Source organism: Scleropages formosus, chromosome 9, assembly GCF_900964775.1.
Source record: "Scleropages formosus chromosome 9, fSclFor1.1, whole genome shotgun sequence".
NCBI classification, from domain to species: domain Eukaryota; kingdom Metazoa; phylum Chordata; class Actinopteri; order Osteoglossiformes; family Osteoglossidae; genus Scleropages; species Scleropages formosus.
Genome location: NC_041814.1, coordinates 30,758,502 through 30,829,013, shown reverse-complemented (window position 1 = coordinate 30,829,013; position 70,512 = coordinate 30,758,502). Strand labels below are relative to the sequence as shown.

Genomic DNA, 70,512 nt, shown 5'->3' with positions numbered 1-70,512 from the left:
CCAAACCTTTAGGTCCGAAGGCAGCAGCTCTAACAAGCTACCCCGGCTTCTACTGTTATGTAAGTCTTATATCATATGTAATCAGCAAGGGATAAGGTACTTTTATCCATTACAATGGATAATTGTTACAGTTCTTCTTCTTCTTCTTCTTATATTATTATTATTATTATTATTATTATTATTATGTGGCCACATGCTTGTAAATTTATGGTGACACCTGTAATGGGATTTTGAAACCAGCAGGCAGTGGGATCCTCATGAATGTGCCAGAAAATGTTACTGTGGTCGGAGGCCACTCCCAGACAGGACATTCTTTATCTAAATAACCATTAAATGACAAATGGACATAACTGCGGGAAAAAACGGTTTGGGTAACTCTTTGAAGTCCCAGCTGTATGAAAAAAAGGTAAATCACTGTAAGTCACTCTGGAGAACAGGGTTGGTGAAATGGGTAAACGCAAATGTAGGAGACAATCAGACACAAGCTCTGTGGAAAGTCCATCGGAACAACGCCCACTTAGCAAGTAGTCGAACCCAATGCACAGATGACCCATCTGTCCAGGCAGAAAGGCCCGGATCATCTGATACAGACGGATTTACTCCCACCACAAGACGAGCTGAAATCTGCAGACAAAGCCACGTCATTAGTACAAGTCCTCCTGTCCTTCTGTCCTCGCACTTCGCCGTCCACAGTTTACCTCATACTGAATGTACAAATTAATCATATCTTGCAATAAATGCAGTAAAGGGGACTATAAACTGGTACCGGAACACGTCTTCCGCATTTATGTGCCATTAAATTTCATCAAGCTGATGTAGACTTATGGTGACCGCATGTGTAGCGATATTCCGGAAAGTTCTGCCCTTCGCTTGTGTCCATAGTTTTCAAAGGAGTGTGTCCATTGTCACTGTGGTTGAGTCCATCCATCTAACTGCTGCTCGTCTTCTTCTTTTACCTCCAGCTTGTCCAGTCATCACATCTTTTCAACACAATCCAATTTCCTCACGATGCGTCCGAAGTGTGACAACTTTGGTTTCATCATCTGTAAGTCCAGGAGGTTTCTGGCTTGATGAGACCCTCATTGTCGTGCCCCCACAACATGTCGCATTGAGTGCTGTTTCTGGTAGTAGACCACGACCAGTACGGAGCACCTTGGTGAAGGACTCTGCTGAGGGGGCACCAAGTCATCCAATTGCAGCTCAACACTGGAGAGACAGAAAAGATGGTGCTGGACTTCAGGATGTCCAAGTGTCCACCATGTTCAGTGCCCGTTGATGGAGTGAAGGTGAAAATTGTGGGGACTGATTACCACCTGGATATTAGGCTGGAGCAGATCTGCAACACTGAGGACTTTACTTTCTAAGGACGTCGTTGGAGCGACTTCAGTTAGTCATTTTACCTCATTTTCCCCTCATTTTCCTGCCTCTTTGGAACATGAGAGGAAAACCTGGTCAAATGAGTCACCTAATCCCAGTTGTCTTCTAACCCTACCATGCAAGAGGTGGTGTAATGGTTGGAGTGTTTGAATGACTTCTGGATTCAAAGGGCACAGATTCGAATTCCGCCTCTTCCTGTAGTACCCTTGAGCAACGTATTTACCACAAATTGATCCAGTAAAAACTTCTGAAAATAACGCATGTCTCGCTTTCATTGTGTTCCTACTTATTCATGGACTCAACTGATGCATTTCTTCAAAGTCGTTTGCTATGATTTTCCCATTAATGCAGCAAGGTCATTTTTAGTGGAGTGAGTTAGGGTAAATATCTTGGTTAGTTATACTACAGCAGTTCAAGGGTTGTGCCTTTAGCTTCTTTAACCGCTATGCCATCTGCTGCCCCCGTTGGACATGGCATTCATGCGCACATGCCTGTCAGATGGCGTTCAGACACGCGGGGCCTCTCTGTGGCCGAGAGGCGACGCTGGAAGTCTAGGAATAGAATGTGAGGAACGGTTCAGCCCAGGCGGGGGTTCTGTTTTCACAGCTCCACAGCACGGATTGTGAGCCTACACCCTCCGGCAGGGCACGGAACACGGCTCAAATAGTCTGCCGCTCTGCATGGGCACATGGCTGACGGGGGTTGCCGCGACAACACCCAGGATACTGTACTGGAGCGTCAGGTAACACCGAAGGATATGGATCTACAGGACCGGAGAGAGGCCGCAGGTGGCGCAGTGGTTAGAGCTGCTGCCTTCCCTACGGGGCACAGGTTTGAATCCCACCTCATGCTGTTCTTTTGAGCCTGTATTTGGGTTAAACTGCGAGTTTAGCCTGAAAATATGAGTTGAACAAGTGAACGCGGATTTTTGGAAGGAAAAATATTTTAGCCCGTTATGCTGTAATATGGGATTTTTTTTTTTTGTTTTCTCTTGGTGGAAATACTCTATATAAAATATATAGAGACTAAATACAATAAATCTGTGTTGCTCTTTATTTGTAAAAAAAGGAAAACTGAATAATCCATAATATTACTAAAATCCCAAAACATTACAAAAATCCCAGGTGTACAAATGGGTAAATCATTGCAATTAGCTTAGTGTTCGAGGCTGAAATTGCACACATAAATCATAACATTTTTATACACAATATTTATCAACTGAATAGTGAATTTCATAAGACTACATAAGGACACCATTACCTGGGAGTGGCAGGTGATGAAGTGGTTAGAGAAAAACCTGGGTTTGAATCTGCTGCAGTATCCTTGATCAAGATACTTACCCTGAAATAATACAGTGAAAATACCCTGCTATATAAGTGGGTAAATGAGTGTGTCGCTTTGGAGAAAAGTGTCAGATAAAGGAATAAATGTAGGTATAATTTATTAAAGAAGAGGAGGCCCTTGTCAAAATGCCAGTTTAAAATGTGAAATAAAAAATTCAAGGGGGGTATCCATGCTATAAAGGAGAGTGTAGGCAGTGAACACACACACACACACACACACACACACGCGCACAAATGCTGACACCGGAGGAGGCTGGGAAAGCTTGTGTCCTCGGGCAGAGCTGTCGTGGAGCTGCCAGTTGGCACGGTCACACCTTACTGCCTTTTACCGCTGCCCCGCGGAGAGGCCTCCGCGCGCGACCGTGCGTGCGTGACCGAGCACCTCGCGTACTTAGGTTCGACGGCACTTCTCTGAGTGCGTGTCTGTGGGTGCGTGTGTGTGTGTGTGAGCTCACGTGTGTGAATGTGGGTGTGGCACATGTGAAAGATGCCACACAGGGGGTGGGGTGTCCTGATGCTCGCACAGATGGGCCTGCGGGGAAAAAAGCGCCCCCCACCCCATCCCAGCCACCCAGCGAGGACCCTGGGGGAGGTTCCCTTTTCTGGAGGCCTCCAGGGGCTTCAGCGCAAACACGCATACCTGTGCCGCCCACGCGTGCGATCCGTTCCCGGGGCCTCGCAGGCTCACGACGGCCACATACGTGCACGCCCTCCTTTATTTATTTATTTATTTTATTTTTTTAATCTCCATCTACGAATGGTGCTGGATGGCAGAATGTAAATGAGATGGTTATTACAGCAGCGCTCATCAAGCTGAGCTGGAAAGACTTCAATAGCCTGATGAATATGCATGCAAATTTGTTAATTAAGTTAATTATTCTGCTGAAAATTCATTTGTCTTCCAAGGACGTTTCTGCAATGATTTTAACATGCTTCCGTCATTAGTCATGCTCCATGCTATTTAGAGTCACTTTTGTCCACTTTTGAAAAGTTTGACACACGCGGGATGGCACAGTGGCACAGCAGAAGGGGACAGTGGGGACCCCATGGAGCGACGCCGGAGGAGTGTGTTCCCTGTAGTCCACCTGAACGTGTGTGCTTGTCACTCAGGTACAGGTGACACGTAAAGTGCACACATCTGTCTTTCTGGAGTCCCGCTACATGGGACATGCGGCCTGGTGTCGTGTCGCTACGCGGGCTTTACCGCACATGCTGGACATGCCAGTTGGCTGCGTTCGGTCACTAATTTTACTGTGGGCTTGAAGGCACAGAAGTAAACCTGGCCCTGCTTTGAATCTCACTTTTTGTACCATGCATTCTATACTAGTTTGGAAAGGTCGACTTACATCATTTTCAAAGGTGTGAACACTTCCCAGTGTTTACAGTTTCATTTTTTATTTTCTTAACTTGTCAGACTTTTGAAAATTTCTGCTTCTTGAGGGACCAACGTGTTCCGTGTTTCTCCTCCGACCCAGCAGATGGCAGTAAAGAGCACCCAAAAAGAAGAGGAGGTTGAGGACGTCTTAATTCAATTTACTTCTACAGTGTTTACATAAATTTCAGATGTTCCAAAGTGATCAAGAACAAGATGACAAATACTGCACATGTTTATTTGAATAATCTGTCAACAATTGGCATTAAATAGGACTTTGTGGAGATGGAAGATTTCCATTTTCATTCATCCAGCCAGCAATTTTCATTAACCGCATGTCCTGAGCAGGGTTGCAAAGATCCAGAGCCTTTCCCAGAATCGCTGGGCACAAGGCTGAAGGGAGGTACACCTTGGACAGGACACCACTCCATCACAGAGTATTATTTTCATTAATTTCATTAATTTTCGATAACACATTGATGTCTCCTTGTATTTTTCTCTGAAATGCAAGTCGGTTTGGAGATAAGTGTCTGTAAAATAAATTAATGTAAAAGTAATTGTCAATTTTAAATTAATTTTAACATTGGAATGAATTAAAATAAATTGGTTGATGTCTGTATCGTTAAGCTTTTAGAGAGTGTGACTTGGTGGTGAAAGTGACTTTGGAGTTACAAACAAATCAAGTTACAAACAGATTTCACACCAGTTCCGGTGTGTAAGTCCAGTGTGCTTGGAGGAACAAGGAAAAGGGACAGTCCTACGAATGAAAAGTGTGCGATTTCCTCACACGGGAAGAAAACCAGAACATTTTACCTTCATACAGTGAATTTTTAAATGAAGGTTTCATAATTAAAACGTGTAATAAAATTTCTGATGTCAGAGAAGTCTGAGTAATTTCTTTAGAAGCACTGGGGCAGAGGTGTTTTTAGTATCTCACCCTCCAGCGAAATCAGATAAAGTAAAACATACATTTACATATACGTTTATTTACATTTATTCATTTAGCAGACGCTTTTCTCCAAAGCGACGTACATCACACACGTCACGAGTACGAGACCTTCGTATTTCATCATATTTCACCAAACAATGGAGTTTAAACAATATCCGGCTGGTGCAGAGAAATGATAGCGTGAGAATGGCAAATATTTCAGACTCCGGAATATCAGGCCGCGGAACCCTTTATATATACGCTATATCCATGCAGGGTGTCCACAAATACCATATAGCTATAATTTCACACGAATCTGACTGGTCTTCGAACCTGCAGGGCAATTCTACATAACTGATGAAAGCGCATGAAATATGAATTCAATCTGTTTCCCTGTCTCTTTATCTCAGTATGTCTGGGGGTCGTGACATGTGACATTTCTGCCTCTGAAACAAGCATGCAAACGATTTAACACATTTTTATGACAAATATATTTAACATGTAAAAATACACACAGCTATTTTGCTGAATTTGAAATTTAAATAATGTTGAGTACAATGGAGAGCAGTTACCACAGTGGCAAAGTAGCAAAGAAAGACGAAATATGATGTGATAAGAGAATTCACACAAATATTCACACAGCTGTTTTGGTTGTTTACATCCTGAAGAATCGCCCACTTCTCTGGGATTTTCATTTCAGGAAGCATATTTTTTGTCTTCCCGAAATATTTTTTATACATATACACAACCAGCGGCAGGATCTTAATCTACAGAGCAGGTTCATAACACATAGATGAACTTCAGTTCCAAGGCTTCCCTCCAACGTGTTTGCGATCGTTGGAGGTGCGGTCAGAAAGTTATGATATCATTTATTCCAAAAATCTCCAGTTTAATTTCTAATAGTGTTTTTATGAGCCATCTTCCTCAAAGTCATCTCATCAAGATGTGATGAAATTTTTGTCCCACCCTTCCAAAGTGTTCACCTCCACGCTGCTATGGCTGCTTGGAATTTCATGAAGTTGCTCCTTTCAGATTTTAGACTTTTTCGTTTGTTTTTTTTTTTTTTTGGTTTGTCAGAAATGTTTGACTGGAGAGTGCAGTTTGTGTGCGGGAGTGTCGTCGAGGTGCAGAAACCATCGACTGCCTTCCTGGTCCCTTTTGCCGGAAGTGCACTTTCTGATGGACTCCCAGATGCCTCCGAAGGGCTTGCAGTCAAGGCTCTTGAGCTCATGACCTGCAGTACACAGCGTTGTTGTTTTACAAGCCAATTTTTCTTAATAATTTTGGACTAGATTAAAGATAAGGACACAATAGGGTCTGCAGGTCTGTTTTTAATTCATTTTGTTTGCAACTCTAGTGTCACTTTGACGAATAAATCACAGTGCAGACATCCCTTGTGTTATTCACCACTTAGGTCTCGTAAAAACCTCAGATGCAACTATAACAAAATAAAAAATACACTGTAAGGCTTCTATGAACTCTGAACGCACATACACACACCGCACCGCCTGTCCCAGGCGGGGTCGCCGCAGGCCGGGGCCTAGCCCCATGGCGCAGGACGTGGGGCCACACCTATGGCGGGATGCCAGTCCGTCACAAGGCACCTCAGTTGGGACTCGAACCCCAGGCCCACCAGAGAGCAGGACCCAGCCAAACTCACCCCCAAAGCTCTGAACATTAGAATAAAATTTGTTTCAGATAATGAAAACAAAACTTCTCTTCAGTGCCCGTTGACCGACACGTCCCATGAACGTATAACATTCATCATGTTGATATTGTGGAACTGAGTTGAACGAAGGTGGTTCTGTTAGCCTGTTATCTCAGAGAGCAAATGCAGGGTATTTTTGTTTTGCTGTAAACCAACCTTTTGGAAAACAATTAAGGGAAGAAAATGAAATAAATAAACCAAAAAAAAATGTATCTTATAAAATTTGCACCTTAACCACAGAGTGCGTGAGGAAAATGACCCAATAATAAATGTACATTTCTAGAAGTTTGTGAGTCAAAGCCAAAACTGCAGCACATTGATGGGTTGCGACCTTCTGTTGCAGTGTGTTGTCTCCATGGGAACTGAAAGGTCACACCCTCCCCAGATTTGCTTACTCGAGGCACCTTCGAACCCATCCCATAAGGTTCTCGGAGCCTCAGTGCAGACTGGGTTGTGTACGGAAGCACCATGGTGGATAGGCTGCTGCTCACTGGGTCCTTGGGCACAGCGCACCAGCTGTTGGCCCCTTTCTGCCCATCAGCGGTGACTGACGGCGTCAGAGCAGGAGGACGAGTGACGACTGCTGGTCCTCCCAAACACCTGTCTCTGTCGCTCTGTGGAAGCTGGGGGAAGCAGGGGGGCTCCGCGAGGCCCGCAGAGACACACTCATGCTGCCGGCCAAAAGCACAGTCCTGTGTGAGGCCCTTGATGAAGAGGGTCCAGAGGTGTAAATCCACATCAGGTCAGGGTCCTGATGACTGAAGTTTAGCACTCAACTCGTACCTTTCAGCAGACAGTGTTCAGTTCACCGTCGGCAGTTTCCTGTGATCGGGCCTTAAAATGCAGTGGAAACATCTCCACCTGCTGTGCAAAGGGAGAACTTCTCCATTTCTGGGGCAGTGTAGGACATTTCGACACAGCGAACCACACAGTTGACCGTGGGAAACTGTAATTGTCACTCTCTCGCTGTCGTTATCCATGTTTCCTGCTAAGGGTCTCAGTGGTCGGCGCCTATCCTGGAACTACTGGACCCTAGGGTATGAAAGGTACACCCCGAACGGAACACCAGTCCAGTTATCTGGCCAGAAAAACAAGGTTTTTTTTTTTTTTTTTAAATTGCCAAATAACCATATTGAACAAAGTTCAATTTCCACATAATACCTGTCTTAATTTAAAAAGATACTCAGTCATTAGAGAGCTGATATGCAAAATTCTGCATCATATAAAGTGAAAATAAACCGCTTTCCGAGTGGAATCCCACTTGTCGCCTCTAAATTTGAAAGACTGGTGCTGGCCTACCTGAAGGACGTCACTGGACCCTGGCTGGACCCCTTGCGGTTTGCTTATCGAGCAAACAGGTCTGTGGATGATGCAGTCAACATGGGATTGCACTATATCCTGCAACATCTGGACAAACCAGGGACTTCTGTGAGGATCCCGTTTGTGGACTTCAGCTCGGACTTCAACACCATCATCCCACACCTCCTCCTGTCCAAATTAACCCAACTCTCTGTGCCCACCTCCATCTGTCGGTGGATCACTAACTTCCTGATGGACAGGCAGCAGATAGTGAGGCTGGGAAAATTCTCATCCAAAACTCGCACAATCAGTACTGGAGCCCCCCAGGGATGTGTGCTCTCCCCACTGCTCTTCTCCCTGTACACCAACGACTGCACCGCTAAAGACCCCTCTGTCAAACTCCTGAAGTTTGCAGACGACACCACACTCGTCGGCCTCATCTGGGATGGTGACGAGTGTGCTTATAGACAGGAGGTCCAAGAGCTGGCTGTCTGGTGCAGTCATAACAACCTGGAGCTGAACACGCTCAAAACAGTGGAGATGATCGTAGACTTTAGGAGAAACACCTCAGCACTATCCCCACTCACCATCATGAACAGCACTGTGGCAACAGTGGAGTCATTCAGGTTCCTGGGCACCACCATCTCACAGGACCTGAAGTGGGAGTTCCACATAGACTCGATTGTGAAGAAGGCCCAGCAGAGGTTGTACTTCCTTCGCCAGCTGAGGAAGTTCAATCTGCCACAGGAGCTACTGATGCAATTCTACTCTGCAGTCATCGAGTCTGTCCTCTGCACCTCTATAACTGTCTGGTTCTGCTCAGCTACAAAATCAGACCTCGGAAGATTACAGCAGATAGTTCGGACAGCTGGAAGAATCATCTGCACACCCTCCCCAGCTCTCCAAGAACTGCACTCGTCCAGAGTCAGTAAAAGGGCTAGCAAAATCATTGTAGACCCCTCGCATCCAGGCCACTTCCTCTTCGAACCTTTGCCATCTGGCCGGCGCTAGAGAGCACTGAGCACCAGGACAGCCAGGCACAAGAAAAGTTTCTTTCCTAAGGCCATCTACCTCATGAACGGCTAAATGCCCTCTAGGGAGTAAACTGGTGCAATGAAGAACGTTATTTATATTTAAATTTATTTTTCACATCATATCTCTTATTTACTTTCCCTTGCATTATATATAACATACCTGTATAAACATATAATGTCTAGTGTCTATTTTGTATATGGTGTACTTTACATGCAGGGGGTGCGGTGGTGCAGAGGGTTGGACCAGATCCTGCTCTCTGGTGGGTCTGGGGTTCGAGTCCCGCTTGGGGTGCCTTGCGGCGGACTGGTGTCCCCTCCCGGGTGTGTCCCCTCCCCCTCTGGCCTTATGCCCTGAGTTGCTGGGTTAGGCTCTGGCTCCCCGCGACCTTGTATGGGACAAGCAGTTCAGAAAATGTGTGTGTGTGTGTGTGTACACTTAATACTCTATATATTTTTTTAATCTTTTATTAGCCCACTCTACTCATTATCTATGTCTTGTCACTGTCAATCTATCTGTGCTGTGGAAGTTTCTGTTACCAAGACCAATTCCTTGTATGTGTAAACATATTTGGCAATAAAGCTCATTCATTCATTCATTAAATGAAACACACAGAGGTGGAAATCACATCACTCGCCTTTCAGCTTCACTCTATGATGGTTTTTGTCGCCCCCTGGTGGATACGGTGAATAAGGTGTGTGGGCTGATAACACTACATAGAGTTCATTGGAAGTCGCTTTGGAGAAAAGTGTCTGCTAAATAAATAAATGTAAATGTGTCCCACCCACCACTGTTGGATTCCAGGTGGCCCAATTATTTAGCCCTGTATACAGCTGGCTAATTTTAGTAGAGCAATTCAGGGTAAGTACCTGGCTTAAGAGTATTATAGCCAGAAGTGAGGCTTGAATCCACAACCTCTGGGCCCAAAGGGAGTTAATCTAACCACTATGCTACCAGCTATCCCAAACAAATAACTGAATGAATGTTAATGTCCTTTATGTTTCATTAGAGACCTTTTATTTTCTTTAAAGACCTTTTCATAAATAGGCTAAACCAAAATGTTCTCAAGGTTAACATCCGTAAAATTTTTCAGCTCCATACGATGTCCACACTTTGTCTTTTACAGTTGAGTGTATTTGTACTTCAGTCTGTTTTAGGAAATAATTAGAATAGAATGATTTCCTGCTGATTTTTTATAACATAAACAGCATGATGACACAATATGTTATTGAAGTTCACATTGTGTTATATTTGGACAAATGTTAATTTTTTTGCAGGACATTATTTTTTTACATAGTCTGAAAGCAGAGACCCCAGTTCATCAAAACATGTAATAGAATTTTGCTTAAAACAAAACAACAAAATTAAGGAAAAAGATTTTGTTTTATCACAGATCTGAACAATGTCCAATAACCAGTGAGGACATCTCCTCAGATAGTGTCCACATCAACCATTTGGGTACGATTTTCTCCCAAGCAGCTTGCAAAGTTCAGCTATTTACACCAAGTTACGATGGTTTGACTTTATGATGGTGAGCTGGCAATAGACATTCAGTAGAAACCGTACTTCAAATTTTGAATTTTTTCTGGGCAAGTGATACACTTTCGCAATGCTGGGCAGCAGCAGCGATCTGCATCTCCCATTCTGTCATGCAGAGGTGTGTATTAGGTGTATTAAATGCATTTTTAACTTACGATATTTTTGACTTATGATGGCTTTTGGGGAACGTAACTCCATCGTAAATCAGGGACCACCTGTACAGCTGGATAATTTTTCCTGTATCAAAATACTAGTTATCAAGGGGATTACTTCATTGCCTCTGGGATTAATAACATTTAATTAATAATTAATTGGTTCATTGATTGATTCATTCATTCATTCATTCATACAGCAGGAGGTGGAAATGCACTTCTTGTTTAGCTGGGTAACTTTTACTGTATCAGTTCTGGAAAGAACTAGTTATCAAGCAGAGTAGCTTATGCCTAGTTCAAAAGGTTTGATACAGAAGCAGGACATGTTGAACCACGGCATCAAAGTCCACAGATTTTTCCTCTTCCTGTTCCTGTTCCTTGTGTGCAGTGCAGCCGCTTTTTCGGTCACAGCAGTTCCCCCCCATTATGCAGGTGAGCTAGGTACCTGCACACCTGAATGTTTTTCCTGATCGGAAAGAACAGTTTACACAAACACATCTGACACACACGCAGTGTGCTTTGACAGGTTCATACACTCCATCCAGAGCATCCTGCTCACATCTGGAGGTACAGTCGCTGTCTTCTCAACCGCAGTACAAGGGAGCAAAATGATCTGAAAAGGTGGGAGGTGGTCAACATTTTGCTTGGACAAATTTAGGAAAAGGAAAGAGCAGCATGAGCAGCATCCACATGGATTTTCAACACTAAGGACACAAGTGGAGGACAGAACTTTCTGGAAGGACTGTAGGTACAGTAAGCGTGTGAAACACTTTCAACAGGAGGTTGTGGAGACAAGTTCTTTTTATTTTCAGCCATAAAGTAGACATCTTTGCTCCATGTTAACAATGGTTAAGAAAATTAAGTGGCGTACTGTTCACCTTGTGTCCTGTCTCAATGAGAAGTCTGACAGCAAACTTTCATGATCGCTCTATCTGATCTTTTTAACACTATCTAATCTCTGAATGCATTCAGGGATAAAGATCCATTATTAGACAGACACAGACTGCGACACTGGGTGGATTTACAACAATTCCAAACTAGGAACAGGCCTTGGTTCCTGTCGCCACCTGGTGGACATGGTAGGCATGACACACTTTTCATATTCAAAGAGCCCCTCTTCTGCTTTCTTCAAGGTCTGCTAGGTTTTTTTTTTTTTACTTCTTCATAAGTTTAATATATTTTTCAAATGGCTGTGTCACAACCAGGAAGTCACCAAGTGTAAGGTTTCATTCAGCAATGGCCTGCTTCTGGACTCAAAGGTTGTGTGTTTGAACCTATTTATACAGCTGGGTAATTTTTACTCTGTCAAGGTAAGTACTTTGGCCAAGGTGTTGTGATGGAATCTGCCTCCAAGACCAGGAAAGAAACTACATCAGAAACCCTAGGGTGAGTGAAGATTTAATGAAGAGTATATTCATCAAACCTGATTTCCTAAAACAGATTAAAGAAAAAACATACACACTCAGCTGTAAAAGACAAAGTGTGGACATAGTATGGAGTTGACAAATTTACAGATGCTTTACTGTACCTAGAGAACATTTTGATTTAGCTTATTTATGAAAAGGTCTTTAAAGAAAAGGTCTCTCATGAAACAAATATTTTTAACACGTGATGTGTTTTTATCTAAAAGAGGCTGTGAGACACCTGGGCTGTGGTGTTGTTTCTGACAAATACCTCATCTTTAGCTCTGTATACAAATACAGTACCTTGGAAAGCATTCAAGCCCCTTTAGTAGAATTTTATGGATTTCAAAAGATACATGCACATATTCTTCCAATAAGTATTTTTATTAAAAACCTAAGCATTCAGTTTATTTTCAACACCAAAGAAATGTGTCAAAAGATTTAAAGCAAAAATACTGCAAAATGCTGCTTGTATAAGTATTCAACTCACACACATTAATATGCCTCCTTCTGCAACAGTAACAACCTTAAGTCTTTTGGGGTGAGACTGAATTAGCTTTGCAAAATGCTTTGGAGTGATTTTGTACCATTCTTCCCAGCAGAATTTCTGCAGATCATTCAAGCTGGCTAGATGGTGCTTTTGAACTGCACTTTTCAAAGAGTGCCACAGATCCTCAATAAAGTTAAGACCAGGACTTTGACTAGGCCTTTGTAAAACATTCCCCTTTTTTTCCCCCCTTTGTGAGCCACTGTAGTGTTGCCTTAGCCTTATGCTTGGGATTGTTGTCATGCTGGAACCTTTTCCCACACCTCAGTTTCCAAGCCAAATGGAACAGGTTCTCCTCCATTATTTCTTTGTATTTGGTTCCATCCATTCTTCCATCAATTTTAACAAGCTTTCTAGCAGGGACAGCTGGCAGTGTAGGGGTTAGAGCTGCTACCTTAGAATCCAAAGGTTGCAGGTTTGATCCCTCTCTCTGGCTATGATACCTTTCAGCATAGTACTTCCCCTAAATTACTCCTGTAATAAAAACCCAGCTACATAAGTGGATAGGCAACTGTAAGCTTATAATTGTAACCTTAACATTGTAAATAGCTTTAGAGAAAAGTGTCAGCAAAATAAATAAAAATGTAGGCCCTCCAGATGAAAAGCATCCCCACACCATTATGCTGCCACCACCATATTTCAGTGAGGGATGGTGTTTTTTTGAGGCATACGCAGTGTTAGGTTTGCGCCATACATAACAATTTGAATTCTGGCTGAAAAGTTCCATCTCGGTTTCATTTGAGAATAACATCTCTTCTGATATCTGAGCTGGGTCCCTCTACTGCATTATGGCAAACTCAAGATGTACCTTTTATGCGTGTTCCTGAGTAATGGCTACTTTCTTGCCACCCTTCCACACTGTCCAAAGTTGCTTGTCCTGAGCGGGGTCACTGCAAACCAGAGCCTAACCTGGCAACAAAGAAAGCAAGGCTGGAAGGGACACACCAGTGCTGCAGGGCACCCCAAGCAGGAATTGAACCCCAGGCTCACCAGAGAGTGGGACCTGGCCAAGCCAGCTGTGCCACCACACCTCCTCCCTTCCAAATAGCCCAGTGTTATGATATTGTGGACTCATGCACATGTACACAAGTTTCAGCAACGAACTTCTACAGTAGTGATGACTGGCATCTTTGTTCCTTCCCTTACGAGCTCACATCTTGCTTGGGTGCTAAGTTTTGAGGGACGGCCTTCTTCACACAGCAACTGAGTGGCGTGATGCACCTTCCACTTCCTGATGATAGATCTAATAGTGCTCACTAGGACATCCAAACACTTCTGAGATTTTTTTCTGTACCCTTTTCCTGATTTATGCAATTGCATCACTATCTTATACATTTGTGGTAGGAGCTTTAGCCCTCATTTGTACAGTAGGTTCACAGCCAAGCTGAGTGATTTTTACATCCAGAAAATGTGTCCATTAATAGCTCACTTAGAGAAATTCCTTATTTAGTTATGTTCAAATAAGAGGGAAATAAGTTGTTTTGGAACAATTTGCCACTTTAAGCTTTGGAGCAAAAGGCTTTGAATACTTACACAAGGAACTGTATTTTGCTAATGATGGGAGATGTTTCTGCCACGTCTTCCAAAATGTACAAAAGTAACAGATCTTGCATATCTTTTTACACTCAACTTTTGATAAAGATTCAGTTATTAATGATTCCTGATGTCCATGAAGAAATTCATGGAACATTAACATTTTAAAAGCAAATTGCTCACTGTCACCCCCATCTACTTCGGAGAGGAATTTATTCAACTGTACACTGGGTTCTGCTAGATTCCATGGGGGACCCAGGATGGGAAGAGTCTCTCTGCACTAAGCTGAGGAAAAACATGGAATTCAAATACAGTCTCTTTGGCTAGAGCCAGAACTTTCCAGTGCTTATTTTGCTCACAGGCAATTGCAGGTCTCCAAACACCGACAAGTTACCCTTCTGGAAGTTTTTACAAGGTTCATGTTGTCATTAGCCATGACTCACACTGTCATCTTGTTGGTTTTGTGGCTCCTGCATATCTCCAGTTTCCACCGCATCCTTATGCGAATTGTCCAGTCTCTTTGCTGGTTTCTTTGTGCCAGCTCTTCCCCCAAGACCAGCTTCACGCAACCTCCTCTGAACAGTTGACGTTGAAACAAACGTACTTCTGGTAGCGTTCAGCTGAGCTTGTATTTCCGTGGCAGTTAACCGCCGATTTCGTAGACTTGTGACTCGAATGAACTTGTTCTCTGATTTCGAGGTCACCTTTGGCCTGCCTGACCGCGTTCTGTCCTCGATGGTGCCCGTTTCCTCAACTCGTTTAATGGTCTTCGCCACGGCAGTGACAGACACTTCCAAAGTCCTTGCAATTTGTCGTAAAGATTTACCTTCTTTCCTCAAATTAATGACAGACTGTCTTTTCTCTTTGCTTAACTGAGCGTATTTTGCCATTTTTCCACTCCCTTACATTCAGAAATGCCAAACTTGTGCCCGTTACCTAGTTTATGGTAATCACGGGTTCTCACCTGTTTAACAATGCCTGGTGACAAAAGGTGACACTAGTTAATTCCAAGAACGCGCAACATTTTGGCTAGTGTTTTAGCATGATGCTATAGATATTTCACGCTTAAGTCAAACCAAAACCCAAAGTCTGGTGCTGTAATCCTTGATTCCGGCCAGGACCACGTCATCACACTTGGTTGCATCAGCAAAAGATCTGGTTTGGGAAAGAGGGGTACAGATTATACAGGTGCATCAGACACATTTGAAAACAATACACAGTTCTATTAATTCTCTGTTCTTTTATCCATTGTACAGTAAATAGAACATCTTGACCAACTCCTTCACAGTGTAGTATAAAGGTCTACAGTGTGCGAAAGAAAAGCTCTGCAAATGGTGATGAAAACCACACAATGCATCACTGGTACACGATTACCTGCCATTGAGCTTCTTCACCACAGCAGATGTTTGCGCAGAGCACACAAAATCATCAAGAACTCCTCACATCCCAGTTACAAACTGTTCAACCTCCTTCCATCCGGGAGAAGATACAGGGCCATTCACACCAGAACCAGCAGGTTCAGGGCCAGTTTCTTCCCTAAAATCATCACCCTACTGAACTCTACACTTCACAGTTAGGTCACTGATGTCTCACTGATACTTTACTGTTTTTGACTGCCCCCGCTTTTTTTTTTTTACTGTTTTTCACTGCCTTTAATCATCATGGGGTTCTGCTCCACCCTGTATTTCTGGTGTTATCGCTACATAATAATAATAATTATAATTGTAATAATTGTTCATTTATAGCATGTCCTAGTTATCTTTGTGTATATCTATATACATATGTATAAGGATAAAATGTATATACTTATATATGTATAATATAGACACATAATATGTATATTATCTGTACATACACAGTGCATTATGCTTGCTATTGTTGTACATACTCTCTCTCTCTCTCTATATATATATATATTATATTCCTACTACTATCTGCTCAACAGCTTCTGTACATACTCTCTGCCATATCCCATTTTATGTACTTGTTGTACATAAATTTTATTAACTGCACTTGTTCATTTGAACAATTCTACTATTTGCACTTCCGGTAGATGCTAAACTGCATGTTGTTGCTGTGTACTTGTACTATGCAATTACAATAAAGTTCTATCTATCTATCTATCTATCTATCTATCTCTATTGGTCCTCGAAATATACTCGTTACTCACATTATGGGGTCACTTTGTTCATTGAAATCACCCCCTTACTTTAGCTAAATCCTTTATCATATTATGAGAATCCAACTGAAATTATTTCTTGGGGGTTGGCAGACCATAGCTAAAACTGACACCTAAATGTACACATTGAAAGGTATTTTTACACATCAGAGTGGTAACGTTCACCGTTTTTTCTAATTTGTAACAAAATGTATTTGTATTATTTACCAATGCAAGGTCCCGTTTTAACCTATTCCTGCACATCTTCGTGTGTCGAGTGGTTCTCATTCTGTCTGTGTGATGTCTTTCCCCGCTGAATCTTGTGCCATTTTCCTCATTCATTGTTGAACTGTAACCTATTAAACGTCATTATTGTCAAACCTTTGTTCGCCAAACACTTCAAACGCATGAATTTCATGGAATCCGACAGACGCAGCTCCTCAGGCGGCCCAGGTGGGCTCGAACCCGGGCAGGTGGCGGCCGCACCGACTTACCGAGAGACTCACTGAGACTGTCATTCCAGAGAGTGTACATGTCATGTATTAGGCGACAGCTGTGTAGACATTAATATACTGACGCTTGGGTCTACGGTGGCTTTCAAAATTCCCCATATAAAAGGCAAAAATAATAATAATAAGAAGAAGACTATTACTAACACCTCCCACAAAAACACAATTGCCCTCCCAAAATGGCCGATTGAGAGCGTCTTCAGTGGGCGTGTTTGGTGACGTCGTGACGAATTATCTACGCAATTCTGATTGGCTAAAAGGATCATGTGACCACATACCTGTTAACCAATAAAATGTTGGATTTGTCTTTTATCGTTTTAAAGCGTTTCTCTGCTTCGGTTCGCGCCCAATCGATAATAGATTAGATAACTGCCTGTTTGTTGCATATACACACACACACACATTGTCAGAACCGCTTGTCCCATACGGGGTCACGGGGAACCGGAGCCTACCCGGCAACACAGGGCGTAAGGCCGGAAGGGGAGGGGGACACACCCAGGACGGGACGCCAGTCCGCCGCAAGGCACCCCAAGCGGGACTCGAACCCCAGACCCACCCGAGAGCAGGACTGTGGCCCAACCCACTGCGCCACCGCGCCCCCGCGCCCCCGCGCCCCCGCCTTGTTGCATATATTTTCTGCTTAATTCTTTTAACAACATTTTATAAACATGTAAATGTTGAAAGCTACACCACTCTATTTCTATACCATTCTTATAAATATGAAATTTCTTTAAAACTTAACCAAAATCACACTTTAACCTAACATTACGAGTTACTAATTTTAGCAGACGCTTTTCTCCAAAGCGACGTACATCTCATAGAAATACAATTTGTACATTACATTAGGAGAAAGAGAGACATAGTTGCAGACTGGTGATTCTTAAGTGAACGTAGTTTGTTTCCACTTCATGGACCGATGTTCATCGCACGAATAGATGCACAAAACTCAGACGACTCCTGATCACCTTCTAAGTTAGTTTTTTTTTTACTCACCCCTTTCCATCACTCCTAAAACATCAAAAGTTACACTGATGTACATATGACATTGAATATACAGCTTTCGTTTCAGTGAAATTCATTAAGCTAAAAGAAAATGAAAGAAATGATCAAATGAAATTTACATTTACATTTTTTTTTCATTTAGCATACATTTGTTTTGTCCAAAGCGATGTACATGTCAGAAAAAATACAATTAGTGCTTTACGTCATCAGAATGAGAGATTTGGTTGGAAACACTGAATCACTGTACTTGCTGTGTCACTGCATGATTAGGGCACTTTATAAAAGTATATAGTGAGTAATTATTCATCCCTTTATATAGATAGGTAGTTTTTACCAGAGTAAGTTAGGGGAACTACATTGCTTAAGGACACTACAACTAGTAGAGGAGTTGAACCCCTACTCCTGGGGTACAAAGTCATCTGCTCTAACCACTACACTGCCCCATAGGCTGTGAGGACCATGTACTTTGTAGAGTTAACAGTGCTGTTCGAGGATGCCATTGGAGAAGCACACGCACACACCTTCCGAACCACTTGTCCCATACGGGGTCACAGGGAGCCGGAGCCTAACCCGGCAACTCAGGGCATACGGCTAGAGGGGGAGAGGACATACCCAGGACGGGACGCCAGTTCGTCGCAAGGCACCCCAAGCGGGACTCGAACCCCAGACCCACAGGAGAGCAGGACCTGGTCCAACCCACCGCAGCACCGCAGCACCGCAGCACCGCAGCACCGCAGCACCGCAGCACCGCAGCACCGCAGCACCGCAGCACCGCAGCACCGCAGCACCGCAGCACCGCAGCACCGCAGCACCGCAGCACCGCAGCACCGCAGCACCGCAGCACCGCAGCACCGCAGCACCGCAGCACCGCAGCACCGCAGCACCGCAGCACCGCAGCACCCTCTCTCCATTGGAGAAGCACACACACACACATTTTCAGAACCGCTTGTCCCATACGGGGTCACGGGGAACCGGAGCCCACCCGGTAACACAGGGCGTAAGGCCGGAGGGGGAGGGGACACACCCAGGACGGGACGCCAGTCCGTCGCAAGGCACCCCAAGCGGGACTCGAACCCCAGACCCACCGGACAGCAGGACCGTGGTCCAACCCACTGCGCCACCGCACCCCCCATTGGAGAAGCATTCAAGCAGAAAATATTAAACTATACGGATTTGATGGCGGGATCATGTGAGGCCAGTAGAAGTCCGTGTTTGGGGGTTTGTAGCTAAATCATCTACGTCGTTGTTGTGAGAATTTGGTGTTAGAGGCCGTTTTTCAAGGGTGGCAGTGAAGGAGTTGTCTGAGGCTAATGAGAAGGCGAGTCAGTGGTTATGGTTGAGAAGAGAAGAAAGCAGGTGTGGAATGAAAATTTGATTTTACAAAGCTTTGCTACGCCTACACGTTGCTATGATGTTTAAGAATGGTTAGCTGCTGAACAGCCTATGCAAGGAAGTGTCACATCCCAGGCAGCAGTTTGGTGTCAGTCTACCCCTTTTTGGTGTCAATAAGAGATCCGAGGAATGCAGATTTACGTAAAACCCAGAGGACTGTTTTTTCCAATAAAGGAGATAAAGAAGATAAACTAGCGACTGTTGGAAGTGGTTTACAAAAGGATGAGCGATTAAGGGGCAGAGTGACATGCCTGGAATGTTGAAACAAAATGTATATCTTACCTGTGCTTGCGAAGATCCGCCCTAGAATGTCTATAAATATCTGCTTCCTTAGTTGTTGTGTGTGACTCTCTCTAGGAGGTTCACCCGTGTGCGCACATGAATAAATTAACTTTTCTGCAATCTGAGTGTCTTGCCGAACTGAGTCTTTTTCTTCCTACCACAGTTTCTGTATCACGTATTCTGTCTGAGTCTATCCGTGCACCGCGGGACGGGCCAGCCCTAACTTTTGCTTGGGCTTGGTCACTGGTGGGTCCCCTAGGCCTGGTATGGTTGCCCCCTCAGTCGGGTTCTTAGCAGCTCACGAGTCGGTCTGGCAGAAGGTCGTGATCCCGGCCGAGCCCCCAGAAACTGTGGCGTGATAGTTGTGGAGCTGTGTGTGGAGGGAAATGGGTCTGAGATGCCAGACTTCTCTGTTTAGCCTTCCTGAGGTGTCATGGTCTAATTCAACAAAACACAGACAAAGGGAGGTGGCCACTTGACAACCTCTGGGAAATACCCACGTTGGCACCCTGTGGTTGATGTGATGGTTGAGGGAGGAGATTAAGCTGCCTGGTCTTGAGTCATGGAGATGTATGATGGCAATTTTGGATATATTTCTCTTTGGCTTCATGGTCTAGTGGGTTGGACTGGTTCCTTGCGTACATTTGTTGTAATATGTGCATGGAGTGTAACATCTTATTCTGTGTTTGTTGAAGGAGAGGCATCACACCCAGCATGGGACACCACTCCATCACAAAGCACCCCAAGCAGGACTTGAACCCCAGACCTACCAGAGAGCAGGACCTGGTCCAGCCCACTGCACCACCACACCCCCCTCATGAAAGGTTTTTAACTTTTATGGACAGGTTAAAATATAACAGAGTAATTCAAAAAATACTTAGATTGTATGTAAAAACGAGCTCCACTGTTTTAACAGATGTTTTGAAACATGAAGTCCTTATTAATACGTTTATAACACACAAAATATGACTCTTGTTAGTCCTTGTGCTCAACTCACTGTGGTCAATATTAAAATCTGAGTGGGCATCAATCACTTACTTAGTCAACAGTACACTATCGTTTAGTGTGTGTTTGCACAGAGAAAGTGTGTAAAACCCTTATGGTTTTAACACACTGCACATTTGTTATTAGTATATTACACACGCGTTTTTTTTTTTTTCCCTGCGGATCACTATGGATCACCAGCTTTGGTGTCTGCTTTATTATGCACACTTTTTTTTTTTTGTTTTCTTCTTCGGATCAGAATGGATCACCAACCCACCAACCCCAGGGTGTCTGGCTCCACACTGTCTTACTCGACAGGAATAAATTTCTCCATTCATCATTTCCAATAATTAAAATCTTTATTCAATAAATAAATTCACACTTGTCACACTTGTCACACTTGTCATACTCACACGTGTCATAGTCCATGAAATGATGTGTGATATTCCGTCACCATGACGACAGGGTGACAGCAGGCAGTGTAGCAGTTCTGTGAAACCACCAGACAGCTCCGATGGGCTAGTAATCCATTCTGATCCGTCAGAAAGTTAACAAAAAACCCTCTCACTCACTAACAGGGTATATTTCCTGTCATATTGTCATTGATCATTTCATAGCGCCCTTTTCTTTTGTGGTAAAAGTTACATGCGATTTATTCTGAGAAGGGAAAATGACTGACAGTTCAAGTTGGCCAATGAAATAGCGATATGAGTCAGCTGACATCGAGAGGGGTTATTATTGGTTCATTCTTAGCCTATTTAATTCATAGAAGAAACCTTTAATTCTATGGAGACCAATGAAACCCACTAAATAAGTCACGTGCTCCGAAAGACCGCCTTCCCTGCGGTGTTAATGACACAGACCGAGTCGATGTCATTGGATAATAAAGGGCTGCGGTGATAAATTCGTCCGTCGTCACAAAAATGAGCAGTTGAGGCGTCATCATCATCATGTAGCATCAGTAGTAGTTCTGTTGGACTGTAGTTTTTCCAGAAGGTTTTTTTCGCACGTGGAAATTCGTCCTCTGCACATTTTTTTCCTCCCAACACTTCCTAAGTCTGTTACAAAAACGTACCAGAGTAAAAGGACATTTAGTACAAAGTGCACTTTATCCACAAATTCACTAACAAGTGCAGTAAATGCTGTACTTGTTACACTGTATATATTTGTACATGGATTATTGACATTTTTTTTTTTATCTACCGTTAGTACCTACAGCTAGTGTAACTTACAGGTAATATGACGTGTAAGTCATATTAGGGTAAAAATGAGTAGCAGCGAAAGGCAAAAACTCTTCTTCTGTTTCTCCTCCATCAGATGCCTGTCAGTTCACACTGGACACAAATACAGTCAATAAACACCTCCGTCTGTCTGAGAGGAACACAGTGGTGACCCATGAGGAACATCTATAGTCATATCCTGATCATCCAGAAAGATTTGAGCACTGGAACCAAGTTCTGTGTACAGAGGGTCTGTCTGGGTGCTGTTACTGGGAGGTGGAATGGGGTGGAGAGTGGGTGTATATAGCAGTGTCCTATAAAGGGATTAACAAGAAAGGAGGAGGTAATGACTGTTGTCTTGGATACAGTAACAAGTCCTGGAGTTTGATCTGCTCTCCCTCAAGTTACAGTTTCTGTCACAATGATGAGGAGACTCCAGTATCTGGTCGCAGGAACTCTCTCCTTCTACAGTGTCTCTGACACAATGACCCTCCCCCACAGAGTCCAGACCACATTCACTGAACCCCTCTATCCTGGGTTTTGGGTTAATATGTCATCTAAAGTGAAACTCTTCTCTGAGATGAGAGGAAACAGGAGCTGAACTCAGACTGAAGGAGGAATCCTGTGTGTGTTCTTGTATTGTTCTCTTCAAATGTTCTGCTTGTTTTTCTGCTCTATTTCAACAATTTTTCTTCAGACATTATTATTAAACTTATCAGAGAGCTTTTTGAAAATAATGTCATTATTATTCTTTCAGTGCAAGTGACACAGTGGTGCAGCAGGTTGTGCTGCTACCTTCTGGTTCCTGGGCTGTTGAAAAGTAGGTTTGAATTTGGCTCAGTCTGTGTTGAGTTTGCATGTTCTGTCTGTGTGGGTTTCTTCTGGTTGCTCTGGTTTCCTTTCACATTCCAAAGACATGTAGTTCACATAAACCAGCAGCACTAAATTTCCCACAGTGTGTATCAGGGGCTACCCTGTGATGTAACCCCCCCCTACCCTCCTTCAGCCTTGCATCTGGTGCTTTCAGGATAGGTTTGAGACTACCACAACTCTGATGAGGATAAGCAGCTTGTGAAAATGGACAAATCTTTCAGTAGAGACAGAGAGACTCACACACACACTACAAGAGTGTCCAATTCACCTGAACAGCTTGTCTTTGGACAGTGGGAGGTAACCAGAGCACCCAGAGGGAACTGACAGGGAGAACACACAAACTCCAAACCAACTATGTAGGGTAGGGTTTGAACCTACACCCAAACAGCCCAGGCACTGAGAGGTGGCAGCACTACTCACTGTGTCACGGTGTTTCCGCATCATACAAACCGATATTACCAGCTAATGTACTACAGATTGATTTACATCAGTTCAGTCTGAATGAGTATTTGGGGATTTGGAACCAACAACCTTCATCGTGCAGCACTGTCAAAGTAAACTTTATTGTCATTCCACCTATTGGTGTGTTACACGTACAGGTGAACCAAATTTTTGTTTGTCTTAGGACCTCCATGCCACATAGAACATGTAGTGCAGTGTGTTACAAATAAGACGAGTGTAAATACAGTCCAATGCAGTACACATCATATACACAGAGCATGAGCACTAGAGGCAATAAAACAGCAGTGTGAACTATAGGAGCAGCAGTACAATTCGATAAGGGAATAATAAGTGACATGACAGTTTGAATCGATTTTTTGGAGGATGGTGCTCCCAAGGAGCAGACGATTCAGTTATTTGCATAACGTATGCTGTGCAACAAAGTGACGTGTGCTTAGTTCAAGTGACCTTTGCAGTGTCTTCCTTTCGTATATGAAACAACAGTTTCACAAGATGAGTGTGCGGATGGTCTGGGGGGGTCATGCTGTTGAGGATTCACACAGCCTGAAGGAAGAAGCTTCATACAGGCCAGAGGAGATGGTCCAGATGCCAATCTGTCGCAAGGCACCCCAAGTGGGGCTCGAACCCCAGACCCACCACAATCTATAGTATAACCCCCCATTTATATTACTTCATTCAGGAGACATACATGCTATGTAGTCTTATCAGCCCACACAAAGTGACTTACAGATACACTACTCACACTGAGTCACTCATCCATGCATCATTGAAACACACTCTGTCTGTCACTCACACACTGTGGGTGACTCAGAGTCAACAGTCCACCTGAACAGCATGTGCTTGGACTGTGGAAGGAAACCCACAGAGACCAAGAGGGAATCAAACCCACATCGTATTGCACTACTCAGGCACTGCGAGACAGCACTGTGTCACCATACCACCCAGAAGCACACAGATGGTGACGCCCCCACAGGGTGCAGATGTCAGAGTGTAGCTGAGTCAGGTGTCACTCTGAGTCCCACAGCAACCAACCGGCACCCTGCAGAGGGCAGGACACAAAGGAGATTCTGTAATCTTGCACATAAACACACATACCTGAGAACACACACACACACACCCCTCCTACCAGGACTGTCTGTGGTGTGATGTCCATCTTCACTACATCATTTGTAAACAGGTAAACCTGGGAAATCAGCCATAGAGCTCAGGTACACACTTTTGTTACACACTTTTTTTATTGATACTGTTATTATTATGTTACTGCTATTCATTTTTGGCAGATGTTTTCTTCTGTCTTCACAGTTTCACACTTAAACAATTAATAGAGCAGGATGTTTACCAGGGCAGATCAGATTGACCACATTTCAGTGTCAAAAGCATGGTTATTCCTGGGACTTGAACCAGCTATCATCTGGTCCTGGTCCCAGTCTCATGAAGGGCTTAGGGAGTGAGGAGTGACTTTACTGTCAGAAAGATGGGATGTGGTGAAAAGGAGCCAAACTACTGACTATGAGCTCAGAAAGACAAGCTGCTATACAGCAAGTGTCCAGTAGGTGGAGACAAACAGCATTTCAGTCTCCTTCTTGTACAGACATTTCTTTCCAATGTTTCTATAACTTCTCCAGACACAACTGGTAGAATTCAGTCAACGTGAAGTTTACTGGTTGACCACACATCTCTCACAAGAGATGATATCTGACCAGAGTTTATTCAGTATCACAATGTGATACAATGTGAGTGGATTAATTTCTTGGACTTGTCTCGGGTTGTTGGAGGATGATGTGTTTACCATGACCTGCCTGACTGGTGTTCTTGCTCTTCTGTGCTGTGTCACACATGTATTAATACACACACACACAGAAAGTCAATGCAGAGAGGTGAGGTGGGGAATGTAAGGGATTTTTGGGGGATCTAGTGTTTTTATGCCAATGGAAATGAAATTTATGGACAGCACTTTCCATGACCTTTATGGACATATTCTGTTTTACTTTGTTGCAAGTATTAATTATGAAAGATGAAGAAATGCTGTAGCAAATGCCAAAATTGCTCAAAATATTGTTAGTGTGCTTGATATATTTCTTTTAAATGAAATTAAAACATAATTTTAAGTCCTTTATCTGCCCCATAAAGAGTACCATCACAGGCACAGTTAAGAAGGAAAAGGGCTCAGTCCGACACCACACCTCCTGTTGCTTCTGCAGCACATCTCTGCATGGATGACCAAAGACCACCTGCAACTCAACCTCTCCAAAACTCAAACCCTCCACATCCTGGAGGAAATGGCCCTTCCACGCTGTATCTCTCTCTATCCTCTGTCCCTCTTTCTATTGCTGTCGCCATCAAATTTAAGATTCTCACCACAGCATACAAAACCATCAGTGGGTCTGCATCCCAGTACCTACAGGACCTGATCACTTGTTACAGCCAAACAGATCAGTATGCTTCTTCACCTCTGGATACTTTATGATCCCAAAATCAAAAGCCCACAGGTTCTTGGTTTTGGTTCGAGTCTTTTGAAATGAGCTCCCTCTGTCCTTCAGAGCTACTGAATCCTTCCAAGCATCTCAGAAGGGCCTGATAACCTGTGTCCTTTTGGTCCTGTTTTCATCCCAAGCTCTTAAGCTCTTTTCATCCATTAGTTTGTCACTCTTTCCTAGAAATACAGTTTTTCAGGTCCCTTCACCAGGCAGCCACTTGAACACTATGTGTGGTAGGAAAATGGTGGTATTAGACAGACAATCTGTGCTTTATTAATCATGTTTATATGTAAAGCTCTTCATCTGCACTTATTGACTTACATTTCTGTCTTCTGGAGGATAAAACCTCGCCCGAATTCACCCAGATACAGATACTCAAGTGTGATGGTCAGTTCACAGTAAAACTCCAGTGTGGACCCAGTAAATAGAATCACTAACAGTATCACTAATAATATGACTAATACATGAAGGAGAATGATCCACACAGGCAGCAGGAGATAAGAGGGAAGTGGGAAATCTGTCCAAAAACAAAATCTGGAGCTTCCTCTAGTGGAGAGAAGAAAAAATTGAGCCTATAAATATGCCTCTTCAATAAGAGCCTGTAAACTGTCATGTCAGAACATCAATGTTTGTGGCTGTTGTACCTCCCATTATCTAGATGTGAGAAGAACAATATTCAGCACTAGTTTACCATGGTGGTTATGGATTCCTTTACTCAAATGTGCTAAGTTTGTAATGTGCTAAGCAATAACAAAAAGGTGGACTTATTGCCTCATTTTATTGAAAGGTTTAAACAAATTCACACAGAAGCTGTTGAAATAAGAGGACCAAAAAAAAGAGAGAAATCCAGAATAAAGCACTCCACTCTAATCATGCATGTATCCAAGAGATATCATACACTCACACAGCAACTTTCCAGCTGAAGACACTCATAAATATAGGGGAAAATTACAAAAAAACAAAAATCAAAGTTTAGCAACAGTTGTCTGAGGTGGTTTTCTTATTGCCGAGTTAAAATGTAAACATTAGACCAGCAGACAATTGGAGAACGAGAAATGCTACATCAAAACAAAAGCATTACTGATTTGGTTGACTGCTGATACCAAATTCTACTTGAAAGGCCTGAAGGAGCGATGTCTGTTCTCTGACAGCACTGGGGAATTATGGGAAGGCCTGGAGATTTTGCAGCAAGAGTCCAGGTTGCCTATTTTTCTAGTCAAATGTACGCTTCTGCTGGTATTCATGGAATCCCTGGTCTAACAAATGACATGACACAGTTAACCTGAAGATACTCATTGTGATTGGCATGACCCAGTCACAGCAGCAGCGTACATTATACCACAGTAACTTGCGGTTACGCTAAACAGCAGAGGTCACTAGCTGGAAGCTAAGGTTTAATTCAGCGCTGGATAATCAAAGGTCACACATCGTGTCACTGCATCACTGCAAAGATGGATATGGGGAGCATGGCCAGATTCTCAGATCCGTTTGCCTTACTATCATCAGCCTGCCTTTAAATCAGGTGTTTAGAGAGTTTGCGTGAGGTGTAAGGAGCTTCGTCATGCCCAGTATTGGTCAACTGGTCACACTTAGCTCTGAGGGAACACCTTGGACCGAGGCTAATAAACACACACCCTGAAAAAGGTTTCTAAAACAAAAGGTCATATGATTCTGGAAACTTTTTTAACCCCTTATCCTGCAATTTTCAGGCATCTGAAGAGCCCCCCCACCCCAATAAACCCTGGGGTGTGAAAATCAATTGCTCAAAGTTACAGAAGCATCACGTTTTAGTAAAGGCAAAAAAGACATTTCCAAGACAGATATGTCAGTCTAATTTTAGTGTTTATATTGCATTGTTAAGCATCAAAATTGTGTTGGGTACTTCTGTGAAACATCTGACAATGAAGTGCAAATTACCAGGCCTGCTGTCGGAATACACCCAACACAATTATCCCCTCTACAGTCATTGGTCATCAACTCCAAACCACATGACAAGCCAATCAACAACTTGGACAGCAGAAGGGAAAGTGACAGTGCTCATCAATTCTTACCAGGATGAAAAATACATCTTGCAAAATCACAATTCCCCTGCTAATGAAGCAATAAAAACAATGCTCCACTCCACCTGATCACAATTCCAGCACCCCAGATTTCAGGCAGAATATATCAACCACTTTTGAGAGCTTCCACATTTAACATTGGGATGTACCTAAACATACTAGCAAACCCACTGTCCCATTGACAGCTGATGTTACCCAGCTAGAGGCAAAAGCTGCCCTGCACTGGACCATTGCAACTGTAAACCATACGGCATCAGGAGGTGGCAAGAGGTTGCCTTTTATAACCTCAACATGCCTAGGCTGACAACCAAATCAGAATCCAGGTCAGTCAACGAAGGATCGAATTCCAGCCTCTGGCTGCATCACTATGTATCCTAACGCAGTCAGAGGACAGGTTTAGACAGATTGCATAGATAAGGAGGAACTTTGAAAACATCAAAAGCAGCATTGTTACTGGATGGTACCACTCCACTATTCCACAGGGCACAACTGGGGAACCCTAGAGTCTATCATATAAAGAGCCAGAACATTACCACCATTTCCCCTGTACACCCTGGTATGACCAGGTAAAGGCAAGCAGCAGGGACATGTCACTGACTACCTTGCTGTCAACACTTTGACAAAGAATCACAGAACTGGACCTCCACACCGCAGATGCCTACCAAAGTCATGATTCTTTATTTTGTAGAAATAACCTAACATCATTCAGTTATGAGTTTAATTCTGGTTGTGTGCAAACAAAAAAGTGTGTTTATTGCCTCTCAGCAAATTCCAGACATGTTGCTAAACTTTTATTGTTCGATACATATTGAGGGGGACTTCAGATGCCACAGCCTGCTGGGGTCTCGGTGGCATCAGCGTGGCTTTAAAATCCGTGGACCTTCAACTGCTCCTCCTTGACGATGCCAACCTGCAACAAGAAACGGCAACTGTGTCACTCCAGGAAGTTCCAGTGGGGGGGGGGGGGAGAGAGAGATTAACTTACCGAAAAAAAGAAAATTTGTGAAGACAGGACTGGTCCAGCCACTCTTCTGTTTATGTTTAGCGTGTTGAGACCCATCTTCAATACTCTAACTCCACAAAATTGAAACCCAGCCAAAGAGCTTTACTTATTTAAAACAAATTTAGACAGCCTAGTCCTTCTGACATTTATATTCATCTAAAGAGTTGAGACCTTGAGAATTCCTCAAAGTCAGGACAAGTTTGATCTTCAATACTTTATCTACCATCTTAGCTGTACACCGTCTTCACATTACAGACAAGCGAGTTAAATTCAGAAAGACTCGCTAGTTTTTAAAAGGATTTTCTACACTCGCATTCTACAGTTTCTGCTCATTTCCACAGCTGATCTGGTCTTACTAAGCACTGTTATGGAATTACAGGATAATGTAGTGTTAGTCATTTAAAATTTGTTTTAATTGAGCTCAAATAATATTAAGCCTTACTATATTACATCCAAGATTTTTACAGAGCCCAGTTGATCAGCCAAGGGTTGTATGCATTAACCTTTTATTACCTTTATTCATTTAGCTGACACTTTGCCCAAAACATGCCAAGGAAAACAGAGTAGCGTAACATTTATCCTAGACTGCGCTAATAAAATTATTAATTTCTCTAAGTACCTTGGCACAAGGCAACAAGGGATTAAAACCTGCCACTTCTGAGCCAAGTTGCAGCAGCTCCAAACACTATGCTACCTGTGGCATTATGCCTTGGGGATAAAGGAGTTACAAAATTATATACTTCTGGTCCCAACTGCATAAACTAAGGAAGTAGGGTACTCATTTAAAACACCAACCCATATTTACAGCTAATTATGTCACTACAGCAATGAAAGAAAAGAGCAACAACAGTCACCCAACAAACATGGGCATGACTGCCAGAGCCGCAGTTTTAAAATGTTAAGTTGCTGAAAGCTCCATAACAGAGGGTGGATACTTACTTCAAGGAGGAACTGGCAGATGTTTTTCCTCTGGTCTCCCTGAAGCTGGATGACCTCCCCGTACTCGGGGTGCTCAATCACAGTGCCATTGCAGGCAAATTTCTGAGAGACACACAACATCTTTAGCTTCTCAAGTACCTTCGACATTGGTGGAAATTCTGCAAATTTCACATAAGTGTAGCCAAATTCTGGAAGACCAATTTGACACATCCATAACAAAATGATTACCTGACACTTTAAGGACCTCATAAACCTCTTAAAATACTGCAAGTTTCCAAATACAGATGAAGATAGATATGGTTCTGAAAACAGACCAAGTACAGATACCGAAAGGGCAGGGCAAAATAGAGCGCTGTCAATTAAAGCCTGCCACAGGCACAGAGTAGTGTGTCCAGGGTCTTCTGGACTCCAAAACACTTAACCCGACCCTTTCAGTATGCGATGCAAAGGGGAAATGTGGACGCACCGCCTCTCTGAGCACAGCCAGAACTTTCCCTTTGTACCTCACTGACAGCAGGTTACAGTCTCCAAAACAAAGACACTAGCACATTACCTTTTTGAAAGCTTTCACAAGCTTCTTCTTGTCGTAGTCATTAGCTATGCCTTGAACGGTGGTCAGGGTCTTGCGGCCGTTCCGCTGCTGGATCCTTATGTGAATGTAATCCTCGGTCCCGGCCGGGAGCAGGTCGTCACCCTTAGTTGCATCAGCAAAGGGATCTATTTCGGGGGGCAGGAGAGAACCAATCACACCACATTTATTTGTTTTGCTTTATCCTGGAGCAATTTAGGCCAAATACCTTACTCAAGGACACTACAGCCAGAGGTGAGATTCAAACTTGTGAGCCTTGGGTCCAAAGGAACCAGCTCTAGCCACTATGCTACCAGCTGTCCCCATGATCATAATGGGGATTGCAGCCACGATGTACATAAAGCAGATACACAACTACCCATATTAGGAAACATGAGTTGACCTGTTCCATCTTCAGGTTTCTCAAGACTTGTAAGACCACCATCATGAATCACAAAATTATCAAGTTGCACCCAACTTGCATAAAGTTAACATACATAATATAAAATTTACACTACTCTGCATATTTTAAAGCATAGTACATACCCTAGCCTAGAAACCTCACGTTGGAAGGGGGGGGGGGGGACACCCTGGAATGTTTAAGTACTTAAACAGCCCCTTGACCACTCTTAAAATATTTTTATGAGTTTATTTTAGTTTTTCCATTTCGTGTCCGAATCGATATTCATTCTTTCGCGCTATTTCCGGCTAAAATTTAGTTTTTCTAGACTAGCTTAGGCTTAGCAGCTGCTGGGCCGTGGCGTGTACGATGGAGGGTTTTATTATCGGAAAAATGAAAGATCTACCCTTGCAGGCGATTAAGAATCTCCCCCACTTTATATATAAAACTATTCTTAAATATATGCAGCAGCGTAAAACATAATATTAAATGCCGCGACTCCACCCCAACATTAGCCTCCATGAATGATCGCAACTGAAGTTGACTACAGTAAAATTTTTACTCAATCAATCGCCTGCTACTTAGTGAAATGGTGAATGAATCGTTTAAAAAAAAAAAAGCTGATAGAAATCTTCTTTACCCTACCACACTGGAGCAGTTAAGTAATTGGGATTTTTAAACTAATAAGGAATTCAGTAGTTAAAAAATTGAGTTCAAAATGATATGACACCATTGGCATTGCCTCCAGGCCCCGAGCTGAAGGCCGTCACAGCGACAGCGCATTCACCGGCAGCTTCAGGGCGCCTAAAACCGGACAGCTCTGCGAGTCGACTGCCGAGGCCTCACTTACCGAAGGACTGGAGGTTCTGGATAGTGGACATGCGATATTAGGGCGAGAGCTGTGCGGAGATGAAATCTACCGGGGCTTGTGTGCCGCCTCGTTTGGCTCAGCAGTGGCTTCTAAAATTAGCGAAAGTGAGTTTTAAAAAAGGGTGAAAACAAAAAACAAAGGCAGCCCTACACTCCGGCAGACGCACTCACAAAATGGCCGACGAACAGCTTTTCTTCGCATTATGGGATAGCCACCTCGGGGGCGTGTTTTAAAAACGTCACTGTCGCGCGGTAACCGTACTGTGTTTACGGCATGCCGATTCGCTCAAATTGATCATGTGACCAGAAGCCAATTGCAATTGACCAATCAGATGTTGGGTACTTTAAAAATATGCTTTAAAGTGTTTATTTAAGTTTGATTGATGTGATTTATTCTTTGACAACGAGAAGTCATATAACAGCGGAAGACTACGCTGTGTGAATGTAGGAGGTTTTGTGTATCACAGATTCATGAACATAAGTTTTCTTTAAAGAGCAAGGATTGAATAAAAACGGTACTTTAATCTCTTCACCACTCAAGTATAATGCACGAGTAACGATGGCAGCGGTCCGGAGTCTATCCCGGCAGGACAGGGCCTGAGGCAGAATCACCCGGGACGGGCGCGTCTCTCTCTCTCTCTCTCTCTCTCTCTCTCTCTCTCTCTCTCTCTCGCTCTCTCACATACACACAATGTTCAATTTAGACTCCCCAGTTCACTTAAATGCCACCCACTGCACCACCACGCTGCCCTAAAAGATTAGTTTATCAGAAGCTATTGTTATATTGGTTTTGCTAACATTAATAACAAGAAAGAAAGAAACAAAAAAGTACAGCAAAGATGTAATGGCAAAATAATGGAACCAACATTCAAAAGAAAAGAGTTCGGTACACCGTTCATCTTAGATCTTTGAAAGGATAATTTCTATGCCACATCTTAGACAATAAACTCTTTAAATGTTAACATGTTTGTCAGAAGCTTTCAGAGGTTTCTCTTCCTGCAATTAATAAAATATCTCATGCGTGAAAATGCTATATTGCTGAAAATATTCCTGCTATGTTTATTATGTTTATTTTCAATTACATTTTTTACTCAGATGAAGCACAGCAGAATCCCCCAGTATTTTTCCAAACTTGTTTTTTGTCGCTAATATTGTCCTGATCGGGGCTGCAGCGGTCAGGTGCCTATCCAGGAAGCATCGGGTGCAAAGCTGAAGGACGGCCATAAACTGGAATGGATGCCAGTCCATCACAGGATATCGACACACACAGACACACACACCAGGAGGCCGGTAGCGCAGCAGTTAGAACCACCGTCTATTCACAGGTTGCAGGGTCAAATCCCACCTTCTGCTGTAAAACCCTTGCACAAGGTATTCACTAACAAAATGTTCCCTTGCTGTATAAATGGGTATGTCAGTGTACTTTGCTTAGCACTGTAATCTGGTGTGGAGAAAGTTGTCAGCTAAATGAACAAACACAGTGTATTTACCCCAGTAAGTTACCTTGGAAAAATAAATCAGTGAAATACTGGTTAATAGCCTCTGTAACTTGCTTTGGATAAATGCACTTCATAAACACGTCTTCCGCTGTTCAATTGCGTGGAGATCCAAACGCTGTCCTCGTGAACCTGAAGAAACGCCTCAGAAGTTAAAGCAGGGCCATTAGAGGAAACCCCTTGAAGACGTGTTAAACGGTGGACATTGCGAGCGAATTTTTGTACATGAATGTGTATTTATATATCACTTGAGTAACTCATGAAATTCTGAATTTACTGTGATACTCCAGTAACTTTATAAACTGTATCTACTGAAAACAGTGAGAAGTGACTCAACTCCAGCACCAGACCTCCTACTGTAGACCCAGGAAATGCCTCTTACTGTCACACCCTGAACCAGTTCAGCAAAATGAAACTAAATTCACTTCCTGTAAACCAACATGGCACAAGCTGGAGATCTCCTTTATCAGGACAATTTCAGCTGTTCAGTCTGTCTGGATCTACTGAAGGATCCAGTGACTATCCCGTGTGGACACAGTTACTGTACGGACTGTATTAAGGGCTGCTGGGATCAGGAAGATGATGCTGGTGTCTACAGCTGTCCTCAGTGCAGACAGACCTTCACCTCAAGACCTGTTCTGGGTAGAAACACCCTGCTGGCTGAAGTGGTGGAGAAACTGAAGAAGACAGAACTCCAAGATGCTCCTTCTGAACACTGTTACACTGGACCTGGAGATGTGGTGTGTGATTTCTGTACCGGTAGAAAACTCAAAGCTGTCAAGTCCTGTCTGGTGTGTCTGGTTTCTTACTGCGAAACTCACCTCCAGCCTCACTATGACTCGCCAGCTTTTAAAAAACACAAACTTACTGATGCTGCCAGAAACCTTCAGGAAAAGGTCTGTTCCCACCATGACAAATTGCTGGAGGTCTACTGTCGTACTGATCAGCAGTGTATCTGTTTGCTGTGCGTGATGGACAAACACAGAGGACATGATACAGTCTCTGATGCTGCAGAAAGGACTGAGAAACAGGTAAGGACTCAAAAATCACAACTCTTCAATAACAGCTGTATGAAGAAAATGCTTTTTAGCTTGGTTTTACAACAGTTAACTCCAAAGTCACCTTACCACTAATTTGCAATCGATGAAAGCAGAACAATACAATACACACACAGTGGGTGATTTTTAGAGTCACTAATCCACCTTAACAGCATATCTTTGGACTGCAGGAGGAAATCAGAGCACCCAGGTGAAACCCATGCAGACACAAACAGAACATTCAAACTTCACACAGACTGAGTGGAGATCAAACCCACATCCTCTCACACTGCCCAGGAGTTATGAGACAGCAACAATACACACTATGCCGCTCATACAAAGAAAAAAGTGATGAAAGTTAAACTAAAAATGAATGGGAATATGTTTATCCCTTTTAAAGTTTATGAATATAGTGTTAAATAAAAGGAGGAACCAGTGTATAATTTTGTCTTTCTGCAGAAGCATCTAGAAACAAGACAGAGTGAATTTCAACAGAGGATCAGTGAGAGAGAGAAGAAGGTACAGGAGCTGAGAGAGGCTGTGGACTCACTCACAGTGAGTATGGAGCAGAGGAGAAGACAACAGCTGGCTGCTGGAAGAGCCATTTGAGGGCTCAGTCAGGGCTCTCCTCCAGTCACACAGTGAGGAGACCACAGTTGGACCACTTTCCAGTGCTGTGGCTCACGATCGCACTGAGTCACACTGTGGGGAATAAACAGGCTCCTTCCTCTCTGTGTGTCTCTAACAGCGCTCTGCACAGGCAGCAGTGGAGGACACCGACAGCATCTTCACCCAGATGATCCGCTCCCTTGAGAAAAGGCGCTCTGAGCTCAAAGATGTGATCAGAGCTCAGGAGAAGGCTGCACTGAGTCAGGCTGAAGGTCTTCTGGAGCAACTGGAGCAGGAGATTGCTGAGTTGAAAAGGCAAAATGCTGAGCTGGAGCAGCTTTCACACACAGAGGATCACATCCATTTCCTACAGGTAACAACACTGCTTTTCTATGAGACTGGAGAACACAGCATGTGTGATACATTTATATGATACAGTTAAAGGATGTGAGTTGGAGATGCTTCTTTCACTCATTCTATCTGTGTGTGTAGAGTTTCCAGTCTCTCTGTGTCCCTCCTGGACCTGTACACTTACCCACCATCACTGTGAACCCACACTGCTCTTTTGGAGATGTGAAAAAAGCTCTTTCTGATCTCAAAGTCCAACTAGAGGAAGCCTGTAAGAAAAAATTCACAGAGATTTCCCAAACAGGTTTGTAGAGAAATACTTTTTCAATAATTCCGTTATCTCCATTCACACACAATGTAGTACATTGTTTCTCATAAACACATTTATACATAGTTTTTAATACAAACAAAATGCATTTACAGTGAAGTTTGTGAAGGTCTTAAAGCCCAGTCCATGTGAGTATTCTTAGTGAAACTCTGTTAATCATCTCCGTTACAGTAAAAATGAAACCATACGGTAAACACACATGTACACAGGACCAGAGGTAAATCCCATTCACTCACCTCTCTGTTCCTCTTCATCTCTTTCTAGTGAGAAAAGTCAAAGTGATTCCAGAACCCAGGACCAGAGAAGAGTTTTTGTACTGTAAGTCTGTTCACAAACATTCAGACACACACACACACACACACACACACACACACACACACCTGTGATTGACTAAATTTTGTGCCATTAATTGTGTGGAGTTTCCATGTTGTCCCTGAGTTTGAGTGAATTTGTGTACAGTGTGTGTGTGTTTCAGCATTGTATTACAAGGGAGACGTGTTCAGCAGCCAAAATCAATGATCAGGTTCAAGTTCTTAAAGAATTGTTCAAATTGCAATAAAAGTACTGTACAAAAATAAATTTGAGTGAAAGAAAAATTTGAGGGTTCAAAAAACAATTTGAGTATCAGGTTGTTTTGAGCTACATAGTTCTTAATATTTTGAGCCATTAACAGCTTAAACAGGTCAAGTTTAACTTTACTTGTGTATATAATAATACTGTAGCATTTCTCCTCCATGGAACTACTAGAAAGCAGTTCAGGAATCAGGGTTGAAGGAATATGCACTTCATCCATAAAGTACATGTATTTTTACAGCAATCTTAATAGACACTTCAGACAGTACAAGTAGTCCTGAACAGAGGAGAATCCCCCTGAGTCACTCCCAGCCCCCCTACCGCACCCCATGGTTAAGGGGCCACCCCAGAACACCCCAGAATTCCCCTCATGACATACCGCGCATAAGCAGAGCAACGTCCAATCAGAACAACACACACAACGATGTACAGATATAAACCCTAATAACTATTTACACAGAGCTATTACAACTCAATGGGGGGGTGCGGTGGCGCAGTGGGTTGGACTGGGTCCTACTCTCCAGTGGGTCTGGGGTTCGAGTCCCGCTTGGGGTGCCTTGCGACAGACTGACGTCCTGTCCTGGGTGTGTCCCCTCCCCCTCCGGCCTTACGCCCTGTGTTGCCGGGTAGGCTCCGGTTCCCTGTGACCCCGTATGGGACCAGCGGTTCCGAAAATGTGTGTGTGTGTGTGTGTGTGTGTGTGTGTGTGTTACAACTCCCCTCAGCGCCGTTACAATACAATCTTATATTGCCAACAGCTTCTAATGCATGTGAACTACACAAAGGGTCCAAAATAAAATCTGATTGGCCAACAATAAAATCTTATTACCTGTTACTTGTCATTATGTCGTCACAAAGAGTCACCAGTTGAGGCTTCATGTAGCATCACTAGTAGTTCCGTTGGACTGTAGTGTCTCCACAAGTGTTTTTCACACATGGAAATCCATCTTCTGCACATTTCTTTCCTCCCAACTCTTCCTAAGTCTCATGTGTCTGTGCTACAGAAACATACCAGAGTAAAAGGACATTTAGTACAAAGTGCACTTTATCCACAAATTCACTGAACAAGTGCAGTAAATGATGTACTTGTTACACTGTATGTATTTGTACATTAATTATTGAGATTTTATCCACTGTTAGCACCTACAGCTGTAATTTACACTTAATATGACAGTAAATCAAGGTAAAAATGAAAATCAACTGATGGCAAAAACTCTTCTCTTCTTCTGTTTCTCCTCCATCAGATGCCTGTCAGCTCACACTGGACACAAATACAGCGAATAAACACCTCCGTCTGTCTGAGAGAAACACAGTGGTGACCTGTGAAAAACATCTACAGTCATATCCTGATCATCCAGAGAGATTTGAGCACTGGAACCAAGTTCTGTGTACAGAGGGTCTGTCTGGACGCTGTTACTGGGAGCTTCAGTGGAGTGGAGATTATGGGGTTTATATAGCAGTGTCATATAAAGGGATCAACAGGAAAGGAGGTGATGGCTGTCGTCTTGGATACAATAACAAGTCCTGGAGTTTGTTCTGCTCTCCCTCCAGTTACAGTTTCTATCACAATGATGAGGAGACTCCAGTATCTGGTCCCAGTTCCTCCAGAATAGGAGTTTACCTGGATCACAGGGCAGGAACTCTGTCCTTCTACAGTGTCTCTAAGGACACAATGACCCTCCTCCACAGAGTCCAGACCATATTCACAGAACCCCTCTATCCTGGATTTATGGTTTTTGCAACAGGATCTGAAGTGAAACTGTGTTCTCTGAGATGAGAGGAAACAGGAGCTGAACTCAGAATGGAGGAATCTGTGTTTTCCTGTATTGTTCTCTTCAAACATGTTTTCTGCTCTATTATAACAGTATTTCTTTAGACGTTATTATTAAAGTTATCAGACTGCTGTTTGAGAGGGTGCGGCGGCGCAGCGGACTTGGCTGGGTCCTGCTCTCTGGCGGGTCTGGGGTCCGAGTCCCACTTGGGGTGCTTTGCGATGGACTGGTGTCTCGTTCTAGGTGTGGCCCCTCCCCCTCAAGCCCTGCGCCCTGTGTTGCCAGGTTAGGCTTCGGTTTGCCACGACCCCACTTGGGGCAAGCGGTTTCAGTCAGTGTGTGTGTGTGCACTTAACACCATAAATCATTGTGGAGAAAAACACCAGATGAATTAATTAGTTAAATTAATTAATTGGGCAGCAGGATGACACAGCGAGTAGCGCTGCTGTCTTACAGCACATGGGTGGTGCGAAAGGACATGGGTTTGATCCCTGCTCAGTTTGTGTGGAGTTTGCATGTTCTCCCTGTGTCTGTGTGGGTTTCCTCTGGGTGCTCTGGTTTCCTCCCACAGTCCTAAGAAATGTTGTTCCGGTTCCCCCATAGTGTGTGAGTGACAGAGAGAGTGTGTGTGTTCCACTGATGTATGGATGAGTGACCCATTGTAAGGAGTATATCTAGCAGCATAAGTCACCTTGGTGAATATGGTGTGTGGGCTCATAACACTACATAGTGTTCATTGGAAGTCACTTTGGAGAAAAGTGTCTGTTAAATAAATAAACATAAATTAGTAATAGCAATAATATAGAATCTGATATGTCATTTATGATAACAGGTTTATATTAATCAGTGGTTGTGATTGGTTGATGTAACAGTTCAGGTTTACCACAGTTTTCATACCACTGTATGAAAACTCACTCATTCCTCCAAAACACACACACATTTTTCAGAACCGCTTGTCCCTTACGGGGTCACGGGGAACCGGAGCCTACCCGGCAACACAGGGCGTAAGGCCGGAGGGGGAAGGGGATGCACCCAGGACGGGACGCCAGTCCATCACAAGGCACCCCAAGCGGGACTCGAACCCCAGACCCACCGGAGAGTAGGACTGCGGTCCAACCCACTGCGCCACCGCACCCCCTCCTCCAAAACAGTTAAACCAATTTAGTTGTCAGACCTTCATATCACACATTCAAAACACACACTCACCTCCCCAGGTTCTCTCTAACATGTGTAACACCTGTGTGTTACTAACACATCAATGCTGGTCCCTTTCACGTGCGACAAAAAACCCAAGAAATGTTTTTGGTGCCCTTATATCCTCTCTGTGTCTCTGATGCTCATGTTCTGTTGGAGCTCAGTGGGAAAACTCAGTGTTGGGAAGCTTGCAGTCAGCTGGTTTGGATTAATCACTGTATGTCATAGTAATGGTGGAGTGTAATTTAAGGGTAAATGATATTCATGACTAAAGTTACTAAAATAGCCCTGCAGTATAACTTATTATATTGCGATCAGGGTCTAGTCTTTCCTAAAGACAGAAGGGAGGCTGTCTGAAAAGGTTCATTCACTATTTTGAGAGAATGCGGTGAAAATTCTCCTGATGGTGTATCAGTGGATGATGTATGTGAAGTATGGAGCACATTTGTAATTATTGTATATTGTATTTGTTCTCCCCCACCTTGTTTCGGCACACTAATAAACCGGTTTGACCCAGCATGACTTATGATTTACCATCAAAGTAAAAATGACCACCAAGATGTGAGGTGTGACAGTTGAGACTCGGTGTGGTAGGACTCATGTGGACACACTACTGAGGGGAGGTCGGTGCGGGGGGGTCCAGGTACTTCAGTGCTCTCAGGACACGTTTCATGTGTACATGTGGCGTTGGAAGAATTGTCTGTTTGACTCATCAGTGTGTTCGCTCCCAGGGTGAAAAGGGACACTATGGGTTCACCAACCATTCCACATTTACATTTACACCACATTTACATTTCTTATTTTAGTAGATGCCTTTCCCCAAAGTGGCATCCAGTCCATAACCAAGAACAATACAAAAGTTCATTTAGATGCAGACACGTGATTTTTGTGTAGTCGAGATTTGTCACATACCACCGTATAATCTAGTATGCATCACACCAGTAGTTGCATGTACTTCTTTAAATGATTAAACAGATCACATAGCACACGTTTATCAAGCACATATGCGGCCAAAGGAAGAATCCAGACTTTGAATCCAGACTGACATCCGTCAAGGGGATCATTCTGGGTGAGGAATTCAAGCAGCTGCTCATTCTTTCTTCTTTGAGTGCCCTCCTCAAGGCAATAATGTAATTTCCACAGGGAACATCCAGATTGTCTGACACCCTGTCCCAGGGGGTGTCCTTCTTCCAGGGGCCTGTGAGGAGAGGGTACTGTCATTCCCCAGAAAATGCCACCCACAAACCACACAAGCACACCTGCATGGAATCAAGGAGCAGTACGAAGGAAGCACTGCCAGCCACTCCGGTCCAGGAACCTCCTATAAAAACTGAAATGCTTTAGTTTTGTCAGTGACTGCTCCTGCTACATCGCTTTTGATCCTTGCTCAAACCCATGACCTGGTTCTCGGATTCGTCTTGTGTGAAATGTGTACAACCTCAGCTGCAACCTTGACCTCAATCTGGGACCCATTTTTTAGAACGTCGGTTTTCAAAATGGACCATGACCTTGACCATGGCATCGGTCATGCCCCCACTCACACAACCGCACCACCAGATCTTCTCAGTAAACTTCACAATTGGCTGCAACCCCCTGTGCACCTGTCTGGAAATGTCCTCTAGGAAAAGTGAAGGGATTGGATCGAAAGAGGAAGTGGCAGCTCTATGTGACAGCAGGAGTTCAGCTTCTGACAGGGTTGAAATTTGGAGAACTTGACTTTGGAGGGAGATCCAGCATGATCAGGGCAGGTGGATGCCGAGAACTTGTCCATGTTGGAGGCGAGATTCCAACCTTTCACTTTTGAGTCCAAAGGCTGCAGCTCTAAGCACTATGCTCATTTGTTTGCCCCAAACCCCTTAATTCTGTTTCCTTTCCCCCTTTTCATCCATTTATTTAATGGCTATTAAATACATATTTTTCTTTTGCATTGATTTGTTTCATTGTGTTGACTCGAGCAGGTTGGTGGGGCACCGGGTGGCTCACAGCTCCTGCACTGTAGGTTTGGAATTGCTCATAGTGTGTGTTTGTGAGTGAATATTCCTGTCCCCTGTAAGCAACATCAACCATTTGAAAGGCAGTAGTGGAACGATTCATATGGTACAGTCAGTAGTGTAATACTATTGTAGTGTTGGGCTCTGTGAGTCATTTTCCTTGACCTAGTAAAAACCATAACAAACAAAAAGTATTGTCTAACCCTAACCCTAATACAATTAATTGCATTTAAAGCCTTTAAATCTGGGCATATTGGATCATCTGCCACCAGTGATTCCCTGCTGATTCCAGACAGAAAGAATGCCGTGCACATGGTTCTGTCTCTTCTTCACAGTTCGGCTTCAGGCCAAAACCAGTCTTCGGTCACTGCAGGAAGAATGAGAAGGTTCCTCCCACTTTCACATCAAAATCAGATGCGGCTCAGTCACTTTGTGGACGTGAAGCAAAATGGCACAAGTTGGAGAGCTCGTGAATCATGACCGCCTTTGCTGTTTTATCTGCCAGGACATATTTAAGGACCCTGTGACTATTCCTTGTGGACACAACTACTGTAAGAGTTGCATTAAGGGTTATTGGAATCAGGAAGATAATGGTGATGAGTACAGCTGCCCCAAGTGCAGAATGACTTTCTTCCCAAAACCAATTCTGTGCCAAAACACTATGGTAGCTGAACTGGTAGAGAAACTGAAGAAGACGGGACTCCAGACTACTCCTCCTGAACACTGTTACGCTGGACCTGGAGATGTGGAGTGTGATGTGTGTACTGGGAGGAAGAACAAGGCTGTCAAATCCTGTCTGGTGTGTATGGTCTCTTACTGTGAAACTCACCTCCAGCCTCACTATGACTCTCCAACTTTTAAAAACCACAAGCTGACGGATGATACTGGGAAGCTGAAGAACAAGATGTGTCCCCATCACGACAAAGTTCTGGAGGTCTACTGCCGTACTGATCAGCGGTGCATCTGTCTGCTGTGTGTTATGGATGGACACAGACAACATGAAACAGTCTCAGCTGGTGTGGCAAGGACTGAGAAAGAGGTAAGCACTGAAATATTACATGAGGAAACATAAGTTAATTCTTTCTCCAGTCCCAAAGTCATGAAATGGAAGTGATGTGATCATTGGATTTTCATATGTATCTGTCTGAGAAAGTCTGTAAGTTCCATCCTCTGGTTTAACAAAGTATCGGCATGTCAGACCCGACACACACCTTGATCTTGAGGCTGTTCGATCCACCTGTTTGGTATTCAGCTTGTACCAGCTTTAGATACACCCACTCATCAATGTCAGAGAAGAATCCTGTCCATCAGGAAGTTTGATGAAAAAGCCAGACAAGACTAGTACTGCAGGTCACACCATCTTCATACTTTCATTATTTTAACCACCAGCATCAGATTTATATCTGCTACTCTGCTTGCTATGCTGTTTTTTTTTTCTTTTTTCTTCCAAAGGGTAGACAGTTCTAGTCATGAGACCTGCAGGACAACGTGTGTTTCCGTACAGAAGTAGAGCTCTATCTGTACAGTAGATACCTAGATAGTGCGACCTCTTACCTGGCTTTTCACGTGCCAGTGCAACTTCAAAATATACTCACCAGAACCGACAGGACTCTTGAGTTGTCCAGCATGTGATTACCTGCTTGGTATCGATACACATTCAGCAGCTCTTTACTCACTTAAGTTGTCCTCTCGATGTCTCTCAGAAAAACGAAATAAACAGACAATCCGTCCATCCATCCTCAAAATGCAGCTTTCAGACTCTGCCAAATCATTCCTACTCTATTCCTGTTGTTTAATTCCTATGTTCCCATTGTTCAATTCTAATAATTCTTATTGGAGCCTTTCCTCCAGCACGAATGTAATGCACTGCACTAATAAAAGTTATAGAACACTGAAATTCTCTTCGGTAATAACAGATTGGGAGAATACTATTTGGGATGAGATTTTTTTGCTAAATAAATATGTTTTTTAACACTGATGTTTTTGTCTCCAGAATTATCTGGTGGAGAAACAAAAGGAGTTCCAGCAGGGGATCCACCGGAGAGAGAAGGAGCTGCATGAGCTGATTCAGGCTGTGGATTCACTCACAGTGAGTATGGACCAGAGAAGAAGAGCCTTCAAGGATTAGTGATGGCTCTACTGGAGTCACACAGTGAGAAGACCGGAGGTGAAACATATCTCTTTCATCATCTCTGTACGTGTCTCTAACAGAACTTTGCTCAAGCAGCAGTGGAGGACACTGATAGGATCTTCACTGAGATGATCCGCTCCATTGAGAAAAGACGCTCTGAGGTCAAACATCTCATCAAAGCTCAGGAGGAGGCTGCACTGATTCGGAGTGAAAGGCTCCTGAAGCACTTGGAAGAGGAGATTGATGAGCTTAAGAAGGGAGTTTCTAAACTGGAAGGACTTTTCCAAACAGAGGATCACATTGATTTCCTCCAGGTAACACCTGTCTTTCTCTGACAGTCAGCAGAGCAGAAGGTGGTGTGGCTCAAAGGAGCTGTTCCTGACTTCTCTTCCGAAAGAATAACTCACAGCAAACTTCTTTCTTTGTTTCTCTGTTTATTGGCTCTACTCTACAGAGTTCCCAGTCTGTCTGTGTCCCTTCTGCATCTGCAGAATTTCCCAGCGTCACTATCAGTCCAAACTGTTCATTTGGGATCCTGGAGACACCGATCTCCAATCTAAAAGATCAACTTGAGAAGATCCTCAAAGAAGAAACGTTCAAGATATCTGAAATAGGTCGGTGGAGGATATTCTCAGGATATTTAAATTAAATAAGTATACTGTATTATTGTTTTCTATCTTCAACCAAACATCAGACATTTGTCTGTTTTTCCACAGTTAAAGAAATTCATGTTATAGAACCCAGGATCAGAGAGGACTTTTTACAGCGTAAGTCTTTGTCTCACTCACTCACTCACACACACACACACACACACACACACACACACACACACACACACACACACACACACACACACACCTTGAAAGCAATCAATACTAGCAGCGGTCAATTTGCTTATTTTTATGCTTTGAATTAATCTCACATTTACAAACATTTTTCGAAAAATGAAAAATGAAAGGTCTTTAAATGTGACATTAGTCTCTAAATGTCTTAAAGATAAAATTAGCTATTATGGAAATCTGAAAACATTGAAGTCTATTACTTGTATCAAGCAGCTATCTTGACAATGATTCTAATTATAAATACTTACGTGATTTTATCTTGTTCTGCCAGATGTCTGTAAGCTCACTCTGGATCCCAACTCAGTCCATAACCAGCTCTGCCTGTCTGAGGAGAACACTGTGGTGATGCTGGCAGAAAATGCCCAACCATATCCTGACCATCCAGAGAGATTTGACTCCTGGCAGGCAGTTCTGTGTAGAGAGGGTCTGTCTGGGTGCTCTTACTGGGAGGTTGAGGGGACTGGGAGAAATGGGAGTCACATAGCAATGTCATATAAAGGGATCGGTAGGAAAGGAAAGGATCTGAACTCCCTTTTTGGATGTAATGACAAGTCCTGGCGGTTGTATTGTTCTCCCACCAGTTACTCTTTTTGTCACAACAATGAGGAGACTCCAGTATCTGGTCCCAGTTCCTCCACAATAGGAGTTTACCTGGATCACAGGGCAGGAACTCTGTCCTTCTACAGTGTCTCTGACACAATGACCCTCCTTCACAGAGTCCAGACCACATTCACTGAACCCCTCTATCCTGGGTTTTATGTGAATGTTGGATGTACTGTAAAACTGTGCTCTCTGTGCTGAGGGGGAGAGTGTGAGATTACGAAATTATCACTTTTTCTGTGTAGTGCTTTTGATTTCAGATACTATGATTTAAACACACAGTTAAGCAAAAAGGGTGGGACATGAAAGGTGAGCATTTTGGATCTGGGAGCAGTAATGTTTACTCAACTGAATTTGCTGGCATGTTGTCTTTGCAGTAACACCAGCCCACAACTGCCAGCACTTCTTGGAGTTTGTACCAGTTTATATCACATTATTATGACATTATATATGCTTCACTATATATTATTCGTTTGAAAATAATCATAATAGTGGGTGTTCACTCATTAGCTGAAACAGTGATTGATGCATTTATTTTATTGAGCTTAAGGGAATTCAGAAATTCAGAATTGAAAAGCTAGAAATTAAATAATGGTGGTTGATTTAATGTCTGTCTTCATGGACGCTGCAGGTTTTCTCTTAAAAATATGGGATGTTTCGTTCTCTGAAGAGGCAGAACTGAATCAAACATCTTACCCTCCTGTGTGATCATATGGATTGTGTGCTGATAGAAAATGTATGTAGTTAAATGCAAATTTCACTTCAGTTATTTATGTTTTAATGTATTAAATGTTTCTGAACATGTTGGAATGAGTATTTTGACCACCTGTTGTACACTTCTGTCCCTCATTGATGTAAGGGACACTCAGTCATCAACAGAAAAAAATCTGTATGGAGCTACGTGCACAATGCCTGCTGGCAGAAATGGTAGTGCTGGTTGTGCTCTGAAAATCCGTACCTCTTTATTTGTTGAGAAATGTACTTTTGTTTTCTCTGAGTTGCAAGGCACTTTGAAAAAAACAGAAACCAGAAACCTGTTTGACTTGATTTTTGTATATTTGCTGCTCTTTTCAAATACCCCAGTTTGATCCATTTTCTTTTCAATACACTCCTTCACTGAAAAGTCTCCCTTCAACAACAATGTTTAAAAGAAAACTGAAGACAAATCTCTGAACTGCAAATGGCAGATAAAAAATACCTTGTAATGTGAGAAAAAACAAAGTAGGCAAATCTGTTTTGAACTCTAATTTCCTATTGGTGGTGAACTGAAAAGCCCTAACTATGCAAATTCCATAAAATTTTTCTTCGTTACTCCCATTCTCAATAAAAAAATAATAGAAGGACAACAGGCTAAGAACTATTAGTTACAGGAAATAATGCCACTTTTGAGCACGTGGTTTAGAAATTGAATAACAGATGTGCTGACAAGACACAAGTTATAAGTTATAGTAATATGGTATGTTGTATATACAATATAAAGCATATTAATTTACACAGGCACCCCTCGTTTTATGCAGTTAATCCAACTGGACACTGAAAGTCTATTTCTCATTTTTAAGCAGGTTAAAATAATGATGAGTTCCAAGCCCATTCAAAAACCCCAAACCAATATTCCCAAATATCATTAGAACACTGCAAAATGCTTATACAACTAACAAACCATGACATCTACACGGTACAAAACACATTTACACAATTAGTGCTCTGGGTAAATTTCCACTTTTCTTCTTAATTGACAAAATCCTTGGAGGATGAGCAATAAACAAAGCACTGTTCCACTGATTACGCAGCGGGTTTGCCTGCTTTCTAGTAGGTCTGGGGTTCGAGTCCTTCTTGAGGTATCTTGCAGCGGACCGGTGTCCTGTCCTGTGTGTGTCCCCTCCCCCTCCAGCCTTGTGCCCTGTGTTGTTGGGTTAGGCTCCAGTTCACCTTGGGACAAGTTGTTTCAGACTGTATGTGTGGGTTCCGCTGAGCATGTCACGTTTATTGTGAACAACTTTCAAAAATTGTGCACTGTTGCTAAAATGCGCATACATTTTCCAATGACCATCAGCTAAAATTTTCCTGCTAATTGCACTGCTGTCTGCACAATCAATCAATTCAATAATAGACCCAATGTGGCCCAAAGACACTCCTGTGGAATTTCATGCACTTCCCTTAATGCCACACTCTCTGAAAGTAATACTGACACATTCCAAACACACCAACAGATGGAGAGACCTCGATACAGACAACTACAACCACATTTACCAGCTACAGTATTTTACTGCACTTCCACTTCATTTGAGTGGTACGTGAATTTAATTTTTGTTGGGCACGCTTTGGATAAATTTCATGCCATTTATAAACCAGTTACAGTGATTTTGCAAAATAATTTACATAGGTTTAAAATGTTAGAATGCCACATATATAATAGTTATTTCCAAAAAATAGTATAAAATGGCAAGGATAAGCTGAAAGTGTAAAATTATGTGGGTGACATTCCACTCTTCCTAGCCTGTTCTTCAGATCTTGGCTACAGCCCAAACCACTCCTCTTGCAGAAGAATCAGGCTTTCCCTCCCACTCTCATGAACTAAAATTCAATCACAGAGAGAAGAACCTCAGTCAGCCACTTTCTGTGACAGCATGGAAGAAGCAGGAGATCTCGTGGGTAGTGACCACATTAGCTGTTCGATCTGCCACGACATACTGAACAATCCCGTGACAATTCCCTGTGGGCACAATTATTGTAAGAGCTGCATTAAGGACTACTGGGATCGAAAGAACCATGTTGATGTCCACAACTGCCCCAGGTGCAGAAAGACCTTCATAACAAGACCTGTTCTGTTCCGAAACAGTATGGTAGCTGAAGTTGTGGAAAAACTGAAGAAGGCAAGATTCCAGGCTGGTCAACCTGCTGGACCTGGAGATGTGGTGTGTGATGCTTGTATTGAGACGAAGAACAAAGCTGCAAAGTCCTGCCTGGTGTGTCTGGCCTCCTACTGTGAAGGTCATCTTCAGCCTCATTATGACTCTCCAACATTTAAAAACCACAGATTGATAAATTCCACTGGACCACTGAAAGAAAAGATCTGTTCCAACCATGACAAGCTGCTGGAAGTCTACTGCCATACTGATCAGCGGTGTATCTGTCTGCTGTGTGTGATTGATGAGCACAAAGGACACGATACAGTCCCAACTGCTACAGGAAGAACTGCGAAACAGGTAAGGAATGGAACGCTGACCAAGAACTTACTCTAGATTCAATTTAGAACCAAAGCTATGAACATGTGACTATATGTGGCCCACTGTTGTAGACAAGTAGGTTTTGTTTTACATTTACATTTATTCATTTAGCAGACACTTTTCACCAACTCATAGAAAAAAACAAGTGCATTACATCAACATTTAAATGTTTTAATTTAATTTTACTGCCTGTCTTTCTGATAAATCATACATTTCACTGTCACCACATGTGAAAGACTTTGCTTCTTTTGGTACACAAGAGAATAAGGAACTCACACACTTAAAACTACTGCATTTCTATTTAGAAAAGTGAAAGTAAAACTTAGCATTCATAAATGAAGTAAGGTTGCTAGTTAAGGGAAAAGTGAATGTATTGCGCTGACAGAAAATGACAGGAGAAGTTTTTAGTGATAAACAGCCTGGAGATGATAAAGAAGTGATCTTCATGGATAAGGGTCACACTGTTACACACATTTTCAGAACCGCTCGTCCCATACGGGGTGACAGGGAACCAGAGCCTACCCGGTAACACAGGGCGTAAGGCCAGAGGGGGAGGGGACACACCCAGGACAGGATGCCAGTCTGTCGCAAGGCACCCCAAGCGGGACTCGAACCACAGACCCACTGAAGAGCAGGACTCGGTCCAACCCACTGCGCTACCACGCCCTCCTTGGGTCATACTCTTATTTCGGCTTAATTATAAGGCAATATTATGTCTGCTTGTTGTTTATTGTCTACACTGACGTATGAATCAAAGCACCTTGACATGAAGGTGTCACAGAAAATCCAGTGAAGCTGCATTAACTAACTGTACATGTCATAATACACTGAAAAAGTAAGTCATACCCAACACAAAACAAAGTGTGTCACAAAAAAATAACAGAAAACTGCAGAGAGACTCTGTATGTAAGCTGTAAAACTTTATAGTAGTTCCATACTAGACTGGTGTTATTGAATTGTGCAAAATGTAGCAGTATTATTGAAAATACAGTCAATACGGATTTACCCAACTGAAGAAAATTAGCTTTATTAATGGCAAATAGTCCAATGAGCCAGGAGGGAAGTGAAATAATAAGTACAAAAAACACAGAAATGAAGACAGACAGTAGGTAAATACTACATATTTGTGGTGATGATGATGATGATGATATTATTATTATTATTAACAACAACAATAATAATCATAATTTACAAACTGCTCCTGCTGCTGCACCAGCTTCTCATCATTTGCTTGATGTTCAGCCGATCAGAATCGTAGAAATTCCCATTCATCTGTATCAGAGAAGAATCCCGTCTGACCAGGAGGACAACAGGAAGAGCCACATTTTGCAAACAAGTTTTGGCTGGTTTTAGAAAGGCAGTTGCCTTCACCACATCACATAGGGTGGACAACTTGGTAATACTGTGGTTCAATTATTCTTTTTGCTATTTAAACTCTCACAATCACTAGGAAGGCCAGTCTCTGGTAGAGGAATGCAGCAATCAACATGCTAAGGCAACCGTTCATGGCCTCATGGAAAATAATTCCATTTATTGTCCAGCTCTGTTCAGTAGAAATATATGTCCCTTCAGGACCAGCTTGAAGAGATACAAAAGGAATGTGAGACGTTAATCCAGGAGAGACAACAGCAGCTGCAGGAACTGATGGAAGCTGTTGAGTCACTCACAGTAAGTATGGACCACAGGAGAGGACATTTGCTGGGCCAGACAGTGTAAAATTCAGAGTTTAACTGCACTGGGTGTCTTCTCTGTGTGTCTCTAACAGTGCTCTGCACAGGCAGCAGTGGAGGACACTGAAAGCATCTTCACCGAGATGATCCGCTCCCTTGAGAAAAGGAGCTCTGAAGTGGTAGACCTGATCCGAGCTCAGGAGAAGGCTGCACTAAGTCAGGCTGAAGAACTCCTGGAGCGACTGGAGCTGGAGGTTGATGAGCTGAAGAAGAAAAATGCAGGCTTGGAAGAGTTAATAAATACAGAGGATCACATCTATTTCTTCCAGGTAACATAGTTTGAACATAGTGCACATAGCTCTGCTTACAGATTTGCTTTTGTCAGAGAAATTTAAAATGGTCTACAGTGTTTTGACCAGAAGGAGTAGGACTGTACTCCAGATGGACAATGCCAGTGTTCCTCAGGTCTTGAGTGATTTTCAGTGTTCCATTGTCAGCTTTTCGTTGCTGGCATTCTAGTGTCTTTCATTTGCAGTGTTTTCATCATCAGTCTTCCATTATTGCTCTTCTACTCTCAGTGTCCCAGCACTGGTGTTCCATTGTCAGTTTTCATTTGCTGATATTCCATTGGTGATGTTCCACTAGCAGCACGTTATGGCCAGTGCTCTACTATCCATGTTGCGATGCTGATCCTCCCTTGTCATTGTCCACTTGCAGTGCTCCATTGTCAGTCAGTGCCACATTGTCAATATTCTGTTTCTAGTCATCTGTCAACATTCCAATCAGTGTTCCTTTATATAGCCTCAGTGTTCCTTTATTAGTCAGTATTCCTGTGACAACATTCATTTGTCAGTGTTTCTTGGTCAGCATCATTTGCCACTTTTCCTTCATCTCACAATATGTCTCCTTCTACAGTCTTTCCAGTCTCTCTGTGCTCCTCCTAAACCAACCACCCCCGACATACCCACCATTGTTGTGGACCAAGATCAAGCCTTTGAGAATTTGAAGAAGGCAGTTTCTTACCTGAAAGACCAACTGGAAGACGTCTGCAAGAGAAAATCTGTAGAAATCTCTCTGACAGGTTCTTAAATGTTTGTTTTTTTTTTTTCTTGAATGAAGATGTGGAGAAATGAAGGGTTACTTCTTTCTATTTTCTTTTTAACCATGTCTCTTTTCTCCTTTTTCCACAGTCAATGATTTTCATATCCTACAGGAATCAAAGTCCAGTCCATGTACGTGTATTCAGTGAAACTCTGATAACCATCTCCTCTCACAGTAGAAATTAAACCATACAGTAAACACACATGTACACAGGACCAGAGGTAAATCCCATTCACTCACCTCTCTGTTCCTCTTCATCTCTTTCTAGTGAGAAAAGTCCTACAGATTCCACAATCTGGAATCAGGGGACAGCTTTTACAATGTGAGTACAGACATGAAAAAAATCTCTCAATTGATATAAAAAACAATACTGAATTCAGAAAGAATTTGATTGCAAAAAGGATACTGATCCTGTAAGTGCATGATAAATGTGTACATGCTTATGTTTAATAATTTTTAAAGAAATTGCTGAATAATGGGTACACTTTCATGTAGGCTTTTAAGGCTTTTTTAGGCTGTAAAATAAAAATGTTTTAAAGAAAGTACTAAAAGTTAAAAAGGTACAGGTAAGCAGTTTAATTTGTGAAGTGATAAAACACATAGAATTCTTTTTAAAGGCAATATTTTACAGTGTTCAAACCCATTGCCCAAGAGTTGTGAGGCACTCACAACATCACTGTGACCCTCCCCAAGAACAAGAGAAGAAAACAATCTATAAAGAGAAAATACTTGCAAGATATAGTGTGTAGGAACAGGGAAAGGGGATAGAAAAAACAGCACACAATTATGTATCAGTGATTTTGAACATGTGGGTCCAAAACTAGGATGTATAGGTATCCAGAACATTTCTGACATTCAGCACTCAATTCTGAAATACACACACACACACACACACACACACTTTCGGAAATGCTTGTCCCATACGGGGTCGCGGGGAACCGGAGCCTACCCGGCAACACAGGGCATAGGGCCAGAGGGGGAGGGGGAGGGGACACACCCTGGACGGGACGCCAGTCCATCGCAGGGCACCCCAAGCAGGACTCAAACCCCAGACCCACTAGAGAGCAGGACCCGGTCCAACCCACTGCGCCACTGTGCTACCGCACCCCCCCCCCCCATTTTCCATGTTGGAGTGAAGAAACTGTTAAACCTTTTTGGCTTGGTAACTGTCTTATCTTTCCCAATTAAATTAATGGTGATGGTGATGGAGTTCTTCTTCCGAAAATTCACTTTACAATTCACACACAGATCTTCAGGAATTAGTTAAGCTTGTTATGTGAAGTAGTATATGTTCTTCTTAAATATATAATATTTTTCTTTTCCACTAGATGCCTGCCTGCTAACACTCGACCCCAATACAGTGCATAAAATCCTTTGCCTGTCTGAGGGGAACACAGTGGTGACATTCAACCGAGACCTCCAACCCTATCCTGATCATCCAGAGAGATTTGACTTCTATTCACAAGTTCTGTGTAAAGAGGGTCTGTCTGGGTGTTGTTACTGGGAGGTTCAGTGGAGTGGGAGTGAGGTTTTTATAGCTGTGGCATACAAAGGGATCAGCAGGAAAGGAGGACGTTATGACTGCTTGATAGGAGCCAGTGAAAAGTCCTGGAGTTTGAACTGCTCTCCTTCATCTTACTCTTTCATGCATAGTGATAAGACTACTCCAGTATCTGGTCCCAGTTCGTCCACAATAGGAGTTTACCTGGATCACAGTGCAGGAACTCTGTCCTTCTACAGTGTCTCTGACACAATGACCCTCCTCCACAGAGTCCAGACCACATTCACTGAACCCCTCTATCCTGGGTTCCTAGTGTCTGCTGGATGTTCTGTTAAACTGTGCTCTCTGGGATAAGAGAAAGCCCTAATCACCGGAATATTCAGTGAGAGAGGAAAACTTTCAATGTCGACTTGACCACAGAAATTATCTAACATTTCTTTTCTGTTTGATGCATTGATCTGTCCTTATTTTTTCTTTGGAAACAACAATAGTGTATGAGGTTTGAAATAAACTAGACAGCACATTGGTCAGTAATGCAGGATTATTGTGCCTGAAGAAATTTCTCTGACCAGCTTTCCCAGTACATTCTTCTTCTTCTTCTTCTCATTATTGCTGATATCTTTGTTCAGCCAGCATACAAAGTTAGGTTTTTTCAGTGCCTTGAAAGAGTTAATATAGACTGATATTGTTACTTGATGAATTGAACTACAGAAGGAGTAGAATTTGAACCTTAAGCATTCAGAATACACACACACACACACACACACACACACACACACAAGGTATTAACCCTAACCCTAACAATGGATAGGGTACTGTTCCTTGTCCCAATCTTAAATCCTTGAAATTCTGAGTTGGCTTCTCCTTCCGATCTTTTTCTAGGAAGGCCTAGTAATCACATACTTATCAAAAAGCATTGACATGAAATTTATATTTTTACATCAAAAACAAAAAAGCTTTGCAATATGGGATTAGTGGGATTTTTCTTTGAAATTATTGAAAAGACTGGCAAATCAGTAGAAGTTTATGCTTTCAACACAGTAATCTCTTAACTATTTGAGTAGTCTGTAATTTAAAACCTGGGTTAATAATTAGGGTTTAGATTTGTATGGCTCGTAATGTGAAATTGCTACAGTAAATCAGAAAATAAATTTTTCCACAACTGAAAAACTGGACAATTTGAAATGCCTTTTTTCTGTTTTTGTTTGCTTTACCCACACACACGCACAAACACACGCAATTGCACATACACAATCACATTACTGAATAGTCTGAATATTCAGACTATTATACAGACATATTGTACTGTATATTTAACTATTAAATTATTTTACTAGTTACATAAATACTTTATTTGAATTTCAAATTGGTGTTCACATTTGAAGAAGACATGGTGGCACAGCTGGCTTGGCTGGGTCCTGCTCTCTGTTGGGTCTGGGGTTCTAGTCCCGCTTGGGGTGCCTTGTGATGGACTGGTCTCCTATCCTGTGTGTGTCCCCCTCCAGCCTTACACTCTGTCTTGCCAGGTTGGGCTCTGCTTTGCTGCAACCCTGCTGAGGACAAGCGGTTTCAGGCAGTCTGTGTTTGCAATCTTGGGTTTCTGAAACATGGTCTGTAGAAGTTCATGTGAAAATGAAAAGAATATCACAGTGCAAATTTTTTAGCATGTGTTTCAATTTTTCAGCTTTGGAAACAAATTGAAATTACTTATTTTTTTGACAGTGCAGATGACTGGAAGTAATGCTGGAGATGTAACACCGAACTGGCATAGTTGCAGTAAAACAGGAGAAAGAAAAGTAATGTACCTTTAACGTGAGATGCGATAGGGGGTAGTATTGCAAAGTGCACTTAGTTCCAGGGAGCAGAAACTCTTTGTAGAGAAACAGGAGAGAAAGAAGACTGTTCAGCATTTTGCTGTTTGACCAACAGATGTCGTTTGGCTCCTCAAATAGCACACAGCAGAGTCCTGCACCGGCCCACGGAGAAGTCTCTCTATGAACAGTGCCACTGGGTTTCTATAGTACTCAGAGTGCATTTTGCTGTGGACACACAGGTCATTTTCACTCCACAACAGAAATTTCAGAAAATAAATCACTGAAGAAAACCCTGCTAAAACTGAATGATAGAACTGGGAAATGTTATCTTTAATAAAATTATAATATGTGACATGAAATAACAGTACATCTAAATAAAAAACTTTGGGTCAAAAATTGTTAATTTACATTCACACACACACACACACACACACACACACACATTTTCAGAACCGCTTGTCCCATACGGGGTCACGGGGAACCGGAGCCTACCCGGCAACACAGGGCGTAAGGCCGGAGGGGGAAGGGGACACACCCAGGACGGGACGCCAGTCCGCCGCAAGGCACCCCAAGCGGGACTCGAACCCCAGACCCACCGGAGAGCAGGACTGTGGTCCAACCCACTGCGCCACCGCACCCCCTAATTTACATTCACATTTATTGATATTTTGTTATTTGGCAGACACTTTCCTCCAAAGCAAAATACATCATTCAGAAAAATGAGGGCGTTACATCAACAGAAAGAGAGACTGCATAAATGTAATTCTAAAGCACAGCTAGTTCATCACATTCCACAATATGAACCAACGCACTGTCATGGTGTCATACCGGAAGGAAGTCATCGGACCCAAGTGCGGAGCATTGGGGTTCAAAGGGGGAATCCAAAAACCGTGCTCACGAAACAATCCAAGGTTCCCCAATGTACAAATGTAGTCAGAGGGACAATCCGAAAACCGTAATCCGTGAGACAAACAGGAGATCGTGGAAACGGAGGAGTTGAGAAAAGGAAATGAGAGGAGATGGGAAAGCAGGGTTGAGGATGGGTATGCCGGGAAAGGTAAGTAGGCCGGTGAGCACACGAAGAGCGATGAACAAGGCTGAACCAGGTTCCGTGTCTGAGTGTGCTCCGGACCGCTCTTTTATGCGGTCGTCCCCTGATCCGCCGCAGGTGATCCTCGTTGCGCCCAGGAGGGCGTGACACGCACACCTCATGAATAGCTGCACAAAGGTTTATCCATAATTTAATGGTTATAATCACAAAATGACTGAACATAAAAATTTTCACATTTATCAAGCACTTAAAAGGTCATGAGAGTAGTGAGTGTGAAAGAGGTGAGTTTAAGACTCTTTTTAAACATAGAGAGAGATTCAGCAGTTCTGAGTGAAAGGTGGAGGTCATTTCAGCATATCAAAGCCAGAACCAAAAACTTTTGATTTTGGACGTTTTACGACCACCAGGCGGGAAGAGGTGGGGGAGTGTAGCAGTCTGGCTGGGGTGTAGCAAATGATCAGGTCTTGTAGATATCAGGGAGCTGTTCCATTGGTGGTTTTGTAGACCAGTCGGTGTCTTGAATTTGATCTGGGCAGCTTTAGGAGGCCAATACAGAGAGACAAGGAGCTTATAAATTTAACCATTGTCACTGTCAACCTACATTGCATTCTGAGAAGTTTTAAGGAAGTTGTTTTTCACAATCCTGTGCAGTCATCGTAGAAACTGAGTGAGGGGCAGGTTTGTGTAGCTCTTTGTGGTGCCCCTTTGTTCACAGCAGATGCCCAGAGAGCCAATTATTATTATAGGAAGGAAAATGTCATTTGTTGAATGAAAAATCAAGCTGCATCTTAGCACTCTGGGGGTCTCATCCAACAATGCTCAAAGTGTCACCTCAGCAGCCTCAGTGAAAGCACACTTACCAAATATTTAAAAAATATAATATTTATACAGTTGTATAAATTTTCAGCTGCTCCAACTAACTGCATTTCAGGTTATACGTAGCTTTTTCTGAGACTGAGTATACCTTGGCCGTCACTCACAGTGAAACTGTATTTGTTTATTACAGTGCAGACATGAATGTGAAAATCTTTCATCCCTCCAGTGAGATGGTCTTCAGTTTCACCATGATAAACATACAGGAGGAGGACCCTGACACTTACTGTGCTGTGGAGATTGGTAGGGCAGCAGATGGTGTTGCACATGTCTCAATTTTAGTTTCAAAAGCTCAGTCGTTGCTCTTGCAGGTAAAATGTATTTTGCAGAGACAAAGTCTCCGAACAACACAGCATCCCTGTGGTGTTTTCCACACTGATGAATCTGTGACTTGATGAATTTAGGTTATTCTGAAGGCAAAGTGGAGCAATTAATTTAAAGAGAGAGAGAGATTTGAAATGAACAAATAACTTTAAGTCATGTATGTGTCATGGCGAACACAGGAAACTAGGATGACAGACTTAAATGCAGGTTCGTTCATTTCTAGAATACAGGAGTCTTATTCACAATCGCAGAACGTAGAGGTCTCAGAGGGTGGATGAGGAATGCGTCTTTTCAGGCTGAGGCTCTGCAACCAAGTGTGTCTGACCAGCTGCTTTTATACTCGGTGACTGTCGGGCACACGGTCGTCAGGCTTGCGGTCAGGACGCGGTCAGGGGGTGACAGTGACAGTATGTACTTCAGTGTTGAAACAGAATGAAAACCTGCAGATACTGGAGCCCTCCACCCGTGACTGCCTGGGCACTAGTGGACAGTTCCCCTTCTCACAGCAACTAAAGATCAACCTTAGCATGAGAAGGTTTCTTCTGAAAATCCTTCTTTGGAAATCTGATCCTGAAACAAGCTGTGCTTCTTTTCCAGCCAACCATGATGTGCACCATGGTGGTTCACAAGAAACCACCTACACAGTGAACAGTAAACAAAGCGAAATGTTTCAGCTGTATTTTCAGAAATTCCAAAAAATCTGCAACTGGTTCTTCTTAGAAGAGTACACGGAAATCACACGATGTGCTATAGAGAGGGCCAAGTGTCAGTCACTGGTAAATTTATAGTTGGCACGGAAAGGCTGTCAGCTAGGGGAACACAAATGAACACTTTCAGACTTGGCAGTCAAACTTCTGAATTGCAGTGTCTTCAGTGAGAGGTGTCCATCAACATATCCCAGCTCTTCCCAGATTGTACTCTGCTCTAAGTCCAGAGGCTGTGGTTCTGTACTACACCACATTGCACTGCTTGCTGCTACCTCCTGGACTAAGTTATTCTGCAGTTAAAATATCAAACATTTACATTTATTTATTTAGCAGACGCTTTTTTTCAAAGTGATTTCCAATGAACTCTATGTAGTGTTATCAGCCCACACACCTTATCCACTGTGGTGACTTACACTGTTAGATACACTATATACCGGGTCACTCATCCACGGAACACACACACACCCTCTGTCACTCGCACACTATGGGTGAACCTGAAAAGCATGTTTTTGGACTGCGGGAGGAAACGGATTCAGTTGTTTTGCCTAAAGGAAGGGGGCCCTGCCTGGTGTGCATGACAAGAGCTGTATAAATATCTGCTTGCTTAGATGCTAAGGTGTGTGACTCTATTAGAGAGGCTCACCCATGTGCATGCACACACACACACATTTTCAGAACCACTTGTCCCATAGGGGGTCACAGGGAACCGGAGCCTACCCGGCAACACAGGGAGTAAGGCCAGAGGGGGAGGGGACACACCCAGGACGGGACGCCAGTCCGCCGCAAGGCACCCCAAGCGGGACTCGAACCCCAGACCCACCGGACAGCAGGACTGCGGTCCAACCCACTGCACCACCGCGCCCCCTCCATGTGCATGCATTCGACAATAAAGCATTAAGTTTCTGTCTGATTGTCTGGAGTGTTTGTTTATTTCTCCTACCACAGAGGTTATTAAATTAACTTCAGCTAATGTCTAACAATAGGCAGTCTGAAAGATTTCAAAGGTTTATTGTTTATATTGAAGCTGGGCTTGTTATCTACTGTAGAAAACTGATAGGTGGTAGATAGATGGTAGGTGGTAAACGTTACTGCTTTCAGAGTAATATTTATATTATTTATGTTTCATTTCATTAACAGCAAACCAGTGAGAGGAACGATATCTCCAAGCTTTCTCATGACTCTTCATCCTAACTTAAGAATTATGAAAAAATGAAAAGTAGAGTGCAGGGGGCATAGTGGTGCAGTGGGTTGGACTGGGTCCTGCTCTCTGGTGGGTCTGGGGTTCAAGTCCTGCTGGGAGTGCCTTGTGATGGACTGGCATCCCCTCCCCCTCTAGCCTTGCGCCCTGTATTGCTGGGTTAGACCCTGTATGGGTCAAGTGGTTCAGACTGTGTATGTGTGTAAAAGGTACAGTTCTATGTGTAGTTGAAGTGAAAATATGTATTTTTGCTTTGTTTTGATTTTGTTTTTGCTTTGTTTTCTCATACATGTTTTTAGTTTTGCAGAATCTGATCTTTTTATGCATTGTAATACTCCAAACTGGCAAAGCCAGATAGAAGGGTGAGGTATTACAGCTTTTAGACAGCACTGGAACTAAAATGGCATTGTGTGTATGACAATCCATGATGCATCTTACCACAGACTAATAGCTTTTTTTTTGCTAAACTAATGAATGATCAAACTAATAAATATAAAACAAATGACTGTGTTGACTCTTGGATTAAGAAAAAAAAAAACTGAGTTACAGGGTTGTACAAGACATACATGGACTAAACTGGAAGACAAACTGCACTTCAGTGGAAGATAGAAGCTATAGCTGGAAAAACCAAGTGCAGATTCACACAGGTTTTCTAAGAAACAAAGATTGTTGTGTGCCATCATGACGTAACATGCATAACTTGGACCTTTCTTATATTCTGTGGAAGAGGCAGAAACTTGTACAGACATGGTGCCATATGCTGTTGGGTTTTTGCATTCTTTTGATTAGATCTCATACATGTCTTTAGTTTTGCAGAATGTGATTTTTTATGCAATTTAATACTCTAAACTGGCAAAGCCAGACAGAAGGGTGAGGTACTACAGATTTTAGACAACACTGGAACTAAAGTGGTATTAAAACTTTGTGTAATTCAATCTTTAAACTGAAATTAGAGTTAACATTAACACGGATGACAGGTTAAGGTTTGGAGAAATATCCCAAAACATCTGATAATTGGTATGTAATTGAGACTTGCCTAGTTTTGTGATCCCTCTGGTCACCTGGAGCACTGATTCCCAGAAGTTGCACTATCTGAGTCAGTATTATAACACCTCATACCTGTTCGCTCTCTGAACCTGGCTGCCACAGTTCTCTATATGATTGTTTGTTTGTCTGAGACCATTTGAGAAGAAATGCCCCATCTGTATCAGTTTTCAAATCAACACTAAAAACTTACTTTTCTACTCAGACATTTCACCTTGAAATGTAATTCCACTTGGCTGTATTTATGTTTGCCCACCTCTATACCAAAGCATATTAAATTTATTTGTTTAAGTTATAAATTACTAACAATTTTTTTCTTGTTGAACATTGTCTCCCTACAATAAGACCTGAGGAGGCTGGCCGGAGATCACAGATGCACCCCATGCCAACTGAAGATGATGACCAACTGCCATGATGGACAAGACATACCTTGCTGAACTGCAAAATCAAGATACCATACAGCAACAATGTCATTATGACTTCTTAACTGGCTTAGAAGCCTTGTTTAATCTAGAATGACCAAGAGGGGTAGGCAGCCACTGGCCATTGGATCCCCAGAGGTTTTTTCTCCCTAAGCTTTCAACTGGGAGTTTTTGTTCCTTTCCTCCATGGCCAGTAGACATACTCATAGCTCTATAAAAGCATTATATTATGATAGCCAGTAGTCAACTGACTTCTTTGTTTCTTGTCTGATGTATTTTTTTTCTTGCCTTATACCTGTGTTAAAGTGCTCTGTATCACTGCATGAGAAGAGTGCTTTATAAAAATAAATTGAATTGAATTCAGTATTATCCCAGGTACAGGATAATAAGACAGAGATAGTCCTCTGGAGCAGAACAATGATCTACAGGACTTCATATTGGTTTCTGCCAATATTTTAAGAAGCATTTAAGATGAAAAGTGCAGTTTCAATCCTCAGAACAGTTTGTAACAACACACTCACCTGGAACAAGGTTGTTGCAGTGGACATAATGTAGGACAATTAGCTGATCTATTTCTTACAGAAAATTTACCAACTTCACTTTTCCAAGTCGCCTGCACAGGAGTACAAGCTAATATTGTTCCAGGTGAAAGCCAGAGCAGCATCAACTGAAGAAGTCTCATGAATATTTCATGAAGTCTGATGGGTGTCACTTTATAATGGCTCTATCTCCACCTGAAAGGGGGACTGTCCAACACTCAGGAGCTCAGTTTAAATACAGGATCCGTGTTCAGTGAAACAGTAGTTGGAGGAGTGATCTGGAGAAACCTGTGCCACCACTTCCACCTAAAAGTCAGCTTTGCTTTTCACTCTTTGTCTGAGGTAACCTGCATTTTTATCTTAATGTCTTTTTTCTATGTTTTCCTGTGCATTTTAATATTACTCATATTACAGCTCATTGTTGTTGCTGTGATGGTTTTGCATTTTATTTACATTTATCTTAGAGACACCAGAGATAGATCTTAGCTGCTAGACAAGATAACACATCATGTGGGATAAACTAGTCACTTTCATACCATGTTAGAATGTGACATCAGCTAAAGGGTAACGTAAGAAATAAAGTTTGTAACATCGAGTACAGACTAGTAAAATACCTCTACAAACAAAAAATTACTTTTGTTTATAAAAATTCCAACTCAAATTCCAGAGATGCTCTCATTGTTCGCTGGCTATTTGTCATACTGTATACATTGCAACAGTGATTTCTCGCAAAGTACGTGGAGAATTTTACCTTTGGACCTAAAGATTATATGAAAGTTATAAAGGGCAAAAATAAATTCTTGCTTAGCTGATGCTTGTACTCAAAACATCATATAGAATATAAACCACTGAGATCTATTTTACTGTAACAATTCAGGTTAAGTACCTGAATTGGCATGGACCTTAAACCAGCAACCTTAAGGTTTCAAGTACAGGTTTTTCATTTACTGCTGCACTTTGTACTGGTAGCAAAGTAGCAAATGAATAGTATAAAAATAAAAGGTCCTGCAGTAGTTTTGCAAGAGGGTGTTTTATTAATTTTTTTTTTGTACATTCTCTTGTAAAACAGCTCTGATCACAATGCAGTTTATGCAAAACAGCAAAATAGCAAATGAATAATATAAAAAATATGAAAAAAGATAATCACCCAGTAGCTTTGCAGTATAGCTTTTATTCATTATTTCTTCTACATTGTCTCATAAAATGCTCAGATTACAAGAAACATGAGTGGATTTGGTTCTGGAGCAACGCTGGTAAATGCGATTCTGCAACAGTATCACAACACCACAGACCGCTGTGTTTCCATCAGTCTGAGCAACTGCAGCGAAACCCACAGCCTTGTGAACCCACAGTGAGTCGAACATTGTTCTGAACAGTGTAATATAAATCGATTTCTCCTAGTGAGTACTTACTTTAGAGATACCATCAGTGTTTCACAGTCAGTGCAACTGAAAATCATTTTAAAAGTTGGTCTCTGTTGTTTGTTTCATTACATTTCATAGACCAGAGATCCAGTTGCTTTTACGCTTGGATATTTTCTCTGATCATGTTTGGTCCTTCCACCAGGGTGTACACATACAGCGGTTACTGCTACAACCCCCCACAGCCCACCATGAGACCAGGGGTGACAGAGATGTGCTTTTTTGGAAAAACCTCAGGATGTGCCACTGGTTCCGTGGGGGTTCTGACGTACGACATTGCTGAAGACGAAAAGCACGTCCTTGGTCGCCTGGCCATCATGTTCTCCGTGCCTTATGATTACAACCAGTTTGAAAACTGGTTTGCGCTGGGGATTTTTGAGAAGGATAAAGAGTGTAATGAATCACTTTACAAACACATGTACTACGATGAGAAAGGAAAATTCTGTCGTAGCAAGAGTGTTGGAAGTGAAATGAGCTACATTGAGAAACAGGGAGGGTTCAAAGTGAGAGGAACCATGTCTCCAATGGGCAAATCAGTGATGAAAGTTGAGCTCTGGGATCACTGTTGCAATTAACTATTTTGCATGAGGGCTCACTTTTAACTGATATTGTGAAATAAATAATGTCAAGAAAACAGTTTGGCTCAACTTCTTCTTAAAACAAGAAAATGTATTTCTATAGTTATGATGGCTTTTGCAAGGAGTTTGTATGTTCTCTCCATATTTGTTTAGGTTTCCTCCCACAGTCCAAAGACATGCTGTTCCGATTCACCCCTAGTGTGTGAGTGACACAGAGAGAGTGTGTTCCACTAATGTATGGATGAGTGACCCACTGTAAGTAGTGTATCTAGCAGTGTAAGCTACCTTAGTGAACAAGGTTTGTGGGCTGATATAACACTACATAGAGTTCATTGGAAGTTGCTTTGGAGAAAAGCGGCTGCTAAATAAATAAATATAATGTAAATGTATTTTATACACCTTCATTTGTTTCTAAACAGTGGGATTGATTTCAGTTGTGCAGTAATTACAGTAAATATACAGTCAATTTTTGTGCAGCTAAATAATGTTGATTAGCCATTCACTTTATGATCACTTTTCAGTGCATTTACTAATCTGTTTTTTTAGGACAAACACAGCTGCACCAATTGTATAATATCTTTCCTATATCACAAAAAATCAAGTCTGTGAAGAGTTTCACAAAACCCAACTTACACAGGAGATGCCCAGACTGGGCTGTGAACCTCTGCATTATGGAAAACATGTTAACATGAACAAATAAGGTAATATTATAATGCTTAATGCAGACAGCAGTACTAATGATGAAAAATGATTCTCATCAGAGGCATACAATCATAACCACCTATTTGCAAACTTTTAAAGATGGATTTTAGGAGAATTTTTGTCACGCCCGCCTCTGCACCTGTGGAACCCTGTGAATATACTGCACAATATATTACATGATTAGCAGATCTAAAATAAATTAAAAGGTTGATTCATGTAATTGTCACATCCACGCCCACATCTCAAACGACAACACCTGACTCTGCTCCAGCACCTGATTAACAGCTCACCCTTTAAAAGACCCTCCTCAGCTCCCATACCTTTGTGGAATCTCATCAGAGACAATTGCCCTTCCTTGTGACTCCTCGCTCATCTCCAGGTCTCAATTCATTGACCATTTGTTTTGTTTCTCAACCACGTCCGTGGATCTTCGTTCTGACCATGAGTGATCAATTGACCGACCACCTGCCTGTCCCTGACATCGAGAACTTGCCTGATCCTCTGAATCCAGACGAATGACCCCTCACTTGGGTCCTTCTGTCCCAGTTCAACGTGACAGAAGATTCCGCCTTTAAACGTTTGGACCCAGTGACATCTGTTCGCCTGCAGCATGCGCTGAAAGCACTCCAACGCACGTTGTACCCAGAAGCAAAACCAAAGCCTCGAAAAGACGCAAACCTACCTGCAATTGCCACCAGAGGTTGCCAACGCTCCACAGAAGACTCCTTCGGCCGATTCGCAAGCTGTAGATCTGAGATTGGATCGATGCATACAACAGGTGATCTCCCAGTGAGGCCTGCAGCTGGAAAACACTGCATGGGACCTCCTAGAAAGGTGAGTGGATCCCTCCCATCAGTTCCTCAGCTCACAGTTCCCGTTGTGCTGACATGGGGTTCGCGCAGGGTGGTAAAAAAAGCACTTGTAGATTCAGGAGCAGCAAGCAGTTTCATGGACGTTGCTTACGCAGAAGCCCATGGCAGCACTGTGAGGTGGCGCTATGGGTAACCACGCTTGACGGCCAGCCACTAGGGTCAGGGATAGTGGACAGAAGAACAGTAGGGTTTAGACTCCAGACAGGAGCATGTCATGTGGAGACAATCTCCTTTTTTGTTATTAAGGCCACTGACACGCCAGTGATTTTTGTTTCATCTGGCTGGCTGTGCATGACCCAGTCTTTTTTTTTTCTTTGGAGTTCTGGGGAACTGGTATCATGGGGAAAGCAGAGTGCCATCTCTTGTCTTGCGTTGCCTTGTCTAGCTACATCTATCAAAAGCCCTGACTCCTCATGGCCTGTGACAGTGCCAGACCCTATGCTGACCTTGCTGAGGTGTTTAGTAAAGCCTGGGCATCTGCCTTGCCTCCACACCGCCCATGGGACTATGCCATCGACCTTCTGCCCAGAACGACTCCTCCCAGGGGTCAAGTATATTCTCTGTCATTGCCCGAGCAGAAGGCCATGGAAACATATATAACTGAGGCCCTAGACTTAAGCCTCATCCAGCCATCCACTTCACCTGCCTCCGCTGGGTTTTTCTTTGTAGGGAAAATAGATGGTGGTCGTCGCACTTGCATAGGTTATCGCGATCACAATGAAATCACTGTCAAGTATCCACATCCCCTGCCTTTGATCACTGCCACACATGAGTTTTTACTAAGTTAGACCTATGCAATGTGTATAACCGCATCTGGATAAGAGAGGGGGATGAGTGGAAGACTGCATTTAGTACCCCGCTGGGACACTACGAGTACCTGGTCATGCCTTTTGGACTAGCTAATGCCCCCTTGGTGTTTCAGGCTTAGGTCAACCATGTCTTAGGTGATTTAGTTAATGAATGTGTTCTAGTGTATCTAGATGACATCCTGGTATTATCACCATCGATGGCCGAACACATAGACCACGTAAGACAGGTCCTCCGACATCTCCTAGACAGTGGCCTCTTTGTTAAGGGTGAGAAGTGTTTATTTCATCAAGAGCTGGTCTCTTTCCTGAGCTTCGTCCTTGGTCCTGATGGGGTGGAGATGGACCCCAGTAAGGTCCAGGCAGTACTGTATTTGCCCTGCCCAACCACAGTCAAGGCCCTCCAATGGTTCATGAGGTTTGCTAACTTCTACTGCCAGTTCATTCGTGGGTTTAGCAGCCTTGCGACACCTCTCACCACATTACTCAAGGGCAAACAGGCCCAACTCTCCTGGTCCAAGAAAGCCAATGAGGCTCTCCAGGATCTCAAGCAAAGGTTTGCAACTGCCCCAATACTTAAACATCCTGATCTGTCGCTACTGTTTGTGGTGGAGGTAGATGACTCAACCATTGGGGTTGGGGCGGTGCTATCCCAGAGGCAGAGAACTCCAGCCAAGCTCTTCCCATGTGCTTACTTCTCCCATAAACTGTTACCTGCAAAACAAAATTATGACATTGATAACGGGAAACTGTTGGCCATTAAATTGGCCTTAGAGTGGAGGTACTGGTTGGAGGGGGCTACTCATCCATTCTTGGTCCTCACAGACCATAGGAATCTGGAGTACCTTAAGGCTGCCCGTAGGCTTAACCCTGGACAAGCCCGGTGGGCTCTTTTTAAACCAGGTTCCAGTTTACCGTCTCGTACCACCCAGGGCCCAAGAACACTAAAGCGGACATCGTGTCTTGCCTCTATGACTAGGCCCCAACTCCTATAATTAAGACCTGGGTTAATAATTAGGAGGGGGTGCAGTGGCGCGGTGGGTTGGACCACAGTCCTGCTCTCCGGTGGGTCTGGGGTTCGGGTCCCGCTTGGGGTGCCTTGCGACGGACTGGCGTCCCGCCCTGGGTGTGTCCCCTCCCTCTCCGGCCTTACGCCCTGTGTTACCGGGTTGGCTCCGGTTCCCCGTGACCCCGTATGGGACAAGCGGTTCTGAAAGTGTGTGTGTGTGTGTGTGTGTGTGTGTGTGTGTGTGTGTGTGTGTGTGTGTGTGTGTGTGTTAATAATTAGGGTTTATATATTGTAGCATCCCCCCATGGAGCTACTAGAAACTGGCTCAGGAGTCAGGATAAAAGGAACGTGCTCTTTAGAGGTGCGTACATGTCTTTCACCAGCAGTCTTAACAAAGATGCTTCAGGCAATACAAGTGGTACAAAACACTGGAGAATCCCCCTGGGTCAACCCCCAGCCCTCCTGCTGCGCCCCATGGTTAAGAGGTTACCCCTGGAACTCCCCAGAATCTCACTGTCGAATGCTGAACACAAATAAAACGACAACCAATCAATACAAGACACACACAACTATGTACACATGAACACTAATATCAACTATTTAAACGGCGCTGGTACAACTCCCCTCAGCGCCGTTACATTACCCCCCCCTTCTGCAGTCATCCGTCCCGGCAACTGTCGAACCCACCAACACAAAGTCCCGCAGGTGCAGAGACAACCTGTGCTCCCCCTTGGGCCTGGTCGTCAACGGTGAATCCGCGGGGGCTGGCTTGCTCCTTGGGAGGGTAAGGGGTGAGCCTGTCATGGTGTAGCACCACCAGGAACTTGAAGGGAGCCTTTGGCTTTGGCCGCAAGCTCAGCCTGCCAGTCACTGCCATGAGGCTAAAAGAGAAGACTTGAGGCTCTGTCCACTCAGAAACACCAAGCCACAAGGAGCAACTGCTAGACAGGGCTAGCTATAGCTACATGACAAGCAGAACCTGGTGTGCGTCAGCTGGGAATCGAGCCTAGCTCTCCCCCTTGGAAGGCGAGAATTTTACCCCTGAACTACTGACACTTGCAGAAGAGCCCAATGGTCATGCTTCACCCGGATGCCCTTTCGATGCCCGGTGCAAAGCGTGTGAAAAGGGGTCAGGACACCGGTGGAGCTTTCAACAGAGCTGCCCCACCAACCTAGCCTCCTGGCATCAGCGAGGGAAGGAAAAGTGACTTAAAGCACTGCCTGTCCCTGGATGGGCTCAAACCACCAACCTTTCGGTTAACGCTGAATGCGCTGACCGATTGCACCACAGAGACCCTGGGGTGCACGTCCTCTTGGCTCACGAGTCAATTTCACTTGTCTTGGCGCATCCGATGCTCCTGTGCATTTGAAATGCAACAAGCGGGTGTGCCTTTGGCTAATTTCAAACTGGCTGCCAACAGTGGGGATGAGGGTGCCATTGCTTAGCTGGTCAAAGAGCTTGCCTAGTAAACAGAAGATCCTGGGTTCATATCCCACTGGTGCCTTGGATGGGTGGGACTGGTGCTTGATGGGAGCCTCTGTCTCTAACCCCTTGCTGTCGGCCCAGCCTGCCCATCACTGCTATGAGGCTAAAGGTGAGAATTCTACCACTGATGCTTGCAGGAGAGCTGATTGGTTGTGTTATGCCTGGCGTGAAGTGTGTGAAAAGAGGCTAAGATGCTGGTGGGGCTTTCAAAAGAGCAGCCCCACCAACCTGGCCTTCCAGCATCAGTGAGAGAAGGAAAGGTGACTTGAAGCACTGCATGTCCCTGGGTGGGCTTGAACCACCAATTTTTCAGTTAACAGCCAAACACGCTGGCTTTGGCTCTGACCTCTTGCTGCCAGCCACTGCCATGAGGCTAAAAGAGGAGACTTATGGGCAGGCGTTTCTGAGCAGACAGAGCCTCAAGTCTCCTCTTTTAGCCTCATGGCAGTGACCGGCGCTTGACGGGAGCCTTTGGCTTTGGCTCTGTCTCTGAGCTCTTGCTGCCAGCTCAGAGTCCTGCACTGGCCCCATGAAGAAATCTCTCTATGAACAATGCCACTAGGTTTATATGGTACCCAGAGTGCATTTTGCTGTGGAAACACAGGTCATTTTTGCTCCACAACAAAAATTCCAGAAAATAAAACCGTGAAGAAAAATTAGCTACAATTTAATAAAATAACTAGAGAAGTAAAGTGTTTCTTGATAGGTGTGTTTGTCTAATTCAGAGCATGAAAAGGAAAGCAGGGGAAAATAGGAAGATACTTTCCTTTTTTACAAACTAAGAACTAGTACCAGCAAAAGTGCAAATGAAAGTGGCAGGGGAAATGAATCCTACATAGGGGAAATGTCTGCTGCTAAGAGAGACAAGGAGGAAGCAGAGATACAGTCCAAGAGGGAGCTCGTGGAGAAGCTCTACAGAGACAACACAGATCAGACCAGAATCAGAGATGAGCAAAAACACTCATGTAGTCAGTCATTTCCCACCAGCTACATAGGTTATATCAGTTGTATCTGCAAACATAAAAAAATTCCAATACCCAGTTTGCGACATTAGCATCTAAATATACAAATAATGTAGAATAAAGATCGTATTAAATGATATTATAATGTTATTTTACAGGCATTTTTAAGTCCAGAGGTGAAGCTCCAGTACAGCCACAACCGAAGCTGTTTCCCAGGACTCTTCAGGGAAACAGAAGACGCTTTAAGAGTGAATGGTACACAAGTCAGTCCTGGTTAGAATACTCCACAAGTACACACTCTGTCTTCTGTTATGCTTGTAGACATTTTAGCCTCCCCAGCCACACAGAATCCACGTTCACTGCAAGCTCAGCATTTAAAAACTGGAAGAAAGTGACATTCAAAGATGGAGGATTAGCCTCACACAGTAGAACTGAGCATCATAGGGATGCAATGATGACATGGAAAGAATTTGAGACATCAGAAAAAAAGCAGGAATCTCTAATTGGAAATTTAAACAAAAAATACAATAAAAAGGTTAAAGAGAACCGAGATAATATTAAAAAATTAGCTGAGGTTTTGCTTTACACTGCACCACAAAACATTGGCCAAAGAGGGCACAATGAAACAATAGAATCAGACAGGAAAGGGAACTTTTTAGGTATATTAGAGCTGAATGCAAAATAAAATCCTCACATTATGAAGAAAATGGATGCAGTTGGCAATGCAAACTATACAAGTACTGATATCGACAATGAGATTCTGTCTTGCTTAGCAGAGATGTTGTGCACCTCAATAATAAAAGAGGTCATGAAAAGTGAGGTTTTCAGCATACTAGCAGATGAAACTAACGACCTTAGCAAAAAAGAGCAGATTTCTTTTGTAGTAAGGTATTATTACAATGGTGCAATAAATAAAAAGTTTTTTTACAATTTGAACAGGCTGAACACTAACATGCAGAAGGATCGACACGAAGGATTATTGACACTGGAAAAATATGGTCTGGAATACAGAAGTAATCTGGTAGGTCAGTCTTATGATGGGGCTGCCTTCATGAGTAGCAAGCATCGTGATGTACAGACACATGTAAAGCAGGTGGCAAAGCAGATCTTTTATGTGCACTGTAACGCTCACTGCCTCAACCTTGTGCTTGTTGATACAGTAAAAGCCATCCCAGAAGCTAATTGCTTCTTTTCCTTGTTACAAAAACTGTATGTCTTCATGTCTGGATCAGTGATGCACCAAAAGTGGCTGCAAATTCAAGGTGAAATGTATTCAGGGGCTCCCAGAGAGTTAGGCTCCGACTCCCCACGACCCCATATGGGACAAGTGGTTTCAGACAATGTGTGTGCAGACAACAGTTAGGTACGGTTTGTACAAAACCAACGGATACTGCACAAAACAAAACAATAACAATACATAACGGTAACAATAATGACAATAAATAACAGTAGCCAGCCAGAGAACTTAAAACATAGAATGCTTAAAGTGACAGTGTAATGTGCCAATGTGCTTGAAAGGAGCAGTCCAATACTGGTTGCAAAAGGTGGCATGTATGTGTGTTTTCCAATGTCTGTTGCATTTCACCTTTTTCCGATCGCTTTATAATTTCCACTTTCCTTTCAGTCGTGATCGTTTTCCTTTTCTTTGATGTATCACCATCACTTGCATCACATTTATACTTTGGTGTCATGGTTATGAAGGTAAAATAAAAAAAATAAAGCCAAACACAGTAACACACATGAGACACTGTTAATAACAACGTAGTCCGTGTCATACTCAGCAGGTAGGAGACTGAGGTAGGTGTGAACCCAACTGTGGGATCTTTACTGTCGGTACACAAGGGAGCAGGTGAAATTCGTGCTCGGGGACTGGCGTGGGTCGGTCGATGCAGAAACGTAGGTCTTGGGGAGAATCCGATGTAGTCGAGGAGGCAATGCAAGTGTTGGGAATCGTTTCACTCGAGAGCACTGAAGAAACGGGTTTCTCAGCTGAGATTCTGCAACCGGGGTGTGAAGGAGCGACTTCTTTATACCTTACTGCTCTGATTTCGGGGAGGTGCAGATGTTCTGGGCGAGGTTGTGGGTGTGACTGTGGCAGTCTGACTGAAAAAGCAAAATCTTTGTCCTACCTCAGGCTTATGCCACACGAGCCAATGAACCACTGTAGATGCGTAATGTTTTGATGCGCGTCGCTAAGTAACACCTGTTTGTTTTTTGAGTCATTGTATGTAATTCAGTGGGGGGTGCGGTGGCGCAGTGGGTTGGACCGCAGTCCTGCTCTCCGGTGGGTCTGGGGTTCGAGTCCCGCTTGGGGTGCCTTGCGACGGACTGGCGTCCCGTCCTGGGTGTGTCCCCTCCCCCTCCAGCCTTGCGCCCTGTGTTGCCGGGTTAGGCTCCGGTTCCCCGTGACCCCGTATGGGACAAGCGGTTCTGCAAATGTGTGTGTGTGTGTGTGTGTGTATGTAATTCAAATTTTTTATACAATAGGCTTTACAGGGAGTGGTTTGTAAGTACGGGTTGTACGTAAGTATCACGCCCACACATGCAACACAACCAGAAGCACCTAGTCACAATTAACACGCACCTCAGATTTACCCTCGCTTCTCCCCGATTACAAGTATTGCCTTGTCCCAAGTATCTTAACAATAATGTTCAGGCATGGTGCCAAACGCTGTTGGGTAAGGAAATTTGAGCCAGTCTACCTAGATGCCAGAGCAGCTGAAGAAGTTAAACATTTCGAAAAATCCGATGGGTGTCACTTTATAATGGGTGTATCTTGACCTGAAAGGGGGATAGTCCAAGACTCGGAGCTCAATTTAAATATAGGCTCTGTGTTCATTGAAACAGGACTG

At 43.1% G+C, this 70,512-nt stretch overlaps 6 protein-coding genes and 1 long non-coding RNA gene across 8 annotated transcripts in view; 5 read left to right on the top strand and 2 right to left on the bottom strand.

The window, feature by feature from the left end:
* Positions 1 to 11,469: 11,469 nt before the first annotated feature.
* On the bottom strand, positions 11,470 to 17,084 carry LOC108932640 (uncharacterized). Its single transcript, XR_001966009.2, has 3 exons — positions 16,886 to 17,084; positions 16,620 to 16,747; positions 11,470 to 15,388 (listed from the first exon to the last, which is right to left on the bottom strand). It is a non-coding gene; the product is annotated as an uncharacterized LOC108932640 (long non-coding RNA).
* Positions 17,085 to 26,351: 9,267 nt separating this feature from the next.
* eif1b (eukaryotic translation initiation factor 1B) lies at positions 26,352 to 31,632 on the bottom strand. The gene is made up of 4 exons (XM_018749200.1): positions 31,413 to 31,632; positions 30,148 to 30,311; positions 29,595 to 29,696; positions 26,352 to 28,562 (listed from the first exon to the last, which is right to left on the bottom strand). Exons 1-4 carry the CDS (start codon positions 31,441 to 31,443, stop codon positions 28,518 to 28,520), a joined length of 342 nt encoding a protein of 113 aa, XP_018604716.1. The 5' UTR covers positions 31,444 to 31,632; the 3' UTR covers positions 26,352 to 28,517.
* Positions 31,633 to 33,368: 1,736 nt separating this feature from the next.
* On the top strand, positions 33,369 to 37,758 carry LOC108932647 (tripartite motif-containing protein 16-like). Its single transcript, XM_018749187.2, has 6 exons — positions 33,369 to 33,959; positions 34,425 to 34,520; positions 34,714 to 34,947; positions 35,067 to 35,226; positions 35,515 to 35,568; positions 37,068 to 37,758. The coding sequence occupies exons 1-6, from the start codon at positions 33,369 to 33,371 to the stop codon at positions 37,598 to 37,600; spliced, it is 1,668 nt and encodes a 555-aa protein (XP_018604703.2). The 3' UTR covers positions 37,601 to 37,758.
* Positions 37,759 to 41,228: 3,470 nt separating this feature from the next.
* Positions 41,229 to 44,746, top strand: LOC108932650 (E3 ubiquitin/ISG15 ligase TRIM25-like). Its single transcript, XM_018749190.2, has 6 exons — positions 41,229 to 41,819; positions 42,774 to 42,869; positions 42,992 to 43,225; positions 43,366 to 43,525; positions 43,628 to 43,678; positions 44,025 to 44,746. The coding sequence occupies exons 1-6, from the start codon at positions 41,229 to 41,231 to the stop codon at positions 44,552 to 44,554; spliced, it is 1,662 nt and encodes a 553-aa protein (XP_018604706.2). The 3' UTR covers positions 44,555 to 44,746.
* A 2,233-nt stretch (positions 44,747 to 46,979) lies between these two features.
* Positions 46,980 to 52,787, top strand: LOC108932649 (tripartite motif-containing protein 16-like). The gene is made up of 7 exons (XM_018749189.2): positions 46,980 to 47,559; positions 49,153 to 49,248; positions 49,346 to 49,579; positions 50,166 to 50,331; positions 50,441 to 50,482; positions 50,620 to 50,673; positions 51,680 to 52,787. The coding sequence occupies exons 1-7, from the start codon at positions 46,981 to 46,983 to the stop codon at positions 52,204 to 52,206; spliced, it is 1,698 nt and encodes a 565-aa protein (XP_018604705.2). The 5' UTR covers position 46,980; the 3' UTR covers positions 52,207 to 52,787.
* Positions 52,788 to 60,075: 7,288 nt separating this feature from the next.
* On the top strand, positions 60,076 to 61,997 carry LOC108932656 (DELTA-actitoxin-Afr1a-like). Its single transcript, XM_018749199.2, has 3 exons — positions 60,076 to 60,166; positions 61,036 to 61,175; positions 61,391 to 61,997. Exons 2-3 carry the CDS (start codon positions 61,048 to 61,050, stop codon positions 61,818 to 61,820), a joined length of 558 nt encoding a protein of 185 aa, XP_018604715.2. The 5' UTR covers positions 60,076 to 60,166; positions 61,036 to 61,047; the 3' UTR covers positions 61,821 to 61,997.
* Positions 61,998 to 70,503: 8,506 nt separating this feature from the next.
* LOC114911315 (DELTA-actitoxin-Afr1a-like) overlaps positions 70,504 to 70,512 on the top strand; it is a 2,008-nt gene continuing 1,999 nt past the window's right edge. For both annotated transcript variants that reach the window (XM_029255092.1, XM_029255091.1), the window contains exon 1: positions 70,504 to 70,512. This exon is cut by the window's right edge and continues 76 nt beyond it. The gene's annotated coding sequence lies outside the window, so the exon portion shown is untranslated.

What these genes read in the sequence shown, in the direction of transcription:
- eif1b (XM_018749200.1), bottom strand. Translation starts at nt 31,443, where the DNA reads ATGTCCACTATCCAGAACCTCCAGTCCTTCG. An exon ending in CCAGAACCTCCAGTCCTTCG is followed by an intron (nt 30,312 to 31,412) that starts GTAAGTGAGGCC and finishes CCCCCGAAATAG; the next exon opens with ATCCCTTTGCTGATGCAACT. An exon ending in TCTGCCAGTTCCTCCTTGAA is followed by an intron (nt 28,563 to 29,594) that starts GTAAGTATCCAC and finishes TTCTTGTTGCAG; the next exon opens with GTTGGCATCGTCAAGGAGGA.
- LOC108932647 (XM_018749187.2), top strand. Translation starts at nt 33,369, where the DNA reads ATGGCACAAGCTGGAGATCTCCTTTATCAGGACAATTTCAGCTGTTCA. An exon ending in ATCACATCCATTTCCTACAG is followed by an intron (nt 34,948 to 35,066) that starts GTAACAACACTG and finishes CTGTGTGTGTAG; the next exon opens with AGTTTCCAGTCTCTCTGTGT. An exon ending in CACAGAGATTTCCCAAACAG is followed by an intron (nt 35,227 to 35,514) that starts GTTTGTAGAGAA and finishes ATCTCTTTCTAG; the next exon opens with TGAGAAAAGTCAAAGTGATT.
- LOC108932650 (XM_018749190.2), top strand. Translation starts at nt 41,229, where the DNA reads ATGGCACAAGTTGGAGAGCTCGTGAATCATGACCGCCTTTGCTGTTTT. An exon ending in TGGCAAGGACTGAGAAAGAG is followed by an intron (nt 41,820 to 42,773) that starts GTAAGCACTGAA and finishes TTTTGTCTCCAG; the next exon opens with AATTATCTGGTGGAGAAACA. An exon ending in GTTCAAGATATCTGAAATAG is followed by an intron (nt 43,526 to 43,627) that starts GTCGGTGGAGGA and finishes GTTTTTCCACAG; the next exon opens with TTAAAGAAATTCATGTTATA.
- LOC108932649 (XM_018749189.2), top strand. Translation starts at nt 46,981, where the DNA reads ATGGAAGAAGCAGGAGATCTCGTGGGTAGTGACCACATTAGCTGTTCG. An exon ending in ATCACATCTATTTCTTCCAG is followed by an intron (nt 49,580 to 50,165) that starts GTAACATAGTTT and finishes CTCCTTCTACAG; the next exon opens with TCTTTCCAGTCTCTCTGTGC. An exon ending in GGAATCAAAGTCCAGTCCAT is followed by an intron (nt 50,483 to 50,619) that starts GTACGTGTATTC and finishes ATCTCTTTCTAG; the next exon opens with TGAGAAAAGTCCTACAGATT.
- LOC108932656 (XM_018749199.2), top strand. Translation starts at nt 61,048, where the DNA reads ATGAGTGGATTTGGTTCTGGAGCAACGCTGGTAAATGCGATTCTGCAA. An exon ending in CACAGCCTTGTGAACCCACA is followed by an intron (nt 61,176 to 61,390) that starts GTGAGTCGAACA and finishes TCCTTCCACCAG; the next exon opens with GGTGTACACATACAGCGGTT.